The sequence below is a fragment of the Benincasa hispida genome, chromosome 9, assembly GCF_009727055.1.
Source record: "Benincasa hispida cultivar B227 chromosome 9, ASM972705v1, whole genome shotgun sequence".
Classification (NCBI taxonomy): domain Eukaryota; kingdom Viridiplantae; phylum Streptophyta; class Magnoliopsida; order Cucurbitales; family Cucurbitaceae; genus Benincasa; species Benincasa hispida.
This window is the reverse complement of record NC_052357.1, coordinates 68,953,945-69,026,005: the sequence shown is the minus strand read 5'-3', so window position 1 is coordinate 69,026,005 and position 72,061 is coordinate 68,953,945. Positions and strand designations below refer to the sequence as shown.

General features: G+C 36.0%; 2 protein-coding genes across 2 annotated transcripts; one reads left to right on the top strand and one right to left on the bottom strand.

The window, feature by feature from the left end:
* Positions 1–47,922: 47,922 nt before the first annotated feature.
* LOC120085005 (ubiquitin-fold modifier-conjugating enzyme 1) lies at positions 47,923–49,795 on the top strand. Its single transcript, XM_039040820.1, has 3 exons — positions 47,923–48,333; positions 48,432–48,493; positions 49,366–49,795. Exons 1-3 carry the CDS (start codon positions 48,001–48,003, stop codon positions 49,493–49,495), a joined length of 525 nt encoding a protein of 174 aa, XP_038896748.1. The 5' UTR covers positions 47,923–48,000; the 3' UTR covers positions 49,496–49,795.
* Positions 49,796–50,581: 786 nt separating this feature from the next.
* LOC120086378 (phosphoenolpyruvate carboxykinase (ATP)) lies at positions 50,582–58,154 on the bottom strand. The gene is made up of 13 exons (XM_039042995.1): positions 57,992–58,154; positions 57,564–57,864; positions 55,990–56,168; positions 55,751–55,904; positions 55,579–55,663; positions 53,122–53,222; positions 52,687–52,985; positions 52,421–52,594; positions 51,875–51,940; positions 51,605–51,783; positions 51,347–51,516; positions 51,075–51,243; positions 50,582–50,989 (listed from the first exon to the last, which is right to left on the bottom strand). Exons 2-13 carry the CDS (start codon positions 57,851–57,853, stop codon positions 50,846–50,848), a joined length of 2,010 nt encoding a protein of 669 aa, XP_038898923.1. The 5' UTR covers positions 57,854–57,864; positions 57,992–58,154; the 3' UTR covers positions 50,582–50,845.
* Positions 58,155–72,061: the final 13,907 nt, after the last annotated feature.

Below are 72,061 nucleotides of genomic sequence, written 5' to 3'. Positions count from 1 at the left end.
GAGGCTGTTAAATGCATCTTCAACTCTAAAATGGATGAAGACACCTCTTTTCGTGAAAATGTGCTTAATATGATGGTCCACTTTAATGTGGCGGAGATGAATGGGTCTCGGATCCATGAGGGCAACAAGTTTAGCATAATCCTGCATTTGTTGACGGATAGCTTCCTGCACTTTGTCAGCAATGCGATTTTGAACAAAGTGGACTATACCCTTACAACTCTCCTCAATGAGTTGCAGACATTCTAATCCTTTCTGAAAAGTAAGAAGAAGAAGGTTGTTGAAGCAAATCTTGCCTCATCATCAAAGAAGTTCCATAAGGGTTCAATCTCAGGAACAAAGTTTGCACCTTCTACTTCTAACACTACCAAATGGAAAAAGAAGAAGGGTGGTAAGGGGAAGGGGAAGATACTTGCTAACACACAGTCTGTCACCCAGCGGGGAAGGCGACCAGCGCCCGGAGATAAAGGAAAGTGTTTCCATTGTAATCAGGATGGGCACTGGAAGAGGAATTATCCTCGGTGGATCAAGGAGAAGAACAAGGCCACAACCAAGGCCAAGGAAAAACAAGGTAAATATGATTTACTGGTTTTGGAAACTTGTTTATTAAAGAATGATGATTCTGCCTGGATTATTGACTCTAGGGCCACTAATCATGTTTGTTCTTCTTTTCAGGGAATTAGATCCATGTGGCAACTTGAGGCTGGTGAGATGACGATGCGAGTAGGCACTGGGCACGTCGTCTCAACTGTGGCAGTAGGAGAAGTCCAGTTGACTTTACAGAAGAAACTTATCATTTTGCATGATGTTTATGTAGTTCCAAGGAACTTAATTTCTATAAAGTGTCTGATATAGTGTAATTATACTTTAAATTTTCAATTGAATAAAGTGTTTATTCATAAAGATGGAGTTGAAATATGTTCAGCATATTTGGAAAAAACTTGTATGTGCTAAGGCCATTAGCAACGAGTTCCCTCCATAACATAGAGATGTTTAAAACTACTGTAACTTAAAATAAACGACAAAAGATTTCTCTAAAGGAAAATACCCAACCTTGGCACCTTTGATTAGGGCACATCAATCTCAATAGCATTGAGAGATTGGTGAAGAATGGACTTTTAAGTGAGTTAGAAGAAAATTCTTTATCGGTGTACGAATCTTGCCTTAAGGCCAAGATGACTAAAAGACCTTTTACTGGAAAAGACTATTGAGCCAAAGAGCCTCTAGAGTTAGTGCATTATGACTTTTGTTGGTCCGATGAATGTGCAAGGCAGGGGAGGCTATGAGTATTTCATCACTTTTACTAATGATTACTCTCGGTATGGGTTTGTTTATTTGATGCAACAGAAGTCTGAATCCTTTGAAAAGTTTAGAAAGTTCAAGGTTGAAGTTGAAAACGCATTAGATAGACGAATTAAGACACTTCGATCGGATAAAGGTAGAGAGTTTTTGGATTCGAGGTTCCAAAACTATTTGATAGAATATGGAATCGTTTCCCAACTCTCAGCGTCGGGTACACCTCAGCAGAATGGTGTAGCGGAGAGGAGAAACAGAACCTCGTTGGACATTGTTCGGTCGATGATGAGTTACACTTCCTTACCGAACTCGTTTTGGGGTTTTGCAGTGGAGACTGTAGTGTATATACTCAACTGTGTTCCTTCAAAGAGTGTTGCAAGAACACCTTTGGAGTTGTGGAACGGGCATAAAGCTAGTTTGTGTCACTTCCGCATATGGGGTTGCCCAACACATGTGCTTTAGGCCAATCTAAAAAGATTGGAACCACGGTCAAGGTTGTGTCCCTTTGTAGGCTACCCTAAAGGTACACGAGGGGGTTACTTTTATGATCCTACAGAAAAAAGAGTGTTTGTGTCTACGAACACTACCTTCCTAGAGGAGGATTATATTAGGGAGCACAATCCATGAAGTAAGATCTTGTTACGTGATCTTTCCAACAAAACTACTAAAACTTCAACAAGAGTTGTTAAAGGGCCCGCTTCATCAGCAAGAGTTATTGGTTAGTTCCACCTCAAGAGTTGAGTGAACCTCGACGTAGTGGGAGGGTTGCGAACCCACCTGTTCGCTATATGGGTTTCACAAAAATCCTGGCTATGGTAGCCGATGGCAACGTTGAGGATCTGTTGTCTTATCAGAAGGCAATTGAGGATGTTGACCAGGATGAATGGGTCAAAGCCATGGATCTCGAGATGGAGTCAATTTACTTCAACTCAGTGTTGGATCTTGTAGATCAACTTGATAGGGTAAAACCTATAGATTGCAAATGGATCTACAAGAGGAAATGAGGTAACGATGGGAAGGTGTAAACCTTCAAGGCTAGACTTGTGGCAAAGGGTTATACCCAGGTGGAGAGAGTTGACTATGAGGAGACTTTCTCGCCTGTTTCCATGTTAAAGTCTATTTGCATCCTCCTATCCATTGCTGGATTTTATGATTATGAGATATGGAAAATGAACGTCAAGACTGCTTTCTGAATGGTAATCTTGAGTAGACCATTTATATGGTGCAACTCGAGGGATTCATAGCCCAAGGTCAAGAGCAAAAGGTTTTCAAACTGACTCGGTCCATTTATGGGCTGAAACAGGCGTCTCGATCTTGAAACATTCGGTTTGATACTGAGATCAAATCGTACGACTTTGGCCAAAACGTTGATGAGCCTTATGTCTACAAGAAAATCATTAAAAGTTCAATAGTTTTCCTAGTGTTGTATGTAGATGATATCCTACTCATTGGGAATGATGTAGGACTACTGACAGCAGTTAAAATCTGGCTAGCGACCCAATTCCAAATTAAAGATTTGGGAAAGGCTCAGTTTGTTCTTGATATTAAGATCTTTCGGGATCGAAAGAACAAAGTGCTAGCGCTGTCTCAGGCATCGTACGTTGACAAGATGTTGCTCAAGTACTTGATGTATAACTCCAAAATGGGTCTATTGCCTTTTAGGCATGGAGTTACATTGTCTAAGGAAATATGTCCTAAGATGCCTCAAGAGGTTTAGAAGATGAGATGGGTCCCATGTGCATCTGCCATTGGCAGTTTAATGTATGCGGTGCTCTGTACTAGACCATACATTTGCTATCTATGGGAATAGTCAGTAGGTATCAGTCTAATCCAAAACAGGGTCATTGGACTGCAGTCAAGAACATCCTCAAGTATCTGCGAAGAATGAGGAACTACATGCTCGTGTATGGAAATAGGGATTTGATCCTTATTGGATACACGGATTCTGACTTTCAGACTGATAAGGATTCTCGAAAATCCACTTCAGGATCAATTTTCACTCTTAACAGAGGAGCTGTAGTGTGGCAAAGCACTGAGCAGGGGTGCTTGCACCAACTCCACGATGGAGGCCAAGTATGTAGTGGCTTGTGAAGTTGCTAAGGAGGCCGTTTGGCTAAGGACGTTTCTGACTGGTCTGGAAGTTGTTCTAGATATGTGTAGGCCCATCACCCTCTATTGTGACAATAGTGATGTTGTGGCAAACTCTAGTGAGCCCAGGAGTCACAAGCACGACAAACATATAGAGCGTAAGTATCATCACATCCGCGAGATAGTGCATCGAGGTGATATGATAGTCACGAAGATCGCTTCGGAGCACAACGTTGCTGACCTGTTTACGAAGTCTCTCGTGGCTACAGTTTTTTAGGGTCAGCTTCAGAGCATGGGTCTACGGGACCACCCGCGGCTGGACTAGGGCAAGTGGGAGATTTTTGTACTGGGCCTTAGTGCTCTAGTTTATTGTTTAGTGCATCCCACTCGCTTTAGGATAAGTGGGAGATTGTTGGGAATGATGCCCTAAACTCTTGTTGGGTCTTGTAGTTTGTAAACACTATATGGAACAAATGTTTGTGATGTAATAATATATGATATTTTCTTCACTCTTGTCTATGAAACATGGGATGCTTTATTTCCTTTACCACAAACCAATATACTAAGATCCCTGGTTGTCGTTATAACTTAAGCATGTATATGGAGACATACAGGTGGATCATTCCTTAAGTGATAACCAAAATGGTCTATAGTATATGGATATATAAAGGAAATCTTTCTCTGGTGACGCTACAGATGTGACCCGCTTTGTAGAACAGTTACAAGTGTTGTGACTTGCTACAAACGGTCTGATCCTGATCATTCATGTGGAGACATGTGAGCAGGGGTGTCTTATACAAAGGAGTTTATATAAGACTGGACCAGCAGTGTTATGGTCTCGTTATATAACGTCGTTCATGACAGAGACTTCACTTCACTAGGATGACCATAGTAACATGATCTTAATCCTGAATGAGTTGGGAACTTCTGCCTTTGAGGGTGGTCTTTTGATTTGCATGGGTGCGAGTGGCCAGATTGCCGACTCAAACCTACCACTTTGGGGGATTCGTCTGTTTTGGGAGCTTGAGAACTCATGTACACGAGATGGAATTCACTCCTTCCCTGAAACAGGGGTAAGTAGATAGACTACTCCCTTAAGGGCTGATTTTGGGGCTTGAACGATGTGGTGCCACACACCTTCTCATGGATCGAGAGGTGTCTACACATAATAGGACTATGTTGTATTGTTCATTAGAGGGATTAGTGGTACTTAAGGAGTTAGATGTAACTACTGGGGTAAAATGGTAAATTGGCCCAGTTGTACTTACAAGCATCTTTGAAGGGTTATCGTACTGTTGATCGGTTATATCCGATGGACACAGAAATATATCTATGGTGAGAATAGTGTAGCCGTCGATCTTTAGTGGAATGCCTGGCAGTTAATGGATGGTGGATCTCATGGCTAAAGAGTTTAGTCAGCTATTCATGTACCGTTGGAGCTTCAAGACACAGGTCCACAAGGTCCCCTTAGTAACTCAATGAATTCAAGTTGAGAATCAGTTTTTGGGTCAGTTTGAAGTGTTCAAATTGACAAGAAGAAGTTCGATTATATATGATATGATTAAACTGGTCAATTATATATGATATAGTTGACATGATGTATGAGATACATTAATTGGAGAAAAATGATATAAATATGATTTATATCTAGTGGAGGAGAAAAGGACTATAGTTTATATGTTGCATATGATGTTATATTAAGACTATAGGTTATAAATATAAATATAATATGATTATATTTATTTTCAATTAAACAATTATGAGATAATTGTTGGTGGTTTTTTCTCTATAACCGTATGAGATAGTGGAAGTTTGCATTCATTTTTCATAACTGAAGGATAAAATGAAAATAGTTTTCATTTTGCAATGAGATCGGATAATCGCTTCACGATTAGTACACTACTCATCGTCTAGCTAACGAGAGCATACACGATAGCTCAAGTTGTCCTAAACGATCATGTACACGCGCAGCTTTCCTAAACGATCGTATAGTTTACCTAAAAGATCGTCTAAAGGATCAGCCCCATTTTACTAAACGATTGTGCACCCTATTTCTAAATGATCAAGCACCCGTCTATACGATAGATACAAAATCTCTCCCACTTGCTTAGTCGTTGTAAACGATCGTAGTTTCCTCTTTCCTTCTACCAAATCCAATAGAGCCCATGCCTCCTAGATTCTCACTCCGAGAATACCGAGGTTATTGAGTGGTGGTGTCCTCATTGCTGCCTATTCGTGTAGAAGACCGTACGGTGGTGAGCGACAATGAGATTTGGTGGACGATAGACTTGGCTTGCACAGCGACAGCGAGAATTGCTGGACTGATGAGAGAAAGAGTTCAAAGGAAGAAAAGTTCTTCAAGAGGTAAGTCTCTTGGTCCTTTGTTATTTAATTGTTAAAAGCATGCCGTAATTTATTTGTAGATGCATAACTTATTGTTTGTTTGTGAATGCGGTATATCTGTCACAATGAATTTGGAACAATATTGGTTCCGCTCATAGGTATTCTTTGATAAGAGTTCCTTCAATTACGTAAAACTTCTCTTACTAGAATTTAACCGTAACATAGGCATCACAGGCATCAGATCTTGGAGACCCTTAGGCTTCAACTTCCACATTAAATATCTTTACAAGAGAGCGACTCCTCTAGTCTGCTCTTAAGCGTAACATTACTGAACCTCGACTTAGTTGGGGGAGGAACCTTCCAGCCCAATTTCCACTATCACCTTACTCGAGGTGTGTCACTTTGGACCATTACTTATGTCTTTAACTATAACTCATTGGATAGCTTCATAACACTTGAAGCATAAAACATAATAATGTTTTGTGGATACTTTCTGAATCTTAGTTGAGAACAAACATTCATCACTCAAGCTCCCAACATCTGCATAACGCTAAGAGACCCACACTTTGACCTCAGTTACTAAAGTATGGCCTAGGAGACCATACATCGACCTCTCAAATATGGCCTAAAAGACCCATACTTCAGCCTCTTCTTCCGAACCTTCTATGTGCACGTGGATTTATTAAGTACCGTCAACACCTTAAGTACTTCCTAGACACCTTCCATGCTTTTAGTATCCGACTTACTAGTGACATATCATGCTTAACATCATATATATTATAAATCTTTTAGAACGTATCTTTACGCTTAACATTTGTGGAAACTTAGCTACAGTCCTTAGAACACATGCTTCAACATAGGATACTTTATATGAAATAAGGCTATCATATTACCTTGGCATGCGATCAACCAAGTACATACTTGAGGGAAATGCTAAACAATCTCATGAAGCTTAATTGTTTGAAACCTATAAACTTATCAACAATTATCATTGAATGACATAGTTTATCCCTCTTCATAGTCCTTGCTAATATGGAGCCAACTCAACGCATAGCATTCTTCATTAACAAGTTTTACTAAAACTTGAATTTATTTCTTGGGATGTGGATCCTCTGTCCATCACCTTCCTAGTCATACTGGCCCTACGTGTAAGTAGTGAGGATCCCATCACCAACCGTCTCTAAACTCGGTTACCACTTCGAGGTATTGAGCTAAACATGTGTTACTAGGAGTCCTTCACTTAAACCTCACACTTAGCTTGTCTTATAGACCCAACTTTCCCTAATAGCGTACGCTAACCATTCAGATTTTGTCTAGGGCAACATACTTCATAAGTACTAGCATTAATGACTTAAGAACATCATGCCCGGACCATAACTATCCATACTCTATAAATTATTAACCTACCAAGAATTTATAAACATTAGTGAGGTAAATAGTTAGGTAAACTTTTGAGGCTGGCTATCAATAAGTGACTTTTCATAAAAGCATGACTTGTTAAATCATTGATAAACATTTGTAAGCATTGGAGTCACTCACAACCTTTGGGAAATCCTTTTAAGATTGATGAGGTTCTCCTACTAATGTCAACCCTGTGAACACATCAAATTACTTTAGTTACTAGTCATGGTTTCCCATTTTTAGACAGAATTAAGCTCACATTTATACAATTTGTTTTCAAATCTTCTTAACTTACCTTAGGGCATCGGGTACCTAGTCGAATTTAAAAGGGCTTAAACTTCAGTGGGTCACCTCTTTTTTTATGCCCACACCCAGTACTTAGTAGGGTTTTTGGGGTGCCAAGCCCACATTTAGCAAGCAGTTGCCTGTTCGCCCAACAAATTCCAGATTCAGTTTCTAATGTCAATAACTCGAAATCCAGAACTCATTTTAAGAAAATTCCTTCTTCAAACATGCTCGGAATCGTGTTAACAATGTTACCTAATTTCAGCGTAAAACTCTTCGTGGTTTGATCTAGAGCTTTAAATCTTACCCAGTAGCCCTAGACCGCAAAGTTGCCTGCTTGTTCAACACTTTCTAAGTTTAGCTTCTAAAATATGTAACTCAAACCCCAGGCCTTATCTTGCAAATGTTCCTTCTACAAACATACTCATAAAGGTGATAACAATGTTACCTTAAATTTTCAGCTTGAAATTCCATGTGGTCGGTCTAGATCTACATTTCTTCGTCGATTGCCTAGAAACGCACGAAAAATGAACCTTTGATTCTTTCTTCCTCTCCAACCTTCTTTCCAGTGAGATCTCCCCTCCAAAGGTTTGATTTTAGAAACTAGACTCGTAGAGCTTTCCAATGGTATCAATTTCTTTTGGTTTGCTTGAGCAAATCGTCCAAAACGAGCCCTTGAATTTCTCTTCCTTTTTACACTATTGTCCAACCCTTTACATGAAATCTCCTTAAGCCACCTCACCCACTAGTGGAGATCAAGGGTCGAGATTAAGCCATCTGTCTAGGTAACTAAAAGAGAAGTCTAAAACTGAGCGTTTAAATATGAGCGTTTTGAGAAACTCGATCCTCGTTGGAAAAACTCGATGGAGAGGGGCCCTTACTCGATGGAAAATTTCAAGGCTCTCTGTTAAATACTCGATGGGAGGACTCGCTACTTGATGGGGAAACTCAATGCTTGACCTTGCTCAACATATACTCTTCACTCAATGCTCAAACTTGACATTCAATCCTTCCTCGCTTACCCTCGATGCTCGCCTCCTTCCTCTCTCACTTATACTCGACACTTGGTAGCCTTTAGTCGATGCTCGACCCTTCTCAATCACTTATACTCGACGCTTGGCAGCATTTACTCGATGCTCGCCTGACACTCACTTGATGCTCAAACACCCTTTAGCATAACCAACACTTAGCCAGAAATTCTCTTTGTAAGGCTAGATCAGTAAGTAACTAAGAGTTAAGTTCCCATACTTAAACATTTTTCCCTCTTCAAACTTATCCTTTACCTCAAATGCACAAATTCAATCTAACTTAAACATTTAACCCAACATTTTGCTTACTTAAACAATAGACATCATGAAAAAGGGGAAAGTGAGGTGCAAGTTTTACAACCTACCACCCCTAAAAGAATTTCGTCCTCAAAATTCCCTCAAAACTACATCGGTTAAGGGTTGCTCCTTTGTAAGCCTTATATTTTTCCCAAATACCACACTTCCGTTACACCACTCTGATACTGTCTTAGCACTAAATTAGTGCCACGATTTCTTCTTAGCACTTTACTATGAGTATCATTTTGCTTTCTAGTACTTTCTCTCTTCCAACAAGAATGTCATCTTCGATTCTCTTCCTTGTTTACTCTCACAACTACTTTGGTTAACCCCAGTAACCTTCAGGTTTTCTTGATAAGGTTAACATTATCTGATGTTTGCCGAACATACTCTAGGTCCGACAGTTTCTTTCCTTTACTAGTTTCATTCTGGCTTCAGGAGTAACTAGCTACATGGCCTCCTATAAAAGCCTAATGAAAAGTTTTTTGCGATGTGTTCTTACGTCCATTCTTGCATTGGGAGTAAGTTTTATTCCACTGTCGGCTTATGCCATTCAGGCTTCTCATGGTTTCTCTATCAACTTACAAGATAAACTCTAAATTTCCTCTTGTAGGAAAAGGTGTTTCTAACCGCTTGAACTTCTAGTTCAATCCTAACCCTTACCTTTCCAACTGGCTTTTGGAATTCAGAATCTCTTAGGGCATATCAAAGAGTTTGAACCTTTGTCAAATGTGATAAATTCCTATTTGGGAGTGAACATCTTCCATTCTAGATCCTAACATCAAGCCATAGCCAAGAGAGACCCTTACTTCGACCTCTCATTGTTGTACTACCTATGTGCACTTGGTAAAAACTAAGTGCCATCATACCTTAGGTACTATAACCCAGATAACTTCTCAAAGTCTTTCAGTATCGGGTTAGTCAAGTTATCATGCCCCAAATACATTCTTGAAGTCCTTCAGCATCGAGCTGCTTAGATACCTTCTCCATGTCCTTTAGTATCGAGCTAACCATACATTTAAGCAACACCTTCATTAATATGTTGTACTAGAAACATGACACTAAGCTTAGCTCACGTATAACTTTCATACATAATATTGAAATGCCCTTAGGATACCAAGGCTATCCCCTAATATAATAAGTCGACGTTACTAAGGCCTTAACATCACCACTAACGTATGCTTTACAACTTAAGAAATAAGTTATCTTAAATCATTTCAAAATTGTCTTTTGAAATGTTAACATGCATAAGACATGGGAATCATACATAGGAATTCACATTCATTAAACACCATGCATTTGTCCTACTTCCAACATGAAGTTAAGTTGCTTGGAATCACATATCAGCCCTAGCATAAGATTAATTTTGGCAAAACATAAACACTTTACCAACTTAACATAACTAGAAGTCACGCTTGATGAACTTAGCACGCAATCTCCCCTCGACTGTTCAGGAGATCACCTAAGTCGGAATGATCCACACCAACTCTCGACTGTCTCCTTAACCTACCTATAAACTTTACATAACCCAAGAATACCATCTTTCTCTTTCCTATACATGGGATTGGTACTTCCCAAGGTGACATACTGATTCAAAAATGCTCCCTATATAATATTCTCGGTAAAAGTTGAAGAAAATCACAAACAAGGATCTCCATGAGCATCGAAAGTGGAACGTTCCAAATTCCATTTGAATGAACACAAACAATCAAAGTCTTAAAAGGAAACTAACAGATCATGCATAAATAGAAATTACAGCATGCTACACAATAATACAAGGGATAAAATATGCATACCTTTGAAGAACCATTCTTCAAGTATCCCTCGATCAGTCTCCAATACGTCCACAACAACACTCGAACGCAACGAACAGAACAGTCACAACGTGACCAACTGGATGCTTCTCAAACTCAATCGAGTCCAACCCGATTCATGAATTGAGTTAGAACACCACAAGTGTTACCTTGGTATTCTCGGTGTGAGAATTCAGGAGTTGTGGCCTCTGTGTGATCTTGGCTTGAGGAAGACAGAAGGTAGACGATCGAGTAAGTGGGAGATATGAACACTGTTTATCGTATAGATGATGTACTCGATCGTTTAGTAAACTGAAGCCTATTGCATAGGCTTTGCTACTCAATCGTGTAGCAACAATCAAAGGAGTAACTATCGTATAGTCAACTTTTAATTGATCGTGTAGACTTTGTCAATGCTATCACTTAGTAAATCTCCTTTTACTTGATAGATTTTTCCGTGAGAATTTTTCGAGTGAATCAAATTTTAATTTTGGAAAAATAATTTCCCTTTTATCTCACGATTACCGTAAAACTTCCAATAACCTCCCACTCAAAACGGTTATTAGAGAAAAAAAAACCAACTATCACATAATTAATATATTATAAATAAATATGACAACCAATTTATCATATTATATTCATAACCTATAGTTTTAATTTTTCATCATACGAAATATATAGATGATAACGGGCAGAAATGCACGTTATCATAGTGCTAAGTTCTTAAACAATATTGGATTGCGTTGATGAAATATGTAAATTTGCATCCATTAAGCATCAATTTCATAATATTTCGGTCGCATGCGTTCATTGCATTAGAACAGTTGATTTTTGTATTTTTGTGTAGAATATGCGTTGACGTAATGCAAGAATTGCGATCATAGGAAATCATCGGTTGAGCGAAACTTCACCACAAGGCTTTGTAATGATTGTGCTCACAAACATTCATCCGAGAAAGATCGCCGCAACCTGGCCAGCGCATCTGGGTTAAAGGCTAATTAATCGCGATGGGACAGAAAGCTGATGACAGTCAAATCCAAATTAACTTGACAGCTGATAACGATCACAAGTACATTCAACTTTTTGGTGACAAATATTAGGCACATCAATTAGGAATTAAAGCCGTCCCATCTGTACAATCATGAAAGAAAAGACGCCGTTCACCTTAGATGTTCTATAAATACCAGAGGCATCCTTCGGAAAAAGTGTTCATGAGTTCACTATTCTTTGTTCCACAAGTTCGCACGCCCATGTTCATAGTTTTCTTTCATTTTAAGACGGACGCGAGAGGGAAGGTTGTGCATATAGATCGTTCTGATAAGCTTGGGAGAGCATCTAAAGCTTCAAAGATAGACAGAGGGTCGATGCTTGCGGAAGCGGGAACATCTTGACTAACCCGGTCAGTGATTACAGTGTAAAAGCCTCGGTCAGTGATGCTTTGAATTATATGGTAGAAATATGGATGATATGCATTGATGGATTTGTGTTGTGCACTCAAGTTTCCCCAGCGGAATTCAAGTATAAATTCCTCTGAGTTTCCTGGTAAGTCTAGGGTCGAACACAGGGACTTGTGAAAATAGTTGTGTTGGTGCTTTTTATGAAAACTTACGGTAACCAGTTAAATAAATAAATCATTGGATTTGTTGTTTGCATTGATGAAAATAAATAACCAATGCGGCGGAGTTTAAAAAGAGTTTGTAGACGAGAGATGTGATGAATATGCGATGAACGGGTTAAGAAGGGTTCAGCTAACATTCCCTAGAATGCGTTCATGCTTTGCGATCATGCAACATGTATACAATAGTAGTCCACCTCTCGGCGTGAATGCTACGGCTTCTAATACTAGAACACATGTGATGTATGTGCAAAGGTGTCTATAGGGCCTACACATAAACCTCTAATTCTTGTCTATGCAATGATACACAAACAAGGCGACCACATATCATCATACCTATTCTTAGGATGCATGCAATGCAAGTTGACAAACAGAGCTTATCTCTAAGTCCCTATCTCTTGTTTATGTAAGCCTAATCTTGCTCTTTCGAGTCCAGATTCTAACCTAGCTCTCTCGAGACATTAGGTTCTTTCTTTAGCCTCTCTCTCGAGTAACTCTAACGGGTATTTTGCATAGCATAAAATAAGACATCGCAAGCAATAAACTTCCTAGATCATGTTAGCTTAGTTCTTCTCAACCCATTCGACTAGCTTAGCTACTCATGCGTATTAAGAGAGTGAGCAGATGTAGAAATAGAACTTCCATTGAATAGATATGAAGATGAAGTACAAAATAACAATGCAAGTTTAATAAAGAGCCTGGTAGCAATTTCTTGCTGCCAGGCGTTTACATTGTTTCTACTCGTGATCTAAAGATAATCTCGCTCTCGCGAGAGTCGGCCCACTCCCTGCTTTTATGCCCCAAGGTTCTCTCTCGAGTTACCCTGAGCGATCTCCGGCGCCACCACTCTTCTCTTGCTCTGCCTTAAAGTAGAAAAGAAAACTATGAACAGAAGCAACTGGTTAACTCGTCAACCGATCAACCCCTTCTCTGAAGAATGCACTTGTATTTATAGAGCACCCACGGTGAAAGGCAGCTTCTCTCTCCTGGTTGTACAGATGGGACAACTTTAATTCCCTCCGGATAATTGTATCCGATAAAGCTGAATGTACTTTGCGACCGTTATCAGCTGTCAACTTAATTTGGATCCAATTGTCATCAGCTTTCTGTCCCATCGCTCTTAATTATCCTTTCACCCCGATGCGCTTACCATGTTGTGGCGATTCTTCTTCGGTGAATGTTTGCGAGCAAGATCAACGCAAAGCTTTGCAGTGAAGTTGCGCTCGACTAGTGAATTCCTACGATCGGCATCTTTGCATTGCGTTAACGCATATTCTGCACAAAAATATAAAGATCAGCTGTTCTAATGCATTGGACACATGCGACCGCAATATTATAGAATTTATGCTTAATGAACGCAATTTAACATATTTCATCAACGCAATCCAACATTGTTTAAGAACTTAGCACTATGATAACATGCATTTCTGCCCGTTATCAGTCAGCAAGGAATTGCTACCAGGCTCTCTACCTTTAACTTCCATTGTCATTTTGTACTCCACTCATTTATCAAAATGGAATCTATTTCTCTATATCTGCTCATTCTCTGTTATTTACGCATGAGTAGCTAAATTAGTTGAATGGGTTGAGAAGCATTTAACTAGCACAACTAAAGAATCTTCATGCTATGCAATTGTCTTGTATTTTGTATGCTTCATTCGTCCATTAGAGATACTCGAGAGGGTAGTCTAAGGACAAGATCTAGACTTGGGAAGGTCAGGTTAGAATCTAGGCTCGGGAGAGTCAGGTTAGAATGCATAATCAAGAGATAGGAGCTTAGGAATGGGCACTATTTGTTATCAACGCATCACATGCTTCCTAGAGATAGGATACGATTGTTTATAGTCACCTTGCTTTTATTCATTTTGTATCATCGCATAAGACAAGAGTAGAGACTTAGGGATAATCTCTATGGACACTTTTGCATTCAACATATGCGTCCTAGACTTAGAAGCATCACATTTACATTGGAAAATGACTTGTTGTGCATGGTGGTAGCATGATCGCATAGTCTGACACATTTCCAAGTAACGCTAGCTAAAGATCTTCTCAACCTGTTCATCGCATACTCAGTGCATCTATCACACAACTGACTTTTCTCAAATCCATCGCATTTTGTTTATTTTCTCATTAACGGAATCAACAACAAACCAACAATTTATTTATTTGGCCACCATAAAGTTTTCATAAAAATTACCAACGCAATCTGTTTTCACAAGTCCCTGTGTTCGACCCTGGACTTACCAAGAAACTCAGTGGAATTTACACTTGGATTCCACTAAAGAAACTTGAGTGCACAATGCAATTTCATCAACGCATATCATCCACATTTCCACTTCATAAAATTAAGCATCAATAGACCATAGTTCCTTTTCTATTTTACGATAATTAATATAAATCATATTTATATTGATTTCTCCAATTAATATATCTAATACATCACACTAATTATATCACATATAATTGAATTTCCTCTTGTTAATTTGAACACTTCAAACTAACTCAAAATCTGATTCTCAACTGGAACCCATTGAGTTACCAAGGAGACCTCATGGATCTGTAGGTTAAAGCTGCAACCGTACGTGAATAACTGACTAAACTCTTTAGTCACGAGATCCACCATCCATTAACTGTGAGGCACTCCACTAAGACTGGCAGCTACACTCTTCTCACTACATATATATTTTTGTTTCTATAGTTTCATCTAACTCCTTAAGTACCACTGATTCCTCTAATGAACAATAAGTCATAGTCCTACTATGACTGAGTCCTCTCTTCCAAAGAGAGGGTGTGGCCACTATGTTCAAGACCCGGAATCAGTCCTTAAGGGAGCAATTTATCTACTTACCTCTACTTCAGGGAAGGAGTGAATTCCGTCTTGTGTAACTAAGTTCCCAGCTCCTCAATCAGATGAATTCCAAAAAAGGTAGGCTTGTTGAGTTGGAAATCTAGCCATTCTCACCCATGCTAATCAAAGGACTGCCCTCATAGGCAGGAGTTCCTAAATCACTTAGGATTAAGGTCATGTCACCTATGGTCATTTTAGTGAAATGTAAGTCCCAATTATCAACGACGTTATATAAAGAGACTAATCATTTCGTGGTTCAGTCTTATACAAACTCTTTGTATAGGACATCCCCGTTCGCATGTCTCCACATGAATGGTCAGGATCAGACAATTTGTAGCACTTTACATTACTTGTAAATATCTACAAAGTGGGTCGTATCCATAGTGTCACCAGAATAAGGTATCCTTCCTTTATCCTTATACTATAGACTATTTAGGTTATTACTTAAGGCATGATCCACTTGTACGTCTCACATACATGCTTATGTTACATGAAATAACCACAGATCTTAGTTTATTGGATATGAGTAAATGAAAATAAAATAACACTTATTTTATTAATAACAATGTGTACATACTGTTTACAAACTACGAGACCACCACCAGAATTAAGATACCAATCCTAACAATCTCCTACTTGTCCTAATGTACAATACATAAAAATAGTACATTATACAATAAACTAGGGCATACTCTATACCTCAGTATCATCTTCCACTTGCCCTAGACAAGGTGCCGCAAGTCCCGTAAACCTAGACGCTCCAGATGACTCTCGAACATATTAGCTATGAGAGCATTTGTAAACAAATCAGCAACGTTGTTTTCTGACATGATCTTCGTGACTATCACATCATTGTGATGCACAATCTTCTTGATCAAATGATACTTTTGTTCGATATGCTTGCCTCTTTGGTGATCCAAGGTTCCTTACAATTTGTCACAACCTCATTGTTATCATAATAGAGAATGATCGGAAAAGACATATTTGAAACAACTTCCAAATCTGTAAGGAACTTTATAAGCCAAACAACCTCTTTAGCAACTTCACAAGTGGCTATGTATTCAGCTTCTATAGTGGAGTCTGCGAGGTATCCTTGCTTGTTGCTTCGCCAAACTACAGTCCCTCCATTCAGAGTGAACACTGACCCTGATGTTGATTTCCGAGAATCTCTATCAGTCTGAAAGTCAGACTCTGTGTATCCTGCAAGGATCAAATCCTTATCTCCATACAAAAGCATATAGTCCCTCGTTTTTCGAAGATACTTGAGGATCGTTTTGACCGCTGTCCAGTGATCTAATCATGGATTGGACTGATAACAACTAACAATCCCTACTGCATAGCAAATGTCAGATCTAGTACATAACATTGCATACATAAGGCTTCTAACAGCAGAAGCATAGGGAATCCATCTCATTTCCTCAACCTCTTGAGGTGTCTTAGGACACTGTTTCTTAGACAAAATAATTCCATGCCTCGAAGGGTAATAAACCCCTCTTGAAATTCTGCATCGAGTACCTGATCAACATCTTGTCAACGTATGATGCCTGAGCCAAGGACAACCTTTTATTCTTGTAGGATTGTATTAACAACAGTGGAAGCACAAGGATCATCTAAGCACTCAAATTCACTATTTTGGCAAAATATAAAGCATGCTCTTATAGAAAACAAGTGAGTTTTAAGACATACCTCTTGTAGAACTTCTTCAAAGCTCCTTCTCTAGCTGCTATCTTCTCCAAATATTGTTGCAGACTACCTCAAGATCTTCCCCACTATTCTCTTGGTGCTTTAGATTGAGTTATGGAACTCAAAACAAGCTTGAATCAAGGGATGAAGTAGAAATGCTCACTGCATCAATCTTGATGAAGAACCCTTTCTTCCAACCGAATTTTCTCTAATATTCTCTATAGATTGCATGCTCGATTTTCACTCCAATCTTTTCACTATATTTCATATCAACATGTAGAAGAGAGTTGCATAAGTTGCAACTCACGCTTGGAGAAGACAAGGCAAAGAAAATGCATCTTGTGTGAGCAAGTGAAGAAAATGGATAATAGAAAATCAACATTTTCTATTTTAGTGTTTTGTTTTCTAATTTTTCAATTTTGGTGCTCTAGATTGAGTTATGGGACTCGAAACAAGCTTGAATCAAGAGATAAAGGAGAAATTCTTACTGCATCAATCTTAATGAAGAACCCTTTCTTCCAACCGAATTTTCTCTAATATTCTCTATAGATTACATACCCAATTTTCATTCCAATCACTTCGCTATATTGCATATCAACATGTAAAGAAGAGAGTTGCATGAGTTGCAGCTCATGCTTGGAGAAGACAAGGCAAGGAAAATGCATCTTGTGTGAGCAAGTGAAGAAAATGGATAATAGAAAATCAACATTTTCCATTTTAGTGTTTTGTTTTCCAATTTTTCAATTTTATCTAAAAAATCAAAATTTGATTTTATTAAATCTATTTTGATTTTAAAAAAGAAAAAATTTAATTAGTTTCATAAATCATTATTAAATAAAACTAAATTAATTTAATATCAAATATTAAATTAATTTTAACACATATCCATCTTTATATATTTAAATCATATCTAAATATATAAATTCTTCTATTCCGTTTAATTCTCAAATTAAACATGTAATTATATCTCATATAATTACTAATTCCCTTAATTCTAATTTGAACGATTCAAATTAACTTATCACGCTATTCTAGAGCTAGTCCTTTACAAGCTAGTAGGGGGACCTCACGGACCTACAGATCATGGGCTCCAACGATCCGAGATTAATTGGCTAAACTCATTAGACCAAATTAATACCCATTCGTTAACTAATGGGTCACTTCACTAAAGCCCATAGTTGCACTCCCCTCACTGTAGATATATTATGTCCACATGATTTAACCGTAATCAGCAAGTCGACCCTTCACAGGTTGTTCGTAATAACGGCTGGGTCAAATATCTGTTTTACCCTTGAGATTACGTCTTATTCCTCAAGTTCCTACTGATCCTCTAATGAACAACTCGTTTATGATCCAATCACTAAACCAAACTCTCTCAGCGTAGTGAGAGGGTAGGGCCCCTTGTTCAAGACCTGGATTCAGTACTTGAGAGAACAACCTTTCTCCTATCCCTAAATCGGGTAGGCGTGAATTCCGTCTTGCACCTTATGTCCCCAACTATCTATCCGATCTTACCCTGAAAATGGGAGTCTTATTGAGCCGGTGTTGTTGAGTCAACCCTCACTTATGCAAATCTAAGGGCAATCCCAAATAAACAGGAGTTCATAGTTAGCTCAGGATTTAGATCGAGTTACCTAGGTCATCTAGGTGAAATAGTCAACCTTATACAGTAAACATCGTTATAAAGTAAGAGTGACTTTATTTCTTGGTTTTGATCTTATGCAAACTCATTATATAAAAGACGTCCACTTCTCATGTCATAACATGTACGAATTAGGATCACATCGTATGTAGCACTTTACGACTCTTTGTAACAACTATAGAGTAGGTCCCATCCAATGATGTTACTAGAATAAGGTACCCAACCTTATTTATGTACCCTAGATCATTTTGACTATTTACTCGAACCTGATCCACTCTCATGTATCCACATAAAGTTCAAGTACTCATACAATAGTCATGGGTCTTAGTTTATTGGATTTAGACTTTCGTACAATTTATGATATTAATAACAAGTATATTGATTATAGAAAATGTTTATCATTTTACAAATTGTGAGTTTTTACGACATAAAACCCAACAGTTCTTACGATCCTGAATGATCTGGATCCTTAGAACATATTGTGCCTCTCCCAAATCTTTCATTTAAAATTCGGCAGCTAGCCACGTTTTAATGTCAGTTAGAAAACTACATCATTTCTAATAAGTAGGATATCATCCACATACAGTATCAAAAAGGCTACTGAGCTATTGATGATTTTCTTGAAAACACAAGGCTCGTCAACGTTCTGATCAAAGTCAAATGATTTGATCGCACTATCAAATCTAATGTTCCACGATCTAGATGCTTGTTTCAGCCCATAAATGAACCTATTAAAGTTGGAAACCCTTTGCTCTCGATCTAGAACAATGAACCCCTCTATTTGAGCGATGTAGATGGTCTTCTCAAGATTACCATTCAGAAAGGTAGTCTTGACGCCCATTTTCCATATCTCATAATCATAAAATGTGGCTGTGGATAGAAGAATTTGGATAGACTTCAACATGACAACAGGTGAGAAAGTTTCCTCATAGTCCACTCTCTTGACCTAGGTATAACCCTTTGCCACGAGTCTAGCCTTAAAGGTCTGCACCTTTCTATCTACACCTCATTTTCTCTTGCAGATCCACTTACACCCTATAGGTTTTACCCGATCATGCTGATCCACAATTTCCAGACAGAATTGAAGTACATACATAGACTATATTTCCTGATTCATGGCTTTAATCCACTCAACTTTGTCAACATCTTCCATTGCTTGCTTAAAAGACAATGGATCCTCGACCCCATCATTAGAAATAATGTTTTGGGCTTTAGTCAAACCCATGTAGCAATCCGGTGGGTTCATAACCCTCCCACTACATCAAGGCAGTCTCAACTCTTAAGCTTGTTGACTAGATGTACCGACATTAACAACTCTTGTTGATTTATTAGTCTATTCAACAACTCTTGTTCAACCTTCAGTAGTCTCAGTCTCACTAGAAATCCCACGTAAAACAAGCTTACTTCGTGGCTTATGATCCCTAATGTGGTCTTCTTCCAAGAAGATAGCATTTGTAGAAACAAACACTTTGTTCTCACTCGTATCATACAAGTATCCACCCCTTGTTTTCCTGGGGGAGCCTATAAAGAGGCAAACTTTCGAACGCGATTCCAACTTCTTCGAGTTAGTCACAAGCACATGGGTCGGACATCCTCAAATCCTGAAGTGGTGTAAACTGCCTTACGGTCTCTCCATAACTCAAAAGCTGTTTCAGAAACACTTTTCGAGGGAACATTGCTCAGAATGTAGCATGCAATCTCCACTGCAAAACCCTAAAACGAGTCTGGAAGATGAGCATAACTCATCATAGACCGAACCATGTCCAACAAGGTTCTGTTTCTCCTTTCTGATACACCATTCTACTGAGGTATACGTGGGGCCGAGAGTTGGGACGTAGTTCTATGTTTTATCATTTAGTTCTGGAATTGGAGGGCCATATACTCTCCACCACGATCAGATCGTAGTGTTTTTATCTTCTTACTTAACAAGTTTTCAACTTCAGCCTTATACTCCTTGAACTTGTCAAGGGCTTCAGACTTACGTTGCATTAGGTAGAGATACCTGTACCTTGAATAGTATCATCTATGAAAGAGATGAAATATTCATACCCACCTCGAGCCTTAACACTCATCAAACCACAGAGGTCGAATGTATAAGCTCTAAGGCTTCCTTGGCTCAGTAAAAGGTCGTTTGGTCATCTTGCCTTCGAGGCATGATTCATACATCGGCAAGGAGTTTTCTTCTAAACTCTTTAGAAGTCCACATTTCACCAATTGCTCAATCTTATTGAGGTTCATGTGACCTAACCTTAGATTCCAAAGATGGGCATTTTCCTTAGGAGAAACTTTTGGCCCTTTAGCTGTTGTCGCTGTATTGAACATTTCAATATTAAACAAGGCTTTTATGACTAATGGTATTAGTACATACAAGTTACTTTCCATTGAACCAAAACCAATCTTCATTCCATTCTTGAAAATAAACACTTTACTCTCAGAAAGAAGATAGTATAACCTTCTTCAATGAGACAAGAAACCGAGATTAAGTTCCTCTTGATATGAGGAACTACAAAAATATTTTCCAGTAACAGATAATGTTTCTTGTCCAAAAAGAACTTCAGCCTGCCTATAGCAATAACTGAAACAACCTCACCAGTATCGACTCGAAGATTCAATTCTCCCTGTGGCAATGTTTCCCATGAACTGAATCCTTGGTAAGAGGAACTGACATAATTAGTAGCACCCGAATCAATGATGTAGGTAGAATCATCATTCTCTACCAAACACGTCTCCAAGACCAATAAATCATATTTAATATCTTTAGACATCCTCTTCTTTTGGAGAGTAGTGGAATCAGTATTAGAACCTAAATAAGCTCCAAATTCCATTTCAGACAACACTTCTATTCTATGAACTTTAACAGAGTCAACAACACTTGCTTCCTCTTCTTGGAGTTTAACTTGGGAACTGACACTACTGGTATTGTCCTCCATCACTTTATGTTCAAAAAGTAAGAACTGACGTTCAAACAAATCTTGTAACGAGTTCATGATCTCACGTGCAATGACCATGTTCTCAACCCTTTTGGCCAAAGCATCAGGTATTCTAGCCAATATGTGAAGTTGGGCTAATGAATTAGCCTTCATCCACACCTTATATGCATTACAAACATTTCGCGGTGCATCAAGGGTCGGGACTTAAGGACACTTCTCAGCCATGACAAACTTGAGGTCGTTTACCACAAAATACATCTTACAAGACTCTTTCCATTGTATGTAACCAGTCAAACTAGAGGCATTAAACGGAAAATCAAACATGTTGTTGAAAACAAAAACACATTAACCTATGTTAGGTTTTAAACAACTACCCTTTGAAAAACAAACAACATTCAATACGGTTTAGCAAAACTAACATGAACCCCGTATGACATTAGTTTCGCAATGACGCTTAGGACAAAAGCTGCCGAAGGGTGGTCAATTTATCCCTCCTCTGAATTGAGACATTCTCAACCAGTCATTAATACCATAACAACTCTTGCTCCTAAAACGACTAGCCATCATTGATTTGGTCAAGAAATCATTGACTTACTTAACAATTTCCTGTAAGTGTGACCCACCATTTTAGACCCTAGAGTTCCGCCCCAAGTAGCCAATCAGAAGGGAAAAATCTGATTGGGGCAAAAACTAAAGTGACCCTATCCATTTCTGAAGTTCACCTTAATATTGACCAACTGCACAAAACCCATCCAAAGGGGGATGCTCCCAGGGTGCCACGAGGGAGTACAAAATGATCTCACGATGCGAACCAATGACAGAGACCATAGGACGTGTTGACACACACCCTTCACTCACTTACTATAAACACTCTCTCCGTCCACCTTGATATTGAATCATGCAAACACCATCCGAAGAGGGATGCTCCTGATGACATGCAAAAATGCATGTCATCTTAGGCCTTTTATTTAGAATTATGAAGGCTGTTAAGCAGAATATGCGGCAATTATGTCAGGAATTCATGAGAAAAGGAGTTTATGGCATTCAACATTGAGAATCTCAACTAACCCATTATTATGCGTTATTATGCATTCAATTGTCTATTTTTGTAGCTAATGTAGGAAGTGAACCAAACGCAAAAGCCGGGCTACCGCATAGACTACCGCATGTGGAGAAACTCTCCATCGAAAAGGCGAACGCATACGATCAACGCATGTATGTTGTGGTGATCAGCCGCATGTGTCCATAGCATAGGAGTTATGATCGTCAAGCGATTGCGTTCATCGAGTAGAGTTGCGGTAATCAAGCGAATGCAGTCACTGCACGATTGCGGCTACACGATAGCATAATAGAGGGATCAACACAAGGTTGGTGGAATGAATGCATTAACGCATCTCTCGAGAAAATCAAAAGTTGATGTTGACACCCCCGTTAGCAGCAGAGATTCAGAAAAGGACTAATGCGCCGCGAATGTCAGAATCAGAGCAGTCCATTAATTCTGTCGGCGATTAATGTCCATTAATTCTGTCGGCGATCAAGCTCTATATATAGAAGCCGATGAGCAGAATTTTAGATCATCCAGGGTTTTTTCGCCTGAGGCTCGCATTAGGGCAGATCCCTGTGATCCAGACTAACGCATGAGAAAGAAGCTTGAGAGTTCTTCATCTCTTCATCCATTTTGAGTGACGACCGGAGCCTTCGACTGGAGCTAGATCTCGAAAGAGTCAGCTCCACCACCCATCCATGGCACCACCAGCAGCCTTGACACATATCCGTTGGAAGCAAGACATTGCTTCCAGCTAGTTCTTTCATTTTTTCTTCTTTTCTTATATTGTATTGTATTATATTTTGGGATTAAGCAATTAATACATTATGTGTTCAATGCATTTCTGTGTTTCCTTCGATTCCATCTCCATCTTTTTTTACTTAGTATCCTTAACTTTCATTGCATCACTTAATGAGATTGCTAAAGTATTGCATACTTAGTCATGTGGATTAGAGATATGAAGAATGTAGCAAACCACCGAGAGGTGTGCGTTGCGTGAGTGTGTGAGAAAACCTTATTTGCTTAGTGCGAAGCTATAGCAATGCCTGTCTATAGGCGGACGTAACGCTTGTCTATGAGTAAAGTCAGCAACAACCAACTACCCAGAAGGGTAAGTGGTTGGACGCATCAAGCAATGTAAGCTATTATTCACTAGAGATTGGAATAATCTTGCATCAGCCAAGTTCATGCGGTTACCTTGTCTTATGAGTGCATCATTCATCATTTAGGGATACTTGGAAGAGTTGTCTAAAACCCAAATCTAAGACTCGAGAGAGAAGATTTGAACGCATAAGCAAGAATGAGGAACTTGGGAATAAGTTTCGTTTGCTATCACACAATGTATGCACTCTACGAAGAGAATATTGCATGCGTCCAGGAAGTAGGATATGGTGGCTGTATGCGGTCATCTCGACCCTTTTGCATACACATCGCATACGTCCTAGATTTAGGCTTTTAGTATGTGTAGCATGATTGCATGGCTTGCATTGGCTTAGGTTGCCCTTGCGGTCACTCTTAAGGGTTACGATGAAGACATCTTCACATTTTATCTATTTTTCCCATCCATTCATTTCACGTTAACAGTTGTCGTGTCCTTACCTCTCATTCATACTTCTCATTGCGTTGTCTATTAGTTAGGAGTAGGAGTAGTGTTAGCATAAAAACCCTCCATCATTCTTTTATTCAACCGCCGCATACACATTACCGTATACGTCTAGCTACAAGTCCCTGAGTTCGACCTCGGATCACCCAAGAAACTTGCGTTCGCGTTATACTTGGTGTGACACAAGAAAACTTGTGACAGGAATGCACGGTCATCGCATACATTCGTTAACAAATAGTTCATTCCAGCACATGACCACCGACGCATGATAATCAACGCATACAATAAGAACATGCATCACATATTGCGTTCACTTAATTTTAGTTAGCAAGTCCTTGACGATTTGGTAATCTAAATTTTCGTCATCAGCTCCCAGGGCACCACGAGGCCAAGCATGAATCTCACATCGTGAACATTCAGAGAGAAATGTGAGTAGAATCATTGACATATCAGATACATCTCTTCCTCCCACTGAGTATTTTATAACCTAGGGTTTAGTTTACTTAGAAAAAACACGGCTAAGAATTTTAACTAAGTGACTTTTTAGGTTTGCCCAAGAGTAACTTTTACCTTGGATAGTTTAACAACTTTTGATCATCATCCATTAAACTCTTTAATGGAGTGTTTGACCAACTGTCGCATGCTTGCAGAAAATCTATCTAATTCACCTTTCCAGATAGGTTCCTAGGTAGGGGTGTTTCGTTTTCGTCAGCTTAAGTACCCCAACCTAGACAGAACCCGCCTTAGACAAAAGGTCCCTTATAGATAGTTTAATACAATTTTAATCTTTTATGCCAATCAATATAATCATATTAAACCAATTCAAAAAGATTAAACTAGGTTGCTAATCCCATTAGAACTTTTGAACTTAGGTCTATCTCAATCCAATTTTAAAACCCTTTTTAAAACATGAGTTCAACTTAAGTCCGCATGCAACTCTTTCTTATCGACTTTAGTTTTAATTTCTATTATAACGCTTATAACAGAAACAATCAAAACCATCCACAGCGCAAAGCAAACACATGAAAGGCATTTATAACTCTTACAAATAGCCTAAGTGTCATGCTCCATGCATTGTTCATTCATTGCTATCATTCATTGCTACTTTTTATATAACACTTATACAAAACAGCAATGAACCAAGCAAAACATGCTTGCATTCACCCTTATACTATAACGCTTATAATATAAAGATGATGCATGAATATGCGTATTGCATGCATAAATATAACTTTTATATTTCATAATGCATGCGCATGCTATCTTATAATTTCATCATGCCATATTATAACACTTATAATACATGATGCATGAATAATTTCACAATCTAAGGTGGATTTCAAATCTACATGTCATACACTATGCCATATAAACCATATACATCTCATGTATATTAAACAAAAGTTGATGAACCGGGAAAAATTGCCTCAAATCCTCAAAAATTAAAAGTTAACTATTACAAAAGCAAAGAGTCTCCGGTTAAATAGGAGAATCGGGTTTTGAACCGTCTGATCGAAGTCCGTGTCTCCACTGATTGTGTACCAAAACCCATTCGATCGTCTACACAAAAGAGTAAATGCTTTACTCAATCATTTACCTATGCTTCCAGAGCTAAACGATCGTTTAGCAACGATCGTGTACCTTTTACTATGCGATGAAGCATGAGGTACGCGATTATGCAATGTGCAACGCAACGCAAGCCTTATACGATCGTCTAAATGACAATGATGCGGTGAAGCACTATCGTCTAAATAATGGTTGGGCGAGTGCCTAATTATCATATACCGCGTGATCGTGTAGTCAGTAACTATGCGATGAGGCATGCTAACTACACAATCGTTTAATGCGTGCGTCTTTTATTAAACGATGAGCATCAAATGCTCCCATTCGATTGTTTACCTCCAACCTCTACACGATCGGGCAACCAACACTACGCGATAAAGCAAACACTTTACCCCATCATTTAGCATTAGCTAAACGATCGTTTAGTAAATACTACATGATTGCATAGAAAAATCTACACGATCGTTTAGCCAAATCCCGACGATCGTTTACCTGAGGCTACACGACACGACCAACTCTTGGTCTTCTTATTTGCTAAGAACCGCATCTCCATGCTTTGAAACTTTATCATGAACGACTCGACAAACTCAAACACTTTGAATTATAGACTCGATTGCTTGTTAATTATGCCCAAAAACACAGGGGCCCTTACAAATTAACACTTTGTAACTTAAAGAAATATTTTAAACAAAGGCAATGAACCCATAAAAATTCATCAATGCCATCCACAAACGCATTTAGCACTTAAACGCAATGCAGAAAACCCACCACGAGTGTAAAAGAAGTTCAAAACAAAAGTAAAATTTGGAATATCAGGATCAAAACCTGGCTCTGTTACTAGATGAAGGAAATCAGACATGAGGATTTTCATGAGCAGCAGAATGATTGTTCCAAATTCCATACATATTTGAACATACACAATTACAATCAAGAAATGGAAACTAACCGGTAATGCACAAAACGAAATTACAACATGCTTTTAATAAGATCAAGGGAAAGATTACATATACCTTCAAAGATTCATCTTCAAACTCCCTTGATCACGAATGCTTGTTCAATCTCCAAGACTGCAACACACAAACGCTCGAACACAACAACTGCAACACAGCACAATCAATCATCAACCACCACACGAACACCGCGAACACAACAAACAGCCTTCAAAAACCTCGACCTCAGTCGATTTGAGTAGGACACCACCACAATGGCTACCTTAGTATTCTCGGTGTGAGAATCCAAAAGTGTGGGCTCTGTGTGGACTTGATTAGAGGAAGAGACCGGAGGAATAACAATCATGTAAACGATTGAGCAAGTGGGAGATGACAGGAGTCTATCGTATAGACGATGCCCAATCGTTTAATAAATGCTCCGCGATCATTTAGCTAATGGCCAACTGAGTGAACTATCGTGTAATGTCACTCCACGATTGTTTTGTCTCTCTTCAGCTATCGTTTAGTGAATCCTATTCACTTGACAGTGATTCCTGAGTTTTCTTTTTTAGAATAGAAAATCTCAAGTCTTACCAAATTTAGGAAAACATTTTTTCTTTTTATCTCACAGTTGCCATAAAACCACCAATAACCTCCCACTCAATTGGTTATTAGAGAAAAAGATATAATTATCCAATAATTAATATTATTATAAATATATATGATAACCAACTTACCATATTATATTTATACCCTATAGTTTTAATATTTCATCTCATGAAACATATAAACCATAGTTCTTTTTCTATTTCATGATACTTAATGTAAATCTCATTTACATTAATCTTCCACTTGATGTATCTCATACATCACACCGATCATATCATATATAATCGAATTTCCTCTTGTCAATTTGAACATTTCAAATCAACACTAAGAACTAATTCTCAACGTGAATCCATTAAGCTACCAAAGAGACTTTATGGACCTATAGCTTGAAGCTCCAATGGTACGTGAATAATTGACTAAACTCTTTAGTCACGGGATCCACTATCCATTAACTGCCAAGCACTCCACTAAAGACCGGCAGCTGCACTCTCCTTACTACAGATATGTTATATGTCCATATTAACCAATCAACAGTGTGATAAACCTTCATAGATCGCTCATAAGTACAACTGGGCCAATAACCGTTATGCCTCTGTAGTTATATCTAACTCCTTAAGTACCATTGATCCTTCTAATGAACATAAGTCATAGTCCTACTATGACTGAGTCCTCTCTTCCAAAGAAAAGTTGTGGCCACTATGTTCAAGACTCGGAATCAGCCTTTAAGGGAGGAATCTATCTACTTACCCCTGCTTCGGGGAATGAGTGAATTCCATCTTGTGTAACTAAGTTCTCAGCTCCTAAATAAGACAAATCCCCAAAAAGGTAGGCATGTTGAGTTAGCAATCTGGACACTCTCACCAATACTAATCAAAGGACCGCCCTTAAAGGTAGAAGTTCCCAAAACACCCAGGATTGAGATCATGTCACCTATGTTCGTTTAGGTGAGATGTATGTCTCAAGTATCAACGACGTTATATACAGAGACTAGTCATCTCGTGGTCCGCTCTTATACAAACTCTTTGTATAGGACACCCCCGCCCGCACATCACCACATGAATGGTCAGAATCTACCATCTGTAGTAGTTCACAACACCTGCAAACCTCTACAAAGCGGGTCGTACTCGTAATGTCACCAGGATCAGGTATCCCTTCTTAATCCTTATACTACAGACCTTTTTAGGTTATCACTTAAGGCATGATCCACTTGTATATCTCATATACATACTTAAGTTTACATACAATAACCATGGAACTTTGTTTATTGGATATGAGTAAATGCCAAATAAAACAACTCTTATTTTATTTACAACAATGTGTACAGTTTACAAACTACGAGACTCTGGGAGAATTAAGACACCAATCCCAACAATTGCATACCTTAGTCAGCACCGAAAAGTTTCCTGGCTGTACTAGCCACAAGCTGGTCAGTACGTCCTGTTGATGTTCTAATAACTGAACCAGCTGCAGGTCTCAATTTCTTCCCGCATAAATTTTGTTGGCTCGCATCTTCTTGTCCTTCCATATCTGACTATCCAACAAATGGAAGTTTGAAATTCTCATCATTTGATTCTACTGGAAATTCCCGGTGGTTTCCTTTACCTACCCACCACTACTCTTCCCCAGCCAAACTCCTCTTACGCGAATGGTTTCCTCTACTAATTGGGTGAGATCTTTCCAATTAGTTGTACAACTAACTAGTGTGTATATTTCTTCTCGTAGATGTTTAAAACGGTTAATTCTAACCATGCTTCAGCATCTTCTAAAGTCGTGGTACCTGTAGATATCATCATATTTAAGGCTTTTACCTCTACATGCCATATTTCAACTATGGATCCATCTAATTGGACTAAATACTTGTCGCCAATCTCTAGATGGTTCTGTCAAATACTCTGTCCTTTAACTGAGGATCCAATTTCCCTCTTGTGGTGCTCGACTTCCCTTCTGGAGTCATTCTTTGAACCACTAGATTACTACCCTTTTCTTTTCTAAAGTTTGGTTTCCTTTCTAACTAAGAACCTCTAACGATAGGGTCATAATCCTCATCTATTGTCTGCGTGTTCTGCCTGCCATTTCCATTTTACATTCTTTACTTACTTAAGTAGTACACATGCTAGGGACTTACACTAGGACTCAGACTTATGCCTGAACTCTCTTCGTTCCTAAAATCTTATGCTCTGATACCAACTTGTCACACCCCTTCACAGATTACCCTCTAGACCTGCAAGGAGCAGCAATTACCAACTCTCTTACTGGTACTTACTGCCTACTATCCTGCTTAACCTGAATTAGAACCTTAATATACATATATATGTATATGTATACTCAAACATCAACTTAAGACAAATAACAAACATTAGTAGAGTTTTACATTACTCTTCATTAGTACAACTTATACACTCTACATAAGCAGTAAGCCCAACACACTCAACTAGTCCCTATAAGACATAATACGTGCGTACTACTTTATACAAAACCCTCACTCAGACTTCTAACATTTTGGTACTTAAATGGCAGAGCAGCAGTAGTTCATCTTCTGGGGAGTGACCGCTACTTGTGGAGAAGACATTTAAATAGAGTGAGCTAGAAGCCCAGTCAGTGACTAACCATTGAAACGTAAAAGACATATATATCAATCATGCTTAACAAGAGATCATGAACTGAAAAACGTAACTGAAAACTGAGAAATTAGCCAAGAAAATAATTACATAAAACTTCTCTTCCTAGAATTTAACGTAACATAGTCATCATAGGCATCAGCTCTGGGAGGCCCTTAGGCCTCAACTTCCATATTAAATATCTTTACAAGAGAGTGACTCCTCTGGTTTGCTCTTGAGCATAACATTACTGAACCTCGACTTGAGGGAGGAACCCTCTAGCCCAACTTCCACTATCACTTTAGTCGAGTGTGTCACTTCTTTCAGACCATTACTTATGTCTTTAACTGAACTGATCGAACAGCTTCATAACACTTGAAGCATAAAACATAATAACGTTCTTTGGATACTTTTTGAATCTTAGTTGAGAACGAGCATTCATCGCTCAAGCTCCCAACGTCTGCATCACACCCAACCCATACTTTGGCCTCAGTTACTGAAATATGGCCTAGGAGACCCACACATCGGCCTCTCAAATATGACCTAAGAAACCCATACTTCGGCCCCATCTTTCGAACCTTCTATGTGCATGTGGAGTTATTAAGTACTATCAACACCTTAGGTACTTCTTGTACACCTTCCATGCTTTCAGTATCTGACTTACTAAATACATATCATGCTCAACATCATATATATTATAAATCTTTCAGAATGTAGCATTATGCTTAGCGTTTGTGGAAACTTAGCTACAGTCCTTAGAACGCATGCTTCAACACATGATACTTTATATGAAATAAGGATATCATATTACCTTGGCATGCAATCAACCAAGTATATACTTGGGAAAAATGCTAAGCAATCTCATGAAGCTTAATTGCTTAAAACCTATAAACTTATCAACGATTATCATTGAATGACACAGTTTATCCCTCTTCATAGTCCTCGCTAATACGGAGCTGACTCAACGCATAGCATTCTTCATTAACAAGTTTTATTGAAACTTGAATTCATCTCTTGGGATGTGATCCTCTATCTATCACCTTCCTAGTCATGCTGACCCTACGTGTACGTAGCGAGGATCCTTAGTCGCTTTCAGAATTAGCTCACATTTATACAATTCGCATTTAAATCTTATTAACTTACCTTAGGGCGCCGGGTACCTAGTCAAATTTAGAAGGGCTTAAACTTCAGCGGGTCGCCTCTTTTCTGACGTCCACACCCAGTACTTAGTAGGGTTTTTGGGGTGCCAAGCCCACATTTAGCAAGTAGTTGCCTGTTCGCCCAACAAATTTTAGATTCAGCTTCTAATGTCAATAACTCAAAGTCCAAAACACATTTTAAGAAAATTCCTTCTTCAAACATGCTCGGAATCGTGTTAACAATGTTACCTCAAAATTTCAATGTAAAACTATTCGTGGTTTGATCTGGAGCTTTAAATCTTCCTCAATGGCCCTAGACCATGAAGCTGCCTACTTGTTCAACACTTTCTAAGTTTAGCTTCTAAAATATGTAACTCAAACCCCAGGCCTTATCTTGCAAAAGTTCCTTATATAAACTTACTCATAAGGGTGATAACAATGTTACCTTAAATTTTTAGCTTGAAATTTCATGTGGTTCGGTTTAGATCTATGTTTCTGTAGGATTGTATTAACAACAGCGGAAGCATAAGAATCATCTAAGCACTCAAATTCACTAAGTTTGGCATAATATAAAGCATGTTTCTGCAGAAAAATGGGTTTTAAGACATACCACTTGTAAAACTTCTTCAAAGCTCCTTCTCCAGCTGCAATCTTTTCCATATCTTGTTGTAGACCACCTCAAGATCTTCCTCACTATTCTCTTGGTGCTCTAGATTTATGCCCAATTTTAACTCAATTCTCTTCATTATATTGCAGATCAACATGCAAAGAGAAGAGTTGCATGAGTTGCAGCTCATGCTTGGAGAAGACAAGGACAAGATATTGTAATATGTGTGAGCTAGTTAGGTGATGGATAATGGAAAAATCCATTTTTCCATTTTGTGTTTTTGTTTTCCAATTTTTCAAATTCTATCTAAAAATCAAAATTTGATTTCATAAATCTATTTTGATTTTAAAAAATGAAAATTTAATTAATTTCATAAATTAATTATTAAATAAAAATTAATTAATTAAATATCAAATATTAAATTAATTTTAACACATATCCATCTTTATATATTTAAATCATATTTAAATATATAAATTCTCCTATTCCGTTTAATTCTAAAATTAAACATATAATTATATCTCATATAATTACTAATTCCCTTAATTCTAATTTGAACGTTTCAAATTAACTTATCACACTATTCAAGAGCTAGTCCGTTACAAGCTAGTAGGGGGACCTCGCGGACCTATAAATCATGGGCTCCAATGATCTGAGATTAATTGACTAAACTCATTAGACCAAATTAATCTCCATTCGTTAACTAATGGGTCACTCCACTAAAGCCCATAGTTGCACTCTCCTCACTGTAGATATATTATATCCACATGATTTAACCATAATCAGCAAGTCGACCCTTCACAGATTGTTCATAATAACGGCTGGGTCAAATATCTATTTTATCCCTGAGATTACGTCTTATTCCTCAAGTCCCTACTGATCCTCTAATGAACAACTGGTTTGAGATCCAATCACCAAACCAAACTCTCTCAACTCAGTGAGAGGGTAGGGCCCCTTGTTCAAGACCTGGATTCAGTACTTAAGAGAACAATCTTTTTCCTATCCCTAAATCTGGTAGGCGTGAACTTCATCTTTCACCTTATGTCCCCAGCTATCTATCCAGACTTACCCCTGAAATGGGAGTCTTATTGAGTCGGTGCTGTTGAGCCAACCCTCAACTATGAAAATCTAAGGGCAATCACAAATAAACAGGAGTTCATAGTTAGCTCAGGATTAAGATCGAGTTACCTAGGTCATCTGGGTGAAATAGTCAGACCTAAACAGTAAACAACGTTCTGAAGTAAGAGTGAATTATTTCTTGGTCCTGATCTTATGTAAACTCATTGCATAGGACACCCCCACTCCTCATGTCATAACATGTACGAATTAGGATTACATCGTATGTAGCACTTTACAACTCTTTGTAACAACTATAAAGTAGGCCGCATCCAATGGTGTTACCAGAATAAGGTACCCAACCTCATTCATGTACCATAAATCATTTTGACTATTTACTCGAACCCGATCCATTCTTATGTCTTCACATAAAGTTAAAGTACTCATACAATAGTCATGGGTCTTATTTTATTGGATTCGAACTTTCATACAATTTATGAGATCAATAACAAGTTTATTGATTATAGAAAATGTTTATTCTTTTAAAAACTGCGAGTTCTTAGGACATAAAATCCAACAATACTCCCACTTGGACTAAAACTCCAGTGGATCAATATATACAAATATATACAATGTTGAGTTTACATGGAGAGAATAAAATGTAAAAATACAATAAACTCGGGCATCACAATACCCATCAATTCTTCCACTTTCTCTAGTGATACAAAACTCGTAGACCTAGTCTTACTAGGTGACCCTCGAACACTTTAGCCGAGAGGGCCTTCATAAAAGGATCAACTATGTTTCTTTTGCTGATTCACTTGCAGCAACATACTCAGCTTCCATTGTGGAGTCCGCAATACAACTCTGCTTGATGCTTCTCCACACAACTGCTCCTTCATTAAGAGTGAATATTGACCCCGAAGTTGATTTCCTCGAATCAATATCGGTCTAAAAATTAGAATCAGTGTATCTAGTAAGGATCAGATCCTTAGGACCATACACAATCATATAATCTCTCGTTCTCCGAAGATACTTGAGAATGTTTTTAACAGTAGTCCAATGGTCATGACCAGGATTGGACTGAAATCTGCTGACAATTCCTATGGCATAGCATATATCAGGACGAGTACACAACATTGCATACATCAAACTCCCAACTACAGATGTATATGGAATTCGATTCATATCCTCAACCCCTTGAGGTGTCTTAGGACTCTACTCCTTAGATAAGTGAATTCCATGCCTAAAAGGTAAAGATCCTTTTTTGAAATTTTGCATTTTATACCTAGACAACATCTTGTCTATATAAGATGCTTGAGATAATGCCGATGTTCTGTTCTTGCAATTCTGAACTATTTAGATTCCAAGAACATACTGTGCTTCTTCTAATTCTTCCATTTGGAATTGTGAAGCCAGCCATCTCTTAATGTCAGCTAGATATTCTACCTTATTCCCAATGAGTAGAATATCATCAACATACAACACCAGAAAAGCGACAGTTTTGTTGACGATTTTCTTGTAGACACAGGGTTTGTCAATATTTTGTTCAAAACCATAAGATTTGATAGCAGTGTAAATCTCATATTTCAGGATCTAGAAGCTTGTTTTAATCCATAAATGGATCGATTAAGCTTGCAAACTTTTGCTTTTGACCCTGCTGTATAAACTCTTCTGGTTGAGATATATAGATACTCTCTTCAAGATAGCCATTCAGAAAAGTTGTCTTGACATCCATTTTCCATATTTCATAATCATAAAATGTGGCTATGAACAAGAGTATTCTAATAGACTTTATCATGGCAACTGGAGAGAAGGTTTCTTCAAAATCTAACCCCTCTCTTTGGATAAACCCTTTTGCCACAAGTTTAGCTTTGTAGGTCTGTACCTTACCAGCTTGGTCTCGTTTTCTCTTATAGATCCACTTGTAACCGATGGGTTTTACCCCTTCCGGTTGATCTACAAGATCCCAGATAGAATTAAAATACATAGATTCCATTTTAAGGTCCATGGCTTTAATCCATTGGTCTTTGTCCACATTGTTCATTGCTTGATTAAAAGACAACGGATCCTCTAAACCATCATCTGGTATGATGACTTAAATTTCAGTTAAACCCATATACCGGTCAGGCTGTTGCACAACCCTCCCACTACGATGAGGCATTCTCAACTCTTGAGAAGGATGTGATATATCAGTTTCATCAACAACTCTTGATGATGGACCTGCTCTAGCTTACTGTGAGTTTAATGGTTCTTTATATAATCTTCCTCTAGGAAGGTTGCATTTGTCGATACAAATACTTTATCTTCCCGAGGATCATAAAAGAGACCACCTCTTGTTTCCTTTGGGTAGCCTACAAATAGGCATACTTTTGAACGATGATCCAGTTTTTTAGGATTTTGCACCAACACATGTGCTGGACAACCCCAAATCTTGAAGTGATGTAAATTTCCTTTACATCCCATCCAGAGCTCGTAAGGCATTTCAAAAATACTTTTCGAGGGAACTATGTTCAAATATACACTGCAGTCTCAACTGCATGTCCCCAAAAAGAATTTGGTAACTAAGCGTAACTCATCATGGAGCGAACCATGTCCAACAAGGTTCTGTTTCTCCTCTCCGCCACACCATTCTGCTGAGGTATGCCAGGAGCTGTGAGTTAAGACTGAATTCTATGTTCTATCAAATAGTTATGGAATTCTATGTCCAAATACTCACCACCTCGATCCGATCGAAGTGTTTTAATCTTTTTACCTAATTGGTTTTCAACCTCAGCCTTATACTCTTTGAACTTTTCAAAAGTTTCAGACTTTTGGTGCATTAGGTAAATATGCCCATACCTGGAATAATCATCTATAAAACTGATGAAATATTCATACCCTCCTTTTGCTCTAACTTTTAGAGGCCCATAAAGGTTTGAGTGAATTAGCTCTAGGGTTTCTTTGGCTCTAAGACCTTTTATAGAAAAAGATCTTTTTGTCATTTTACCCTTAAGACAGGACTCACATGGTGGTAATGAACTGTCTTCCAACTTATTTAGATGACCGTTCTTAACCAATCTCTCAATCCTATTGAGATTTATGTGACCTAGTCTTAAGTGCCAAAGATAGGCATTTGGAGAAATCTTCCTCTTCTTATGAGTCCCAGCAGTTTTAAACATCTCTATGTTTAAAACAGCTTTGACCTCAGTTAGTTTTAACATGTACAAGTTATTTCCTAATTTTGTAGAGCAAATTTGTTTATTACCCATTTTGATGATCACTTCACCATTTTTCGAAATAAACTTTATAATTTTGTTCTAGCAAACAAGAGACAGATACTAGATTCCTTTTCATAGAAGGAATATAATATACATTTTTCAAATAAATGCCCTTATCTCTTATAAATAACTTCACATCTCCCACTGCTTTGGCTGAAACAATCTCCCTGGTCCCTACTTTAAAGATTGTTTCACCTTCTGTCAATTGTCTCCAGGAACTTGTTTCTTGTGAGATAGTACATACATGAGTAGTGGCACCTGAATCAATTATCCAGATTTTATCGTTTTTCACTAAACATGCTTTGATAACAAGTAAATCATATTTATCTTGTTATTCGAATTCAGCATTCTCATCTACATAATTCATAATCTTAGATGAGTTGGGAGATAGAGGACAATCCTCTGTTAAAACTCTTTTGGTATAATCAACCACTAGTAATTTGTTTGTTTATTTGATTTTACTGTTATGTACATCAGAAGCAAATACTACAAAAGAATTTGACATGCTGATAAAGTTCAAACAAATTCTAATTAGCAAATTGTAACTAAATCCAAAGTCAAGTTTTAGCAAAAAGTAATAATGTACCCATAACCATTATTTATTTGCAACGGTATTTTAGTGAGTCAGAATATGTGCTATAGAGGGGTAGTTATATACTCCTTCGCTAAAACAAACAATTTTGACCAAACACTATCCCCGGAATAACTCTTATTCCTATTGTCTCCGAAATAACTCTTATTTCTATAGTCGTTTAGTTATCGTTTTCGGTCAAGATCTTTACTAACAACTTAGTAATTCTTGTAAGTATGACCTGCCATTTTCAGATCCTATAGGACGGTATGAATTTGCCTCCGAAATAGAAGACAACATCCAAAACGAAACTATAAGACCCTATTCATTTTAATGAAGTCTGTGTTGTTCTGAATCCTATGTTACAACCCTCTGAGGGGATAGCCCGCTAAACGACTAGCAAAGGGCCGCCTAAAGCAAACCAGCAGGCGCAACATAGGAATCTCACGGTTTAGACTAATGGAGGAGACCGTAGGATATATTGACACATATACTTCATCCACTTACTATGAACTACTTCCTCCGTTTACCTTGATATTGACTCATACAAAACACTTTCCAAATGAAGGCCACTTCCAAGGTGACACGAAGCGTCATATGAATCTCACGGTGTAAACTATGTGGAGACGTGGCAGTTGAAATCTATATATCGTATAATAGACTTGTATTTGAACAACTTCCTCTTATTCACCAAAATCTAGATTTAAGCTAAAAAAATACTTTCCGAATGGAGGTCACTTCCAGGGTGACACGAAGTATCGCTTAAATATGGATTGTGAACTCTTAGAGACGTGAGAGCTAAAAAGAACGTATCATATATGTTATTAATCTCCCATTGAAGTTTTCTAATAACTCTATCATATAGAAGTTATTAAACTACCACTGAAGTGTTCTATTTTGGGTAGATTTATATTTAGGTTCTTTTCGGCTAATAAAACAACCCTAAGTCTATGTGGTTTATCCAAGTATAACTCTTATAATTAGACTTTAACCTACGATGTCTAGGTGATAAACCATTTTATTACCTCACATCACTCACGTATGCTCATAAAAACGGTTACCAACGCTCAATAATTCGGCCATAATCCCCAAGTAGGAGGTGTTCCGTAAACGTCAACTTAAGTACCCCCAGCCTTAGACAGGATTATATACCGGTTGAGTTTATAACCTAGGTTTTATAAGTTTTAACAATTAAAACAGGTGGTCAACCTACGTGAGCATGTAACTATTGTTTATGGATTTTAAATGTCTAACCCAATTTTATAATAACTTATAAAACTTTAGACATGTTATTCATCCATAACATACTTGAGGCATTCAAATTTAATATAACATTTATATTAAATATAAGAAACCCTAACATGCATACTATATATTATAACAATTATAACATACTTTCAATATGTAACATGCTTCCTATGGTGGGATTTTAAATCTAAATGGCATACTATATGCACATACAAGATTTATTTAATTATAACATAAATCAAATGCATAAATAATTAAACACATACTGATATGGTTTTAGTTTTGGCAAAAACAAGCAAACTGGAGCCTAACTATTACAAAACAGCTTCCGAACTACTCCAAAACGAACTCGAGTAGCTTGAACCAGAACCGAACCGTCTAAACCGGATCAGCCAAGTCTGAATCGGACCAGCCAAGAACCATTCGAAGCTGAACCGGACCAGACCACAAGAGAACTGGTCAAACCGGTAGCCCTTGCACATGTTCAACATCTCGCCAAGTCTCATCGTTTAGCAATGACGACCATCGTCTAGCATTTTGCCTGATCGTTTAGTAAATGCTTGATCATTTAGCGCGTGCAAAGAAAAAGGTAAACGATCATTTAATGCCATCGCATAGCATTCAACGCATTGCCCAGCTGCTGTACAAAGGTATGCTATCGCATAGAAACTCATCGCATCGCCTAGCTCCCGCATAGAGGTAAATGATCGCGTAGTGCTATCGCATAGTAACTCGATGCATCGTCTAGCTCGCAATCAAAGATAAACGATCGTAGTAAGCGATCACTCAGGGCTATTGTATAGCTCTTCGTCGAATCGGTTAGTTTTATCGTATAGAACCAAACGATCGCTTAACACCATCGTCTAGCGCTTCATGTCATCATTTAGTATCCGTCGTAGCTAAACAATCCCTTAGCTCTATCATATAGAACATCATCACATCATTCAGCATCATAGGTAAGCGATTTGTTTAGTTCCATCACATAGAAACTTTAACGCATCGCTTAGCACTATGTCTACACGATCGCTTAGCTCTGCATCTAAAGGATTTCTCAGTGCTATCATGTAGCACTCATCGCATCGCTTAGCGTGCATTGTTGCTAAACGATCGCATAGTACCTTTGTATAGTAAATTCAACGTATCGTTTAAATCCCACGCCAAAGCTAAATGATTGCTTAATGCTATCGCATAGTAAATTGAACACATTGTTTAGCTCCCGCAGGTACATGATCGTCTAGCATTCAACATCACAACGACCAGCACCTATTGCTATACGATCGTCTAGCTTTTCTTCACATCGTGTAGCATCTGGAGCTAGACGATCATTTAGATACTAGAACCTTAGCGACGAGAATAGAGGTTGATTTTCTGGAACTGTAACTCGGCCTCTTCGCTTGTTTCTTTTATTTACAGCTTAATTTCAACTTTAATGACTTTAAATAAATTACAGACTATTGGGAACACATTAAAGCTCATCAAGCAAGAGCAGATTACAAATTTAAATGAGAAATTAAAGAGAATTAAACAGCCAAATCTCAGAAAACCATATTAGTGCATCAGTTTCATATTTCTCATATAAAACACCCACCAAACCAAAATTAAACCGAATTGAATGCTTATTTGATGCTCTGATACCAATTGTAAGATTGTATCAACAGCAGCGGAAGAACAAGGATCATCTAAGCACTCAAATTCACTAATTTTGGCATAATATAAAGCATGCTTCTGCAGAAAAATGGGTTTCAAAACATACCTCTTGTAGAACTTCTTCAAAGCTCCTTCTCTAGTTGCAATCTTCTCCATATCTTGTTGTAGACCTCCCCAAGATCTTCCTCACTATTATCTTGGTGCTCTAGATTGAGTTGTGGGACTCAAAACAAACTTGAATCAAGGGATGAAGGAGAAAAACTCACTGCAACAACCTTGTTGAAGAACCTTTCTTCAAACCAGTTTTTCTCTCAAAACTCTTTTGATTGCATGCACGATTTTCACTCCAATCTCTTCATTATATTGCAGATCAACATGCAAAGAGAAGAGTTGCATGAGTTGCAACTCATGCTTGGAGAAGACAAGGCCAAGATATTGCAATATGTGTGAGCTAGTTAGGTGATGGATAATGGAAAAATCCATTTTTCCATTTTGTGTTTTTGTTTTCCAATTTTTCAAATTTTATCTAAAAATCAAAATTTATTCAATAAATCTATTTTTGATTTTAAAAAATAAAATTTAATTAATTCATAGTTAATTATTAAATAAAACTTAATTAATTTAATATTCAAATTATTAAATTAATTTTAACATATATCCATCTTTTATATATTTAAATCATATTTAAAATTATAAATTCTCCTATCTGTTTAATTATTAAATTAAACATATAATTATATCTCATATAATTCCTAATCTAATTTGACATTTCAAATTAACTTATCACGCTATTCTAGAGCTAGTCCTTACGAGCTAGTAGGGACCTCGCGGACCTACAGATCATGGGCTTCAACGATCCGAGATTAATTGGCTAACTCATTAGACCAAAATTAATCTTCATTCGTTAACTAATGGGTCACTCCACTAAAGTCCATAGTTGCACTCCCCTCACTGTAGATATATTATGTCCACATTATTTAACCATAATTAGCAAGTCGACCCTTCACAGGTTGTTCCTTAATAACGGTTGGGTCAAATATTTGTTTTACCCCTGAGATTACGTCTTATTCCTCAAGTTCCTACTGATCCTTTACATTGAACAACTGAGTTTGTGATCCAATCACCCAAACAAACTCTCTCAACCCAGTAAGAGGGTGAGGCCCCTTGTTCAAGACCTGGATTCAGTACTTGAGAGAACAACTTTTCTCATATCCCTAAATCGGGTAGGCATGAACTCCGCCTTACATTCTATGTCCCCAACTATCTATCTGATCTTACCTTTGAAATGGAAGTCTTATTGAGTTGGCTCTGCTGAGCCAACCCTCAACTATGCAAATCTATGGGCAATCTCGAATAAACAGAAGTTCATAGTTAGCTCGGGATTAAGATCGAGTTACCTAAGTCATCTAGGTGAAATAGTCAGTCTTAAATAGTAAACAACGTTATAAAGTAAGAGTGACTTATTTCTTGGTCCTGATCTTATGCAAACTCATTGTATAGGATGCCTTACTCCTCATGTCATAACATGTACGAATTAGGATCACATCATATGTAGTACTTTACAATTCTTTGTAACAACTATAGAGTAGGCCGCATCCAATGGTGTTACCAGAATAAGGTATTCAACCTCATTCATGTACTATAGATCATTTTGACTATTTACTCGAAACCAATCCACTCTTATGTCTCCACATAAAGTTCAAGTACTCATACAATAGTCATGGGTCTTAGTTTATTGGATTTAGACTTTCATACAATTTATGAGATCAATAATAAGTTTATTGATTATAGAAAATGTTTATCATTTTACAAACTGTGAGTTTTTAGAACATAAAACCCAATAGTTTCTTCGTCGAGTTCCCGGAAAATGAACCTTCTACTCTTCCTTCCTTCTCTGGCCCTCTTTCCGGTGAGATCTCCCTTCCAAAGGCTCGATTTCAGAAACTAGACTCGTAGAGCTTTCCAATGGTCCTAATTTCTTCTGGTTTGCTCGAGCAAATCGTCCAAAATGAGCCCTTGAAGTTCTCTTCCTTTTTATACTACTGTCCAACCCTTTACATGAAATCTCCTTAAGCCACCTCACCCACTAGTGGAGACCAAGGGCTAAGATTAAGCCATCTATCCAGGTAACCAAAAGAGAAGTCTAAAACCGAGCATTTAAATCTGAGCGTTTTGAGCAATTCGATCCTCACTGGGAAAACTTGATGGAGAGAGGTTCTTACCCGATGAAAAATTTAAAGGCTCTCTGTTAAATACTCGATGGGAGGACTTACTACTCGATAAGGAAACTCGGCACTAGGTTCTCGCTCGAGCACACTCCTCACTCAACACTGCAATTCGATGTGCGATCCTTCCCTTCGACACTCGCCTCATTCCTCGCTCACTTATACTCAAAACTCGGCAGCCTTTACTCGACACTTCTTTCTTGATTACTTATACTCGACGCTCGATAGCATTTACTCGATGCTTAAACACCCTTCAGCACGACCAACACCTAGCTAGAAATTCTTTTTGTAAGGCTAGATCAGTAAGTAACCAAGAGTTAAGTTCCCACACTTAAACATTTTCCCCCCTTTAAACTTATCATTTACCTCAAACGCACAAATCCAATCTAGCTTAAACATTTAACCCAATATTTTGATTACTTAAACAATATACATCATGAAAAAGGGGAAAGTGAGGTGCGGGTTTTATATTTCTATGTTAATTTCCCAAAAATTGTGTTGATTATTTACTTTAAATGCTAATTTTGTAGGTAAAACAGTCCTCGAGGCGTTTAGGAGTCATTAAAAGAAACTTGTGCCAAAAGGAAAAAAAATGACCAAGAAAATCAACAAATTGAAGAGAATCGAGTAATTATCAAAATGCCATTGAGTATCATTCAGTAAAAGGCCATCGAGTAAATTGTCATCGAGTAAATACCCAGAATGCCATCGAGTAATCGAACATCGAGTATTTACTAGAATACTATCGAGTATAATCGAGTAAGGTTGTCGAGTCATCGAGTAAATACTAAAAATGTCATCGAGTAAATGCTATCGAGTAATCGAGCATCGTGTATCGAGTAAAGGACCATCGAGCATCGAGTATCGAGTTAAAGACAGAACACTCGCTTTTTTGCTACAAAAACTCGATACGTTGCAATGCTCCAAATTTTGGCGCGATTCATCCCTGCACCTTGCGCAACCAAGCGTCGGTGCAACATTGCAGCGTTAGCTTGACGCTTCTTGGATTTTCTACGATTTAGCGTTGCAACGTTGGCCTTGGCGTCACAATGCTATCCTGCAACTATAAATAGTTTTCTTTCATTTTTGCTGGGGGGGGGGGGGGGAGAGAGCAACGATTTTAATGGAGGCTGGAATTTCTCTTTATTCTCTATGGTAATTTTGTTCAAGCTTCATCGCTTAGTCATTGACTATACGATCGCGTAGTAAAAGTTACTTGCTTGTTCTAGGTTGTCTAGACGATCGTGCTTCATAGCAACGTCATCGTCTAAATGATCGTTTGACTTGCGCATTTAATATCAGTGTGCTAAAAGGTCGAGTAGCCTCATGCTTCATCGCATTGTAAATTGTACTCAATTGTTGCTAAACGATCAGGGAGGCTTCGCCCAGGCAGTTCAAGACCCAGTTCGCTTGTGAATCGGTTTGCTCGATGGTGTTATGTAATAGATAGAATTTTTAATTTCCGATTTTTTAGGCTAATCATCCCAGTCCATTAGTCTTTAGTGAATGTACATGAGATGTATGTTTTATTATATGTCATATGGTATGCCATATAGTTGAAATCCCACCTTAGGTTATGCATTGGTCATGCATCATCTCTATATTGTAAGGGTTATGATATAGTAGTTTGTATGACTTAAATTACATAAGAGCATGCTCATGCATCATATAATATAAGAGTTATATTTATGCATGCATTAAGCATAGACATGCATCATCTTTATATTATAAGTGTTATATTATAAGGGTGTATGGAGGCATGTATGCTTAGTTCATTACCAAGTATATAAAAGTTATATATAGTAATGAATGAACATTGCATGAAGCATGACACATAGGTTAAATTTATAAGAGTTATAAATACCTAGTTGTGAATAGGTTTTGGTTGTTTCTTTTATAAGTGTTATAAGGGAAATTAGAACTAAAATCAATAAGAAAGACATGCATGCGAACTTAGGCTTAAATCATGGTTTTAAAAGGATTTTAAAACTTGGTGGAAATAAACCTAAAATCACGGTTCTAATGAGATTAGCAACCTAAGGTTTAATCTTTTAATCAGTTTAATAGGATTAAATTGACTAATAAAAGATTAAATGTGTAGCAAATCTATCTATCAGGGACCTTTTGTCTAAGGCAGGTTCTGTCTAGGCTGGTGTACTTAAGCTAACGGAAATGGAACACCCTTATCTTGGAACCTACCTGGAAAGGTGAATTAGATAGATTTGATGCATGCATGCAAATTTGAGGATAGTCCATTAAAGAGGTTGATGGGACTTGACTTGAACTTGTTTAATTACAAAGACTTGTTTAGTCCATAGCAACTTGTTTAGTCCATTAAAGGTTCGTCCTTACGGAGGAGTGTCCTCCTATTCCACCTCAGAATGCCACTCGAAATGTTCGGGAGGCTAATGAGCGTTGGACACGGGTGAACAAGAAGGCCCGAGCTTATATCTTGGCCAGTCTTAACGAAGTTTTGGCCAAGAAGCATGAGCATATGGTCTCGGCGAGTGAGATCATGGAGTCCCTACGTGGAATGTTCGGAAAACCGTCTAGAAGCTTAAGCATGAAGCTCTGAAATGCATCTTCAACTCCAAAATGGAGAAAGGCACCTCTATTCGTGAACATATGTTGAACATGATGATCCACTTCAATGTGGCGAAGATGAATGGGTCATGCATTGATGAGAGTAGCCAGGTTAGCATAATTTTGTACTCGTTACCAGCTAGCTTCTTGCACTTTGTCAGTAATAGATAGTGAATAAAGTTGACTATACCCTTACAACTCTCATCAACGAGTTGCAGACATTCCAATCCTTGCTGAAAATTAAGAAGAATAAGGTAGGTGAGGCAAATGTTGCTTCATCTTCTAAGAAGTTCCATCGGGGTTCGACCTTAAGAACAAAGTCTGTGCCCTCTACTTCTAACACTTCCAAGTGGAAGAAAAAAGGAGGGTGGTAAGGGGAAGGGGAAGACACCTGCTAACCCACAGCCTGTCGCCTAGCGAGGTAAGCTACCAATGCCGGTTGATAAAGGAAAGTGTTTCCATTGCAACCAGAATGGGCATTGGAAGTGAAATTGTCCTTGCTGGATTAAGGAGAAGAAGAAGGCTAAGGCCAAGGCAAAACAAGGTAAACATGATTTACTAGTTTTAGAAACTTGTTTAGTGGAGAATGATGATTCTGCCTGGATTATTGACTCTGGGGCCACTAATCATGTTTGTTCTTCTTTTCAGGGGATTAGATCCTGGCGGCAGCTTGAGGCTGGAGAGATGACGATGCGAGTAGGCATCGGGCATGTCATCTTAGCTGTGGTAGTGGGAGGGCTCCAGTTGACTATACAGAAGAAGTTTATCATGTTGAATGATGTTTTTGTAGTTCCCGAGTTAAAGTAGAACTTAATTTCTGTAAAGTATCTGATACAATGTAAATATACTCTTCATTTTGATTTAAATAACATGTTTATTCATAAAGATGGGTTGAGATTTGTTTAGCAAAACTGGAAAACAGACGTCATTCTTGTCTGTGTCCAACTGGAAAGATTGGTTCGGCGTAAACAGCAAGCACACACTCATAATATTTGAACATTAATGTTTCTTAGGGTCGCTGCAGATATTGCGTGGGAGCACGAGATCTCGAGACAATTAAACTCCATACACGTACATGTCTATGAACGAAGATGAACCAACCCCCTAAATATCCATCGTCCACATTAATTATATGCATATTCATCAGGGAAACACGATATGTTTTAGACATCAATTCTGATTCCTTAAGAATACTCATTGCGTAATCAGTTACAATATTTGTGCATGCCATTGCATGTATACGTCGGATATAGAACCAATCTTGTAGCCACTCGAAGATATTCTCTAATAGCTTTGTGATTGATAGTTCTCGTGCATCTTTCAACACTCTATTGAGGCATTCTATTATATTTGTTGTCATCTTGTCATACCTACAATGGACTTGATAAACCCTTTCCCACCATTGTAATCCAACATCCTCAAGATAGGCCGTCACACCAGGATATTGATGGAGCTTAGCTCAATACATCTGAAACTCAAACATTCTATAAGCTTTCGCCACTAGGTAGAAGTGTGGGATTATATCCTTGTTCTTGACAATTTTTTTCGAATATGGTATATACATAGGGCATGAAATGCATCGGGGTATATACTTGCAACAGCCTTTGCAATTGAGATGTGACGATCTGATATAATCACTAAATTGGGAACGTCTCCTATCGAAGCCTTCAAATGAGTCATGAACCAAGTTCATGATGCATCGTTCTCACCATCTACAATAGTGAAGGCGATAGGATATATGTCATTATTGTCATTGATACACGTTGCTATCAACAATACACCTTTGTATTTCTCGTGCAAATGGGTCCCATCAATAACGATTACTGGGTGGATGCAGTTTAGAAAACCCCTGATACACGGACCAAGTGCCATGAAGACGTACTTAAAGTATTGTCTGTCCTCTACTTCAATCTTAAATATCGTACCTAGATTTGCAAGCTTAAGTGCCTCGCCATATGCCCTAACAATAGCACATGATCCTTATGGCGACCTTCATGCGAACACCAATCCATACTCTCTAGTGTGATAAGCCCGCCCGTAACTTATGTTCACTCCATAGTCTCATCGGACGTCCTCAATTATATCCCTTGGGCGGTAGGTTCGACCAACTTGTTCGTATGTGGACTTGATTAAGTGTCCAATAACCTAACTTTTTGCTTATAGATGATTATCAATTCTCATTTCAAGAGAACATGTATGTTCGCTGGGATATTTCGTCACTTTAAAGGAATCACTTTCTTTCATTTTTTTGCATGGACCTTCTACTTGCATTCTTCTACCTAACACCGGATAGTTAGCAAGCTCTTTATTGACTTTTTTACACGAAGTCAAAGTTCTTTCTTATTGCAAGCATTGATAATTTAACTGACAAACCATATTTCGAAAAGAAAATTTGATCGACCTTTATATCTTCGTCATTCAGACAGTCATGAGGTATTATGATGAGGTCGTCATATGATGGGCCCTCTGATGGTCTGGGTATATCAACAAATGGTTCGATTGGAACGGTGGAATGCATTATAACCGAAGGCATCACAACTGGTGGGACAGAATCAGGTGGGGTTGGAACATGGATGTTAGGTGTTGGAAAAGTTTATAGTCCTGAAGATTGTCCATATCCATGTTCAGTATCGAATTGTGAAATACATCTGGGTTCACTATCTAATCAAACCAAGCTTCACTTCGGTTATCCCCCAAGTTTTATGGCTCAATATAATCATCAAGTGAATACATGGTATGAATATTGCGCGTCGGAATGGTTGCAAGCCCAAAATTTTGACTAGTTGAAATATGGTTGATCGGTTGGATTGCAATGCTGGTACATAATGTTCGTGTGTACTCCATGACTTTCGTAAAGTATAACTGATACAAATAACGACATCCGAGATGCATCAATGCCTTCTAAAAAGAAGTTAAGATCTTCATCGTCGACTATGTCAATTGGGGGAGTCGGGACCAATAGATTGTAGCAAGATTTGATGTGTATATCAAATATATCCGGATCGATATTCAATCGTTGGTGCATCATACTCACTAATTCACTGACTGTTATATCATTTATGACTTTCAAACCTCTTATATGACCACCAACATAATTTCTTCCGGACTCATCCCAATTCCTACCAAATCGTACAAAGATGCGAAGTAGCGTCATTGATTTACAATGGGATAAGCAAATTATTGATAAGTGAATAATCGTTTATATATTACTATGTGATCGTTTATAAATGTTCACACGATCGTTTATAATGTACTATATGATTGTTGATAAATTACTACATGATCGTTTATAATTTACTAAACGACCGTGTATAAATTACTACGATCGTTTATAATTTACTATACAATTGTATTGTAATTTATGAATGATCATTTATATTGTAACGAACGATCGTTTATATTGTAATGAACGAGCATGTATATATTACTATACGATCGTTCATTTAATGCTAAACGACATTTATTATGAAAGTGATATGGGACAAGAAATCATAGAATATCACTTACATTCTCTCCGTTTCTGAATCTGACGATGAAAACGATCAACGAAAATGTTGGACTAAAACTCTGAGAGAAAGCTACGAGAGAACAATGAGAGAATTTCGTGGGGAGTTCGACAGAAAGTGAATACTAAGATTGATCTTCCATTCTCTTCATATTAATGTTATTGAACACTATTGGTAGAATATTAGTTAGCAATAAATGTTTTGGTGGAATGTTGGTGTTGTATTGAATGCACATTGAATGAATGGTTAAGAAATCATTGAAGGAAAAAGAAATGTGGTGCAGTTTGAGTAGTTTTAAAAACTGAAGGTAATTTTGGAATTTCACATGGACAAAAGATTAGTGGTAGAAAAGTTTTCATGAAGAGGTCATTGGTAAAAAAAATTTTGGATTTTGGGTCATTTTGTGAAATTTTCCCATAATTCTTTGGGAATGTTTTGGCAAATTGCAAAAATAAAATAAAATAAAAAAGGAAAAAAAATCCTACGGCCACATCCCACGAGACATAAAAAGGGAGTTGCAGGATTCGACGGAGATCGGATTCGGTTAGGGTTAGCAGAGAAGAACTATGGAGGGTTGGGATCCGAATACTAAGTCGACGCTTACCCAAATCCCTCTGTTAACGACGAAAGCCGGGCCCAGAGATGGCGCGGCATGGACACAGAGGCTGAAGGAGGAGTACAAGGCATTGATCGCCTACACTCAGATGAACAAGTCAAATGACAACGACTGGTTTAGGATCTCAGCTGCCAATCCAGAAGGAACACGATGGACCGGAAAGTGCTGGTACATCCACAACCTTCTCAAGTACGAATTTGATCTTCAATTCGATATTCCCGTCACGTATCCGTCTACAGCGCCGGAGCTTGAGCTGCCGGAGCTCGATGGAAAAACCCAGAAGGTTTGAGTTTCGATTGATTTCGAATGTTTTGAAAATTCTGTGTTTTTCGTAGTTCAACCTTGAACCCCTTTTTTAACAGATGTTGTGGATTATTTCAGATGTACAGAGGCGGAAAGATCTGCTTAACCATTCACTTCAAGCCTCTCTGGGCGAAAAATTGGTAATTTCGTTTATCTTCATTTAAACGATGGTTTAGATATAAGAAAAAGAAAATCTTGAAGTTCACGTGTGTGTGCGCGCGCGCGCGAAGAACTGCCCACTTTCTGGAAAGGCTGAATCACTATATGAGGTTTACATCATGTTAGCCTGTAGTTAAAGCTTTAAACTGGTTCTTTAGGACTTTAGGGTTTAGGATATTTAGAATGCCTGCTTGCTATGATATGTATCGCTCGCAGCAGGCTCTGCTTTTCCAAATTATTGGCAGTGAACGTCTTATTTTGAATGAAAACCTTAAACCTATAAGTTCTTATCCCCAGATATTCATCTTTGGAACCAGTTTTGTTCACAATTTATCCGATGTAAACTTTATCTTACATGAATCATGTGATCCCTTTTAGTTAAATCAATAGGACGAGGATAGTTTAGACATCAATGTCATATATATGTTTTCTTATTAAGAATATGGTTAACCACACAGGATTCAGCTTCATTCTAATTCACATGACGACAGTATAAAGTGAGACAATCCCGTATTATTGTTATTATTATTTTCCTTTTGAGTACACCAAGTGGGGTAGGGGGATTTGAGCCCGACTTGAAAGATGTACATGCTAAATGCTAATTATTGCGTAGTTATGCTCATTTTGGCAATCACATCTAAAAGATCAAAGCGTCCGTAGTTCTGGCATTTTCGTTTGTGTTATTGACTTTATCGAGTCCTTTATTCTTGGAAAGGATTAAAAATTTTAAGATTATCACTGTTTTGGAGCTGTTGTTGGGATCATTGCATGTTGTTTTTCAGCTTGCCATTGATATGCTTTAGAACTTACTGTGTAAAGAAATAGCCAGCCTGATTTGGAATTTGTTTTGCAGTCCTAGGTTTGGAATTGCTCACGCTCTTTGTTTGGGACTTGCACCATGGCTTGCTGCTGAGGTTCCAATTCTTGTCGATTCTGGTATGATCAAGCACAAAGACAACACAACATCGACCAGTGAATCTTAGAAAGCATATGAACTTGTCATGGCCATAAAAGTGAAACTTTTGACCTCGTACATTTATGGACAATTGGAAAATAAAACTTATCAGACCCCAAAGTTGTAATTTAGAGGTTGTTCTTCGACTCCCCGGCCCATAATTTAACTGCAGAGGTTACAGCCCTTCAGTTACATATACACATAGTTATGTATTTTCTGGGATTCAGTTCATAAATGTTGATACATCAGCTACTCACCTTTTGTTTACCATTGTTCTCTCTTGGATTGTCCTTCAAAAGATTATACCAGTATGCCTTATTCTTTTCTACTTGTGAAACTTAACTTTGGTCTGCAAAAGATTTGATTTCTGCTGACCGGTCTTTTTTCTTTCCTTGAGATATTAACAAATCTTACTAGCGACGTATGCCATTTTAGATGTGTAATTCATCTCCCTTGTAACATCTTTTGATTGTTATATTAAGCCTTGAATTTCAATTTTGTGTGATGTGATTAAGGATGTTGTGAATTAGTGTCATCTGTTCTTTAAAGCTGTTGCAGCCGTAGAAAATCCTTTTTGTTAAAGTAAGTATAGAGCTCAACTAGTATCTGAGATGTTTTAGCAATTATGAGGTCCGTGTTTTGAATCTTACACCCCTATTGTATGAAAGAATTGTGTCGTTTTCAAAATCACTTATAAAAAAAATTGTAATCCTTTAAAATAAATTTTAATAGTATAAAATATGCATTTAAAAGTGTAAAATTAAACATTGAATTGATTTTGAGTGATTAAAGATGTGTTTTACAGTGATTTTAAAAATGATAAAAATGGTTTTAATATTTTGAAAATTATTCTCAAACATGTACAATGAGTAGAGCAAAACCCCCCTTCCTCCTTTCGAGGAATTTTCACAATAGAAAACAATAATGTATCACATACGCAAGTTAATTCATTAATGAATATGATCGTTTAATTTCAAAATCAATATTTGACAACAAAATTGTTAATTGATCTTATTCTTAAGTAGAGGACTAAAATATGAAACAAGAGTTGATCTGTCAAAAGAAAGATTTTAAACTATTAAAATTTAATATGACGGATTGTAAATCTATTACATTTTGTCCGTAAGTTTTGCTATAAAATTATAATTTAAAAGGCCATACAATAATTCAGGCCTTGAAAACACAAATTACAAGTAATACAAACATTATGATCTTACAACATTACTAGAGATATCACAGGAAAAATAATCAGTATATCCTGTTTATTAACAAAAACTCTCAACTTTGAAACTTTCACACTTGCATTTGTAAAATTCACCCAACGCCAGTCATTTCATGATATCATCCAAATTCTTGAAGAGTTTCATTTACCATATTATTACAAAATTGGACCAGCTGCAAGAATTTCCTCAGCCAGTTTACTGTCCCTCTCCACTTGGTAAGTATGGATCCCTTCATAATTCTTCTTGAACAGACCCCCCAGCTTCCGTAGTGTCTCATTATAGGTATCTTTATCTGACCACTGTTGTTCAAATGATCATAAACAAAAAGGGTTTAAGACAAAGGATTGAAAGTGAAAATGTGATCAAAATTCTTATTCAACTAACCGTGTTTATTGGATCCAAGATATCTGAAGGAACTCCCTCAATAGCATCAGGAATTTCAAGGCCAAATACTCGAGTCTTGGTGTAGTTTGCCTCCAAAAGCGATCCCGAGTGGATTGCATCAATAATCTTCCTCGTGTAGGCTAACTTGATCCGGTTACCACTTCCATAACTGCAGAAGAATGGGGAGGAAGAGAGGTCAGTTTTTTAGTTCATGATCATTCAGGCGTAATTTATAGCTGCATAGTGCTTAATAAAGATATGTCATCTTGTACCTTCCTCCTGACCAACCGGTGTTTACGAGCCATCCAGTGGCACCATGTTTTTTCATCTTCTCAGCTAGCATGGCTGCATACCTGGATGGGTGCAACATTATGAATGCTGCTCCAAAACAAGCAGAGAATGTTGCCTGTGGCTCTTTCACACCATCCTCAGTTCCAGCCACCTGATTTTGCAACAAAGATTTAAGCTCGATAAGATTACATCTTCTAGTATTATGGATAGAATGATTGAGTTGAGTAGTAGATAAATACCAAAGCAGTGTAGCCACTGATAAAATGGTACATGGTCTGAGGCAAGCTCAGCTTGCTTACTGGTGGGAGAACTCCAAATGCATCACAAGCAAGAAGAATAACATTCTTTGGATGAGGGCCAACGCAGGGGATTTTAGCATTAGGAATGTATTCAATGGGATAGGCCGCTCGAGTGTTCTCTGTATCGACAAGATCAAAGGGATAATAAGTCGATGTGCATAAATGGTACATTCAAGGCAATTTATTCATCTAGTCATGTTTAATTAATACCTGTAACGGATTTTTCCGAGTAATCGACTACTCTAGTGTGCTCATCAAACACCACATTCTCAAGAACTGCAGCCAAAAACAAGCACAACAAAGAACAAGCTCTACAATTTAATTAATCTACATAAACAGGTAGCCCAAAAACATAAGAATTTCTATTATACTCAACAAAAGACAACTACAATATAGGCTACTGTGATTCAAAATGGTAAGTATATGGGAACTACTGCAATCAATTTTCTTGATTGAAAATGGTATAGCAACCTCCGTTTGATAATTTTTTTTTTTTTTTTAAGCTTTGTACACACGACTTCAATCTATAGGTTTCCTTTATTTTGTTATCTACCTTTTATGGATATTTTCAAAATCCAAACTCTAAATTTTGAAATAAAAAAAAAAATAGATTTTATTTTTAGAATTTAAGAGTAAATCCAAAAGGTTCCTTAATAAAGATGAAAATCATGATATAAAAATAGTGAAAAATAAGCACAATTTTCAAAAACTAAATGGTTATCAAGTCGGGCCTAAGAGAGTAAGTTTGTAGGTTACCAGTTCCGAACTTGATAGCATTCCAAATGTCAGGCTCCTTATCCCTCGACAAGTCGATGCATTTGGCATAGCAACCGCCTTCAATGTTCGAGACACCATTATCACTCCAGCAGTGTTCATCATCCCCAATTAAGTACCTATTATGATCTGTAGACAACGTGGTCTTTCCAGTACCTGTATAAACATTACCAAATAAAGAATGATCCTCAAGGCTTTGCCCATGGATTTTAAGAACACCAATTCAAAGAAGTCATAATAAGACATGCCTGATAATCCAAAGAAAAGGGCTACATCTCCATTTTTGCCCATGTTGCAACCAGAATGAAGAGACAAAATCTGACGCATTGGCATGAGATAATGCATTAAACTAAAGAGACCTTTCTTCATTTCCCCGGCATATTGAGTACCAAGAATGACCATTTCCTTCCTAGCAAGATTCATATCTATACTGGTGGAAGAAGTCATATAATGAGTGTAACGATTACAAGGAAACTGCCCAGCATTGTATATTGTGAAATCTGGGGTTCCAAAGTCCTCGAGCTCTTCAGCAGTTGGTCGAATGCACCTACCATCAAAACAAGTATGAATTTGGGAATTACTACACAGTTGAGTTGAATATAATTCCAATTGTTGTCATATGACATGGAGCAAAAACATGTTTGACAGAGAAATCTAATGTGTTTTGTTAATGATTTGCTTACATGTTGTGCATAAACAAGGAATGATAAGCTCGGGCCGAAACGATTCGGACTTTGATTCGGTTTTCAGGGTCCCAGTTCAAGAATTGATCATTCACAAATACCTGGAAAAAGAGTCGCACAAGTTATCATTACCAGTGAATCTAGGACCCCAAATTAATTGTATTGTATATTCATTAAAAAGAAGGGGAAAAAAAAAAAGTAAACAACTACGATGGAGATGTTAACTCGAACTCAATGGCAAATTTCTCTATATTTCAATAATGGGAATCTCCCCTAAACAACTACAATGTAATAGATGGTTAAGTAACAGTTAAATTAGTATACTAGAAATAATATTGAACACAGATTTTTTTGAAAATCCAAATTAATTGGATTGATTTTCAATTTAAAAATTTTTAAAAATTGAACCAAACATCCTCATCAATGGGCTCAAAGCCCAAAGGTTGGTCTAAGTCTAGGTTCGATCCAATCTTGGCCCAAAGTCAACCTTTAATTGTCCCAATCCAACCTAAATTTATTAGATTGAATCTGGACATAATTTGAAAATCAAGCCAAACTTGAACAATATTTAAATCGGTCCGTCGAGCTAGTCCAATAAATTCATGATTGAACAAACCAAAATATGTATATATATGTAAAAGTATACTTTTTAATATATTATACTTTATATTTAAAAAACAACTTTTTAATATATATATATATATATATAATCTGTTTCTTGTGAGGGGTAGAGGAGGAAAGTATATTAAATAATTAAAACACCGGAAATTTGCTTCATGAATGGATAATTATTCCAGCAAGATAGCTGAAATCATGGAAAAGCAACCCACCATGAAATGTAATCTAAGAAAATGGGGGTGATGTCGACGTGGACCCAACACATACTTGATTCCGTGGTGTTTGATACTTTTATACACTAATCAATTAATTAATACCATAAAGTATCCACCATGGTTCTCAACTGTCACTGCCACCTCATTAAATAAAACAAATTATAACCCTTCTCAATTGGGCATCGCAAGAAACGACTTTCAAACAACCCACTCCCTCTGGCATTAAGGTCAACTAATCTAATTCCTCTTAAATAAATTAGACTTTTACAATGTCCAATTATTATTTCTGACTTCTTTTTCTTCCAACTGTTGAAATATAAATATATAAAATGAGGTAAGCTATTTCCAGAGTATTTAGTAGGGGTGTTTATTGATTGGATTGAAAGACTTTTTAGACCGAACCCAATTATTCGGGTTGTAAATTTATTCAACCTAAATAATCCTTATTAAAAAATGAACCTAACCCAACCCAACCATGAAATATTTTGGTTGGATTGGTTCGGGTAATCATGTCATTTATTTAAAATTTTATTCTAAAAAGAAGTAAAACATAAATGGGTAAAAATCTAATTTAATTATTTTTATATATTAAATTAAGATTAACAACTCAATTTCAATTTATATAGTGAATTTTTTTTTTCTAAAGTGCAAAGAAGTTACTTTTAAGAGTGGTTGAAGAATAAATTATTCAAAAAATGTTTGAATTAAATAAAAAAATCAATTATCTATAAATAATTGTGTTATAAGTAAAAAAAAAATAATAAAGTTAATAATAAATATGGGTTGGTTCGGGTTATATTAAGTGAACCCATAAACCAACCAAATCCATAAAATTTTCATTTATGAACCCAATCCAACCCAAATGAATTGATAACCCAATCCAAACAACACGGATTAGGTTGGGTTGATCGATTTTTTCGGGTCATGGGGTTTTTTGAGCACTCCTTATTAATAAAGCATCAAATTGATGAATTTTTTTAGTCATAAAGCCTACAAACTCTTTAGACCAAGCGAGGAGTGGGCTAAAAGGTATATAATAATGAAATTTAAATATAGTATTGAAAGTCTTTTGTATTATAATTCGTGTCTAAAATATTGTATATCAAATGAAAAGTCAATGTCTTATTACAACAAATTTTATGTTTAATAGATTCGTTAATTTATAAAACGTTGAAAATATCATCAACCTAGTAAACAAGATTGATAGTTTAAAAAACTATAAACAAATTATAAAACCACCCCCTAAAGTATGACGTACTTTCAATTTAAACAATGAATACTCAAACTTATATAAGTGTTAAAATTAGACACTCAAACTTATAGTGATGATAAGAATTGAACCCCCAAATGATAAGAATGGACTCCTCAAACTTGTATGATTGTTATAATTTCTATAATTATGTAAGTTCAATTTTAATATTGGTATAAGTTTGAGGGCTCAATTCTTATAATTAAAAGTTTGAGAGTACAATTACAACTACGGAGTGAGTTTTATGCATTTTAATTTAACGAAAAGTTAAATATTAGTTTAGGACTTATTTTGAAACATTTGACTAAGCTTTTAATTTAACAAAAACTTAAATATTAGTTAAAGCTTAAACCTAAAAGAGATATATATTTTTACCTTATCTAGGGAGTTCAAGTAATCAACAGCTCTCTCTCTATTGATTAAGAAAGTGTGTTCATCCATCTCAATATTAGGCGACCCCCTACAACACAGAATCAATAGAAATGTCAAAATTTTATGTCAAAACGACGACGCTTGATTAATCCTTGTTTTTTTGGGATGTACTTACTTCCCCCACCAAAGCTCGTTTTCAGTGGTGTCATCTTTAACAACTCGTTTGTCTCTAGGCGACCTTCCTGTTTTGGCTCCTGAAAGAGTGGCCAAAGCCCCTGTCGCCGTTATGAATGACCCTTTCTCGTACTTGATGGCTTGCTCGTAAAGCTCTGTTGTTTTTTTAAAGGTAAATCAGCACCGTTCATGCTCATCTGAGGAAACGGACGGCCTAGAAACGGGGAGGAGGCTACTTACCGGCCGGGGAGAGATTGTAGAGAATGTGGGTGAACTTGAGGGCACTGTCACTCAAGTTCAAAATGGGCTCACCAAAATGGTGATGGTCCAGTACTGTTCCTTTGTGGGCCTCGGCCTTTTCTGGATCGCCTCTCACCACCTTCGGCCCAGTTTCTCTCGTCAGCGACGCCAGTGACGCACTGCCACGTATCAAATTTCAACACCCCCACGTTACATTATAATCTCATTCTTTCTTCCAAACTAACGGTTCTTTTTTAACGAAACGTTTTATATCTTTTAGATAAGCATCTAAATTTTTTGGTCAAATTTCAAATATTAAAAACAAAACTGAAATTTTGCTCTCTCAGTTTTCAATTCAAAATTGGATTTCGAAAACTCTTTTGGAAAAAAAAAATGAAAGTGATATTTACAAAATAAATTTCCAAAAATTTAAAGTCAAATAAATATTAAATCTAAAAGTTGACTGAAAAGAAATTTTCTGATCCTGTAATAGTATGACTCATTTGATATAATTTAGGCCTGAATGATAGACATGCAATAACTTACGAAACTGTTTATAAATAAATTGTGGTTAATTTATCGGATATGGTGAACAAACTTGAATTTTAAAACTGTCCAATAAATCTATAACTTTGAATTTTGTATTTATTAGGCTCTTTTTATAACTTCAAAATACATATTAAATTCACAACTTTCAATTTTGGGATTAATGGAAGAGGTTTTCAACGGATGACTCTCTCAAAGGGTATTTATAATTGATGACCAACACTTCACAACCGATATATAACATTTTATTTACGTTATAACCTATTATCGCATTTTCTCTTACATATTGTGTTAGGGATGGTCATGTATATCATCTGTTCCTAGCACGATAGGGTCACTAATTGTGAGAAAAAAACGGAAAACACAACAGTAAAATAAAAATTGCGATTAAAATGGTCATCGTGTTAGACCTACAATACACATGACCATAAACTATATATCATACATTTGTGAGAGACGGATCATCAATCATAAATACCTCTATTAAGGGTCAATCGTATTAATTCCTCCTTATATTTACATTATTGATGGACTGTTTTTATCAACATTTTGATTTTAAGTTTAGTAGGTTTGTAAAGTTTCACGAAAATTCAAATACATCAAACTGAAAATTTCTAAAATCTGATTAGTCATTTTCAAAGATTAAAAAACGGTTCAAATATTGTAATAATCAAAATTTGTACTTTGTTGGCTCCCAACGAAAAATATTTAGGTGCTAGTTGCAATGCAAACTCATCAATTATAATTTATGACGTGATAAATTTATTTATTATTTTTTATAATATTTCTAGTGTAGTTTTTTTCTGAAAACAAAATCAGTTTTTTTTCTTTTTACCAGTGAATTACGTCTTTGGCAAATAAAAACAAAAATAAAAATAAAAAATAAAGAAAAAATCAATTATGGCTCTAGAAATATTCCCATTTCTAGTTCACCGTTTTCATCATCACAATTCACAGCTTTCTCGCCATCACGTCAGCTTTCCAAAATCGGAAGGGCAGATAGAGCGACGTCGTATTAACATACATACCTGATTGAAATAAGCTGCTGCTTTTGGCGTTCGGCTTCAGAAACAGGGGAAAAAGCTCCCTGAGCGTCCGTCAATGGAGTTGTCGGCGTCGACCGCTTTTTCTGCAGTGAGTGAAGATGCTCCAGCGTCCGAGCTCGCACCGGCGTCGTACTGTCATCGTGACATATATCTCTCTCCGTCGTCGCCGTGATTTTCTCCGTGTGAATCTTCGGCAATCCTCTCCGCCCTGTCTCCGATCCGCCGCCGCTCACAAAGCTAAATTCTCCGTTATCTTTCCCCTCATTCTCCATTTTCGTATCTTCTGTATTTCAAATCAGACACAATAAAAGATTTGAGTTCGTCAATTACACTTAATTAACCGAAAGAATCTCATAACTGAAAATCGCAAAAACAAACGAAAACCTAGAGAGAAAAAAGCAAGTTCGTACCAGAGAAATTGTGACCGAACAGCGGAAGAAGCTCGAAATATGAAAGATGAATGAATTGGAAAATGGATAATTAATCGGTATTTATAAGTTTTATGGCCTCGAGGAAGTGAAAGAACGGAGAGCTCTACGAGAGTCAGAGACGGGACCGAACCCTTTTCCAAAAGTCTCCACTAAACCACGACACTTAACCCCTGGTTTAATCCACCGTGGACCGTGGTTACGTATAACTAAAATTCCCCGTTTTTTCTTTTTCAAATATTAATGGGACAATTACATTTTTTTTTAAAAATTATTATTAAGTAACGGATTTTGAAGAATAATTAAAGTTTTCAAAACACCGAATTTTTTATAATATATTTATCAGGAGTGTTCAAATAATAGGTTGGATTAGGTTGAATTTTTCTATTTTTATTGGGTTGTGTTGTGGGTTGACTAAAAAAAAAGATGTGATCTCCAACCAAAATTTTATATATATTAATAATATATTATTCATGCTATTTTTTAAAATTTTGATTAATTTGTGAATTTTTAATATATTTTTTAAAAAATTGTTATGATATTTGTCTTCATTTCAAGTTTACAATAAATATCATAGATATTTGGTATTTAGCTTGTGGATTTTATGAGGATTTTAGTTATTAGTCATGTGTTGTATATAAATTTACATATTTTTCATTAAAAATAAAAAAATAAGTTATAACCCGATAATCCAATCCAACTCGAATTTTAAGGGTTGAGTTGAATTGGAAACTTTATTTGAGTTTGTCAATCCAAGTCATCCAAATTTTCAAGTTTGTCCAGAAAATATCCTCAATCTAATTCAATCTAACCCATGTACACCCGTCTTCAAATTTTTAAAATGCACCTTTTTAATTCCTGAAATTTTAAAAATACATTTCAAAGGTTCTGTGATAATATTGTTGTTATTAATTTAAATTAATAATTTCAATTTTTTTTAAGAAAAAAAAAACCTCTTCTCACTAATTATTTTATAAATGTATTTTTGTAATTCAAAATTTCATATAGTTATATAAAATGGAAATAAAGAATAGTTCAAGGACCTATTAAAATATGAACCTTTTTCAAAAATTAGGAAACTAAAAATTTACATTTTAAAAATTCATGGACCAAATGTACATGTTCTAAAAAATTCAAAGACTAAAAAAGCACATTTTGAAAATTTAATAACCAAACATACCTATTCTTAAATTTCGGGAACTAATAAAGATAGTCTGTCTAAAATTAATTTCAGACAGATATTATTAGAGATATTTTGTAAAATTTAAAATATATACGATATTATCATTATTTTTCGTTGGATATAATTTATTTGCTAACTTTAAGTAAAAAATAAGATCTGCAACATTGACCAACAACGAATATGGCTTTCATGTTTGAATTTCTATATAAAATTTTGAAGTATTTCGAGTTGTTTTAAAACGTTGTTTATGAAAGATTGAAATTAATATTACAAATGATACTTTATACAAAATTTACTAGATAGGATCAAATAGTTGTTTTAAAAGAAGTTGCAACCTCTTAACCTTTTTCAAATATAGCACGAGATTACTTTTCTTATCACATTTCATATTACAGCTTGATTTATATCATGCTATTTTGGGAATTTTCAATCTTTCTGTTGTATTTAAAAATAATTCACATTTTTTTATGATATCCATGTAAATATGGTTAGTATACAATAATACAAGTAATTGATGTGATATTTTAGTAATAATTACAAAATATGGACTACTAACTCACTAACCACATCTCAAATAAAATTGAGTTTAATTATTCCAAATGCCCTTCAATAACTATAATGGGTTTAAAATCACTTTTGGTTTCGAGATTTTCATCAAATAATTGTCTTAGGCAATTTTGAGCTAAATGACATAATTGACTTTATAGAGTTTGTAACTATTCGATTTAAGAAAAAAAAACATATCCAATGGCCCAATTAAGCATGGGAAGAAGGGAGTTTAGGCCAAGGTTCAAATTGACTTGCTCGACCTTAGCCTTGACCAAGGATCAAGTTGAGGCCGACCTTCTCGTTTTATGAATGAAGCATGCTACGACCTATTTAGGCCTCAAGAAAATAATAGTTTGGAGCAAATGCTCAAACAAACCTTCTTGGCCTCGGCCAATATTGAGGTCGAGGTTGAGACACCAAATTTGATGAACGAGACATGTTAAATAATGCATTGACCTATTTTACTCAAGAATCAACCTAAGAAAATCCTGATATGAACGCCCTAGGTCAAAATTTCACTATAAATACATTATTATGACCTCAACAAAAATAAGCTCATTATAATACTCAACCTCTCTACTTGTTGCATAATTGCATTTTCTGACTTAAACATCAGAGAGCTAGTGTGGCAAATCAATAGTGACAATTTAGTTTTTATACTTTTAAATTTATACTAATTTAGTCTTTGTACTTTATAGTTTATAATGATTTAGTCCTTATTATGAGAAATATAATTTAAATTTAATGAAATCTCTCACATGCGTAGGTTGATAAACTATTCGGATTCCATTTTTTTATTAATTAAAAAGATTAAATCATATAATAAAGGTGACAATTAATTTCGAAGGATTCTTTTTTAATATTAGGATCAAATAATTACAGTTTTTTAAAATATAAAATTATTACAAATATGAAAATAGGAGAACTAAATCATTACCAACTAAAATAAAAAATTAAATTATTCCTTCTATAAAAGTTTAGAAATAGAAAGTATTTGTTAACAATTATAATACAACTTAGTCGTACAAATTTCAAATAAAAAAGCCCCTCTTTTTCAGGGAAAAAACAACAAGAAGAGGCCAATTAAAAAAATGAGGTCTGTAATTTTGTGTGAAAGGAAGATGAGGCTGCCAGCTCAGAGCTTAAATATGGAGATGCTTCGCTGTACACATGTACGGCTGTAGATTGAAGAAATTATCCCATCCATCCCTAAAAAGGCCGTCTCTGTAACTTATTTTATAAGCCACCAAAATTAACAACGTTTTGATTCGTATAAATCATTACAGGCTGGGTAATTACTATTAATTTGGAAGAGTCATATATATATATATATATATAAACTTTATAAACTTAATAAATATAATACGTAAAATAAAAACTTACCTTGGTTGAATCAACCAACTTACTGCTTAAAATAGTTATTTGGTTAAATTATAAATTTAATTTGAAGTTTCGAAATGGTGTGGATATCTGGTATTTATTTTTAACTGTTAAAAAATATTTATTGGGTCTTTTAACTTTAAAAATGTCTAATATTTTAATAAAATTTCAACGACATATTTAAGATTTTGATTTATTAGACCAATAGAATAAAATAAAATAAGTAGGTGGAGGTCATACTAGCAAAACGTTGAAGTTTTTGTCAAATGTCTGTAAATTTAAAACATAGGTAGAAAAGCGAGAGTTTATAAATTTATTAAAAAAATTAATTTAAAAATATATTCGAATAAAAATATTTGGTTGCATTCTAGACTTTTGTTGTATCCCACTAATTATAATCACGGTTTGACATGTAGGAAGTTCTCTTTTTTTAAAAAGAATGAATTTTTTAAAAAAAGTTCTTTTGTTTGGATTAATTTTTTAATTAAAAATAAAATCCCATAGTTTAGAAAAAATCAATCGAGAATTAATTATATGCTAAAGTAAATATAGCTTAATTGACATACATATGTATTAATAGCTAAAAAGTCTATGATTGTAATTTCCATTCATCTATGTACTAAAGAAAACTTGGAAACTGTATGTAATTTCGTTTTCAGACCACTCACATTTAAGGTGTGCTTTGAAAATAATTGTATAGTATCGTTTGACAAAAAAATAACCATTTTAAAATTAGTATTTTTATCTAATTAAAGTAGAGGGCATAATAATATATATATATATTTTTTTAAAAAAGCACTGGCTTTAGGAAGAAAAAAAATAATTGGGTTGTTTTAGAGTATTTAAAAATCTGAACTAGTTGGATGCGTTGCAATATAATTCACCAAAGGCACCGACATTGAATAATAATCATAAAATACATTATTTGTTATAGGAGGAGAAAAGGTGTCTACGTGGAATCCAATTGGAGTTCTCCTTCAGTCCACGTGTCAAAATAAGGGCAAATAGAAAATTCTTTTCATATTATCTCTATTTATTTCTTATCACGCCATCATACTTTAACGTAGGATCTATAAGTATAAAAAAATATGCGAAGACAAATTTCAAATGAAGAAATGAAACGTGATACTCTCGTATAAAAGATTTTAAGTTTCAACTCAACTTTAAAATCTTCTAATCATCTAAGCTATTGAGTTGGGTCTTAGTTCGAGTTAAATGTGTCTACTTGTCACCGACGAAATTTTCACTACCATGTCAAACTATGCAATTTAGTTATAGCTTGACTCGACATTAGATCAATCTAAACATTAACCTATATATTAGATTATATTGGACAAAACATTGTTGATGTGAAATTCTTTTATGGCATGTTGGCTCAACTCCTTATCTCCATGACCTTAGGCAAACTATCCATGTGGTCCTATAATTGAAATGTGGCATCAACATTATTTATATTTTTCTAGTATGTAACAATCATATTAGGTTCATCAAATATTCCGTAACTAGTTTTGACATAAATACCTTTGTGTTTTTTTTTTTTTTTTTTTTTTTAAAAAAAAAAAAGAAAAAAGAATAAATAATGATTATCACCGGAGTCAATAACGGGGAGCTTGACATAAAATATTTGGGAATTTATATCCTATGTGGCGGCTATATAGCACCACGTCAGATGTGGATATATATTATATATAAAATAAAAAAACCATCAAAATTCACAAGTGAAGGGTCAAAATTGTCAATTACTTCAGAGATGGTTGGCTATGAGTTGAAAGCCACAATTGGCTGCCTCACCCAACAATTGGCAACCTTTTCGTGCCCTTATTAAATTAAAGCACCAATTCTCCCAAAAAATAAAAAACATATCTTTTGCTTTCTCAGAAAAAGAAAATAATAAATAATAATAAATAAATAAATAGAATCGGTCATTTTATCTTACAGTCAATTATATTTATATTATAAAGACCAACAAAAAAAAAAAAGCAATAAAAAAAATTACTATGGGAAGGTTTGAAGTTGCAATGAAAGTTTATCATTTAATCACATATTTATCTTCTTGACTCTGGATACTATGTGTACTGTGTTTATGGATTAAAAATAAATACATAATTTGTTCTTGGATCTATAGATTATACTTTTATTTTAGTTATGTTATTATAGAACATGGATGCAATGTATCAATCAACATATTTTTGTTATGGATTTTGAAAAGTATACTAGATATAGTCTCATAATAAATAGTAGTAGCTGATCTAGAATGAGAACTTGGGTTAAGAAATACATTTCTTAGGCACATTTTTCTGCGAATAGATAGATAAAGTTTGTCAAATGAACATAACTTCATTGATATAGAACTTTACTATCAACCTCAAAATTATAGATTGATTATTGTAATAGATAATTAATGGGCTCCTTAGTGCTGGTTTAGAGGAAAGGAGGGCCCATGAGAACAGAGAATGCCCATATTAAATAATCATGAAGCCTTCAACCCCTATGAAAATTGACGCTAAATAAATATATATTATAAATATGTTCAATTAGGTATAATGTAGATGCCTACTATTAGTGTCTATTGGCCATGTGTCATTCATCAATTACACTATGTGTTGTTCACGTGTCTCAAGATTACACACTATTACTTTCCATGTAATCCATTTCCTACTTACTTGTTGGTTTTGAAAGACACATATTAGTCATCAATCCAAAAAGATTGGAGATAATGGAGAAATCTATTCTTTGTTATTTTATTTACTTTTTGTTATTTATTTATTACATATATTTATATATTATATTATATTTATTTATATATATTATTTTAATATTATATTTTCTCCATATCCATGTTCTCGTTATGCATCGTTGTACTCTTCAAATTCACAACATGTTATCAACACGAGCTTCTATTATTTTCCTTACTAAAGGTAGGTTCTAAAGTGATGTCATGACAAATCTCACAAAATTAAAATTTATTGCCCTTAATATTAACGATAGTAATCATTTTTCATGGATACTTGATGACGAAATCCACCTAGATGCTATGAATCTTAGAGAGATTATTAAAAAAGGAAATACGATATCCAATCAAGACAAAGAAAAAGCTATGATTTTCCTTTGTCATCACCTCCACGAGGGATTGAAAATGACATATCTTACAATAAAATATCATCGTATCTTGTGGAAAATTTCGAAAGAAGGGTATGATCATAAAAAAAAAAAACAGTTATTCTTCCTAAAGTTCGTTATGAGTGGATGCACTTGAGGCTACAAAATTTCAAATCAGTAAATGATTACAATTTCACATGATTTAAAATCAGTTTGAAACTGTTGTTACGCGGAGAGAAAATTATTGATGTGGATATGTTAGAGAAGATATTTTCTACATTTCATGTCTCGAATATACTCTTGCAGCAACAATATTGAGAGAAAGGTTTTAAACAATATTCTAAACTAATTTCATGTCATCTTGTGGTCGAATAAAATAACAAGTTATTGATGAAAAATCATGAATCTCGACCAACCGAAATGACACAATTCCCTGAAGTGAATGCTGTGAAATTTAATAATAATCGTGGTCGAGGTCATAACCATGGCAGAAGAAGAAATAATTATTATTTTCGTGGTGGTCGTTTTAATCATTCAAATTTTAAAAAAACCTCACAAAATGATGATCACAAAGGAAAAACTTGATGAGATAAGAGTTCAAAAAGTGTTGAAAATAAATACTTATGATGAGGAATGATCGGGCATTGGTCACATGCCTGTCGTATGTCAAAACACTTAGTTTATCTTTATCAAGCATACCTAAAGTAAAAAGAGAAAATTGTGGAAGAAAATTTTGCATAACAGGATAATTACATATTTGACCTATCCCATATGAAAAATTTGGATGTGACGGACTTCTTTGAATCTCCTGAGGAGAAAATTGGCAAAATTGATGGAACATCAAGTGTTTCCTTTGACTTTGAAAATATGTAGACTTAATATTGTTTTTTTTTTATTCATCCCCATGTTTGTTTTTCCTCTTAGTAGATGTTAACCTTTGTATATTTCAAATGTTATTTTTCTTATTGTAATTATTTTCTTTTAATGAAGAAATCTGGATCATTTTTATATGTTGGGTGACTAAAAAATGAGTAAAGAAGATCTATATCTAGCAGATAGTGCAACTACAAATACAATACTTACAAGTAGAAAATATTTTTCCAAAGTGACAATGCTGGAAGCAAAAGTCAATACAATATCATGCTCTGTAAACTTAATAGAAGGGTTTGGAAAAGAAAATATTATTTTGCTTAGAGGAACAAAATTCCCAATTGACAATGCATTGTTCTCTAGTCAATTAAAGAGAAATCTACTTAGTTTTAAAGATATATGTTATAATGGTTATCATATTGAGACTGATAGAAAGAATATATGGAGTATCTTTATTGATGAAACGAATACATGCGCAGTAGAAGAAAAACGGATTTAAAGTACTCTAATTAGATTAATTACAAAGATAAACATGCATGCAATCAAACAAGTAAAAGGGAAAAAGAATACAACCTTTGTAGTCTTTGAATCTTCTCCAAATCAGCTCCAATCTCCTCACGAACGGTTCGTAGACCACCACAAGAGTCTTCCGACTATTCTCCGACCTTAGAACGGGATGGTGGGATCTGATGAGTGACTAATTTGGAGAGGAAAAAGCTAAGGTCTTGAGAGAAAAAGGGATGAAATTATCACATAATCTCATCTAAACCCACTATGGCTAAGAGTTATTCAAAAACAATAAACACTCCTTTTTAAAGACCAATACATGCAAACATGCAACTTTGAGTTTGATGAAAATTTGACACTAAAAAATCTACTAACTCAAAGTGGGATTTAGTGGGATAAGTGTCTTCAAATAAAGACAACACTTAGCCATGCAAAAGTTGGCATTTCCCACTCACAAATGTTGGATCTTTCTACTAACTTGGTCAAAGTTTGACTCTCAAAGTCCAAAGTCAATAAATTTGACTTTTTGACTTTCAAAAATCAAAAGTCAACAATTTGACTTACATTACATTTTTTACCTAGTCAACAATTTGACTTTTAATGCAATTTTGACCAAATCCATTTAATTTCAAAAATTAATTCTAACAATAAATTTTTAAAAATAAATTAATATTAAATAATTAAACAATTTAATTAATTCAATTTAATATCAAATCCAACAAAAATCCCAATTTACATGAATCCTATTCATAATCTTGATATTTAAATTTTATTTAAATGTCTCTTATTTTCTCTCTCTTTATGTTTAATTCGCAATTAAACATTAGGTTAAATATATCGTACATGTTTAATGCTTTGCTCCAAAAATTGAATTTGAACACTTCAAATTTGTTCGTCACACTGTTCTAAGGTTTAGTCCGATATGAGTTAGTAGGGGGACCTCATGGACCTACAGATCATGAGCTTCATTCGTTAACCAGCTAAACTCTTTAACCTAATTAACTACCATTCGTTAACTACCAAATCACTCTATTAAAGCCCAGTAGTTGCACTCCCTCACTGTAGATATATTATATCCACTCGATATAACCATGATTAGTAAGTTAATCCTTCACAGGTTGTTCGTAATAAAGGTTGGGTCAAAAGTTGTTTTACCCTCGAGATTACATCTAGCTCTTTAAGTCCCACTGATCCTTTAATGAACAATTGGTTTGTGATCAAATCACTAAACTGAGTCCCTCTCGAGCCAATGAAAGGGTAGGTCCCCTTGTTCAAGATTCGGAGTCAGCACTTAAGGGAATAACCTCTCTACTATCCCTAAAAGTGGGCAGGAGTGAATTCTATCTTGCACCCTATGTCCTTAGCTATCTATCCGATCTTACCCCTGAAATGGGAGGCTTATTGAGCCGGCGCTATTGATCCAACCCTCACCCATGAATATCTAAAGACAATCCCGAATAAAGAGGAGTTCATAGTTAGCTCAGGATTAAGGTCAAGTTACCTAGGTCATCGCTTTAAAATAGTCAGTCATAAACAGTAAACAACGTTATAAAGTAAGAGTGACTTAATTCTTGGTTCGATCTTATGCAAACTCATTGCATAGGACGCCCCCACTCCTCATGTCAAACATGAACGAATCAAGATCACCTCGTTTATAGTATTTTACAACAAATTGTAACAACTATAGAGAGGGCCGCATCCAATAGTGTTACCAGAATAAGGTATCCAGTCTTATTCGTATACTATAGACCATTTTGGCTATTTACCGAACTTTATCTGCTCTTATATCACCTCATAAAGTTCATGTATTCATATAATAGCCATGGATCTTTAGTTTATTGGATTTAGACTTTACAAGTGCAATTCACATATTCAATAACAGTTTTATTGAATAAACATCAATAACATCTTTATTGATAATAGAATACGTTTAACATTACAAACTACGAGTGTAGGACATACAACCCAACATTTATATCATATCTACTGTCTCATATGAAAAACATATACCGGAAGGGTTGCCTTCTTTATCTTCTGGATTATATTATACTCACATACGAGTAATTGAAACATATGCCACAATGAACCCGAAGTTCATGAATCCATATATATTTACAATTTGGCATGATAAATTAGGTCATCTAGGGTCTATAATGATGAAAATAATTATTTTGAATTCAAATAAACATCATTTAAGAACTATAAGATTTTTCAATCTAATGAATTATCATTTGATGCTTGCCCTTAAGGAAAATTAATCATCAGACCATCACCAATCAAAGTAGGGACTGAATCACCTACATTTTTAGAAAAAAAAATTCATGATGATATATGTGGACCTATTAAACTTCCAAGTGGACCATTTAGATATTTAATGATATCAATAGACCATCCAGTAGATGGTCACACATGTGCTTATTATCAAGTCTAAATATTGCATTTGCAAGATTACTTGCTCAAATAATTAAGTTAAGAGCACAATTTCCTGATTATACAATTAATACCGATCGTCTTGATAATACTGGTAAATGTACATCCCAAGCTTTTGATAATTGTTGTATGTCAATTGGGATAAGTGTTGAACATCCTGTAGCTCATGTTCATATACAAAATGTTTTAGCATAATCATTCATAAAACGTTTGCAGTTAATTGCTAGACCATTGCTTATAAGAGCTAAACTTCTTACATTTGTATGGGGACATGTTATCTTGCATGCAATATCACTTGTACATATTAGGCCAATATCTTATCATAAGTACTCTCCATTACAATTAGCCTATGGCCATGAGCCAAATATTTCTCATCTGAGAATTTTTAGATGTGCAGTATATATTCCAATTGCTCCACCACAACGTACTAACATGGGTCCTCAGAATAGTTTAGGAATATATATTGGATATAACTCCCCATCAATTATCAAATATCTTGAACCCTCGACGAGTGATATATTTACTGCATGATTTGCTGATTTTCATTTTAATGAGACAAAATTTTCAATATTAGGAGGAGGAATTAAGAAGTTGAAAAAAGAAATTACATAGAATGCATCGTTATTGTCTCATTTTTATCCCCGTATAGATAAATATGAACTTGAAGTTCAGAAGATAATTCATTTGCAAAATATAGCAAATCAATTACCAGTTGCATTTATAGATGTAAAGAAAGTAACTAAGTCACATATACTAGGTGCAAATGCTCCATCGAAAATTGATATCCCAACACAAAAATTTTTCACCAATGAGTTTGGAACATGCCAGAAGCGTGGTAGACCAGTGGGTTCCAAAGATAAAAATCCTTGAAAAAGAAAAATAATTAATAGTCAAGAAAACTTGGTTGAGGATGTAATTACCCATGAAGAAATTCATGACATGATTAATGGGAAAGGTGGAATATATAAAGATAATAATGAGATTTTAATAAACTATGTCATGACAGGAAAAAGATGGAACCGAGCTCATATAGTTATTGACAATATTTTTGCGTATATTGTTGCTCTTGATATTATATCTAAAAATGAGGATTCTGAACCAAAATATGTTGAAGAATGTCGACACAGAAAAGATTGGCTTCAGTAGAAAGAAGCGGTTGAGGCATAACTAAACTCAATTTCAAAAGGTCAGGTTTTTGGACAAGTAATCCGATGCCAGAAGGTATCAAACGTGTGGGATACAAATGGGTATTTGTGAGGAAAACAAATGAAAATAATGAGGTTACAAGAGATAAAACAAGACTAGTTGCACAAGGTTTTTCACAAAGACCTGGTATTGATTATAAGGAGATATATACTCCAATAGTGGATGCAAACTAAGATATTTAATTGGTCTGATTGTGTATGAAAGTCTAGATATGCATCTTATGGATGTAGTCACAACATATTTAATTGGATTTCTCGATAATGATATTTATATGAGAATCCCATAAGGATTTAAGGTACCTGAAATATATAAATCAAATTCCTAGGAATTGTATAAATAAAGTTACCGAGATCGCTATATGGATTGAAACAATCAGGACAAATGTGGTACAATCGCCTGAGTGGATATTTGTTGAAAGAAGGATATCAAAACAATCAAATATTTCCATGTGTTTTCATAAAGAAATCACAGTCAGGATTTGTTATTATAATTGTATATGTTGATGACTTAAATATAATCGAGACTCCTGAAGAGCTTTCAAAGGCAACAGAATATCTTAAAAAAGAACTTGAGATGAAAAATCTCGATTTTTTTTTTTTTTTGCCTTGGCTTGTAAATTGAACATTTAGCAGATAAGATTTTTTTTTTATTAGTCAACTTATACAGGAAAAGTTTTGAAAATGTTTTATATGGACAAAGCACATCCATTGAACATTCCAATGGAAGTTCGTTCACTAGATGTGAAGAAAGATATATTTCGACCTCGAGAAGATAATGAAGAACTTCTTAGTCCTGAAGTACCATATCTTATTGCAATTGGTGCACTTATGTATCTTACTAATAATATAAGACCAGATATTGCATTTTCAGTAAATTTTTTGTTTGCAAGATATAGTCCTTGTTTAACAAAAAGACATTGGAATGGAATTAAGTATATACTCCATTATCTCTGAGGAACGATTGACATGTGTTTGTTTTATTCAAATAAATCAAATTTTAATCTAGTTGGTTATGAAAATTCTGGATATTTATCTGATCCACACAAAACTAGATCTCAAACATGTTATTTTTTCACATGTGGAGAAACTGCTATTGTTGGGATTGATGCCCTAAATCTCGTTGGGTCCAGTAGTTTGTAAAAATGTATTTGAACAAACATTTTGTGATATAATAATATGAGATATTTTCTTCACTACAGTATTTGCTATATGAGATATTTTGTTGCATTAACCACAAACCAATAAACTAAGATCCCTAACTATGGTTGTAACATAAGCATGTATGTGATGACATACAAGTGGATCGTGCATTAAGTGATAACCTAAATGGTTTTAAGTAGATGGATAAAGGAGGAAAACCTTATCCTATTGACACTGCCAGTGTGGCCTACTTTGTAGATGTTACAAGTGTTGTAATGTACTACAGATGGTCTGATCCTGACCATTCATGTATTAGACATGCGAGCGGGAATGCTCTATATAAAAAAGTTCGTATAAGATTGGACCACGAAATGTTTAGTCTCATTATATAACGCCGTTCATGACAGAGACTTTCATTTCACTAGGATGACTATAGGTAACATGACCTTAATCCTGAGTGAGTTGGGAACTCCTGCCTATGAGGGCGATCCTTTTCTTTGTATGGGTGTGAGTGGCCAGATCGCCGACTCAAACTTACCACTTTGGGGATTCGTTTGATTGAGGAGTTGAGAACTCAGCTACACAAGACAGAATTAACTCCTTCCTGATTTAGGAGTGGCTAGTTTTAAAATATGTATATGTAGTTCTTGAACTTAAGAGGAACTTTATTTCTGTAAAGTGTCTATTACAATGTAAATATACACTTTTTTTTTAATGTGGATAAAGTGTTTATTCATAAAAATGGTGTTGAAAGTTATACAGTTACTTTGGAAAGTAACTTGTATGTGCTAAGACTGTTAGCCTTAAGTTCCCTCCATAATATAGAGTTGTCTAAATCTGTCGTAACTTAATCTAAACGTCAACGAATTTCACCAAAAGAAAATACCCAACTTTGGCACCTTCGATTAGGGCAGATCAATCTCAATAGGATTGAGAGATTGGTGAAGCATGGCCTTCTAAGTGAGTTAGAAGAAAATTCTTTACCGGTGTGCAAATCTTGCCTTGAGGGTAAGATGACTAAAATACCTTTTTACTGGAAAAGGTTATCGAACCAAAGAGCCTCTTGAGTTAGTACATTCTGACCTTTGTGGTCCTATGAATGTGCGAGCCCAAGGTGGCTATGAGTATTTTATCAGTTTTACTAATGATTACTCTAGGTATGGGTATGTTTATCAGAAGTCTGAATCCTTTAAAAAGTTCAAAGAGTTCAAGGCTAAAGTTGAAAACGCATTGGATAGACGGATTAAATCACTTCGATCGAATTGAGGTGGAGAGTTTTTGGACTCGGCATTCCAAGACTATTTGATAGAACATTGAATCGTTTTCCAACTCTCAGCGCCGGGTACACCTCAGTAGAATGGTGTAGCAGAGAGGAGAAATAGAACCTTGTTGGACATGGTTCGTTCAATGATGAGTTACGCTTCCTTACCGAACTCATTTTGGGGTTTCGCAGTGGAGACTGCGGTATACATACTCAATTGTGTTCCTTCCAAGAGTTTTGCGAGAACGCCTTTAGAGTTGTGGAATGGGCGTAAAGCTAGTTTACGTCAATTCCGCATTGGGGTTGCTCGACACATGTGCTTGACGCAAATCCTAAGAAGTTGGAACCACGGTCGAGGTTATGCCTCTTTGTAGGCTACCTCAAAGGTACACGAGGGGGTTATTTTTATGATCCGTCAGAAAATAGGG

Bases quoted from the DNA above. Each gene is read 5' to 3' on its own strand.
- LOC120085005 (XM_039040820.1), top strand. From the start codon at position 48,001: ATGGAGGGTTGGGATCCGAATACTAAGTCGACGCTTACCCAAATCCCT. The intron at 48,334-48,431 runs GTTTGAGTTTCG...GGATTATTTCAG, and splicing joins TCGATGGAAAAACCCAGAAG to ATGTACAGAGGCGGAAAGAT. The intron at 48,494-49,365 runs GTAATTTCGTTT...TTTGTTTTGCAG, and splicing joins CCTCTCTGGGCGAAAAATTG to TCCTAGGTTTGGAATTGCTC.
- LOC120086378 (XM_039042995.1), bottom strand. From the start codon at position 57,853: ATGGAGAATGAGGGGAAAGATAACGGAGAATTTAGCTTTGTGAGCGGC. The intron at 52,595-52,686 runs GCATGTCTTATT...ATGTTTATACAG, and splicing joins CCTTTTCTTTGGATTATCAG to GTACTGGAAAGACCACGTTG. The intron at 51,517-51,604 runs GTATTTATCTAC...TTGCAAAATCAG, and splicing joins TCAGTGGCTACACTGCTTTG to GTGGCTGGAACTGAGGATGG.